Source organism: Pleurodeles waltl, chromosome 1_1, assembly GCF_031143425.1.
Source record: "Pleurodeles waltl isolate 20211129_DDA chromosome 1_1, aPleWal1.hap1.20221129, whole genome shotgun sequence".
NCBI classification, from domain to species: domain Eukaryota; kingdom Metazoa; phylum Chordata; class Amphibia; order Caudata; family Salamandridae; genus Pleurodeles; species Pleurodeles waltl.
Window position 1 is genome coordinate 352,546,805 of NC_090436.1, and position 72,089 is coordinate 352,618,893.

Here is a 72,089-nt window from a genome sequence, read left to right on the forward strand (position 1 = left end):
AGTTGCACCCGTCGTGATTTTCAGTGTCTGCTATGCAGACACTGAAAATCTTTATGGGGCCCTGTTAGGGGGCCCCTGCAGTGCCCATGCCATTGGCATGGGCACTGCAGGGGCCCCCAGGGGCCCCACGACACCCGTTACCAACATCCTGTTCCTGGCGGTGAAAACCGCCAGGAACAGGATGGCGGTAAGGGGGTCGGAATCCCCATGGCGGCGCTGCAAGCAGCGCTGCCGTGGAGGATTCCCTAGGGCAGCGGGAAACCGGCGGCACACCGCCGGTTTCCCGTTTCTGACCGCAGCTGTACCGCCGCGGTCAGAATGCCCATGGGAGCACCGGCAGCCTGTTGGCGGTGCTCCCATCATTTTAGCCCTGGAGGTCGTCGACCGCCAGGGTTAGAATGACCCCCACAGTCTAGAATATGTTACAACACGAGGCACATGTGGAAAGAGAGAATATTGGAGGAGAGAAAACTTAAAGTATATTATTCAATCAACAGGCCCAGTACTTTAGATATAAAATGACTAAATCATGGTAATTACGCCCGATGGTGGATGATACTGGTGACAAAATGGGACAGAACTAGATTCGTGAAAACAGGACACGGAAATGGTAATTTACTGTCACTAGTGTGATTAATAACTGGTTTGGCTGTAGTTATAAATGTTTATTGTCATATATGAAAATCTCATTAGAAAATCGAAAAACAATAAAAAAAATCATGTCGGCTCTATCTACGGGTTCTAGTACAGTACTTAGAAGGAGGTCTCCAAAATGCTGCAACTCATTAATTGATACAGGTAGGCAAAGTAGCGCACTTCCCACCAATGTTTTCACCTTAATTTGTCTATCTGTGGAGAAAAATATTCAATTTAAACCTCTTTTGTATATTGCATAGAAATACTAATTAGGGGGCCATATCTTCTTCTTCATTTCCAAATTCACTGGTAGACCTGACAGCCTTAGGATGGTCTTCCCCCCAACTTTTTGCCTACCTTCTCCACATTTTGGACCTCGTTTTTGCTCCCTTTAGGACTCTGTCCACTACTAACCATTGCTAAAGTGCTTTTGCTCTCTCCCCTAAATCATGGTAACATTGGCTTAATCCCATATTTAATTTACTTATAAGACCATAGCATCGCATTCGGAACTGGCAAGTTGCACTTGGAACTGACTCATTGCTGCTGTTGGGTGGGGAAAAATGACACATCTCATCCACCGTGTGGCTCGACACTGACGCATCGCTTCGGCTGCACCTCGCATTTTCGTCGCTGGCAACGCATCCCAGTTCAGCAGGCCCCAGAGGGCCCCTGTATTCCACCCACACTCCATCTAGGGCAGCCTGAACTTTTGACTTTGATATTCCATTTAAGCGCTTATTGCTTCTATGTGCTATTTTACATTTATTCTTTCAAAATTCATATCTCGAGTTCTACTTGTTTGACTTTTGTTGTTTTGGTCTTGTTTTATTTACAACATTATTCTCTATTTTACTGACCTGGTGTGGAGCCTTTTGAGGCATTTTCGCTGTGTTACTGTTTAAAGTGTGGCAGAAATACTTCATTCATTGCCTCTTAAGTTAAGCCTAACTGCTCTGTGCCAAGCTACCAGAGGGTGAGCACAGGTTAACCTAGGGTGTGTTTGTACCTTGCCTAGATAGCATTGTGGTTCCTGCTTGGACAGGGTGCATACCTCTGCACACTAGAAAACTAATTTCTAGCACTCATTAATTGATACAGTAGGCAAAGTAAAGCATTTCCAACCAAGGTTTTTACTTGGAGTTGTCTATCTCTAGAGCAGAAGATTCAATTTAACACTCTTCAGTATATTGCATTGAAGTACTAATTAGAGGGGCCACTTCTTCTTTATTGCAGACCACCGGAGTTGCTGAGTAGATGATTTCCTGATAAAGTCAGCATGCGTGCAAATTTCACTGTCCCAGCAGATGAAGTATGTTTTTCTAGTGAGTGAGACAGGTGTCACTAGTCACATGAGAAATGCTCTACATGATGTTTACTTGTGAGGTACTGCTAGAGAAGTGTACAGTGCCTTTAGTAGATTAAGACGAATGCCTCGCGATGAGGTTAAAATGCCAGTGGAATTTCATAGCAGCTGATTATTATTTCAGAAGGCACAGGATTGTTGTCTCTTCTGCTGGTAAAGAGGCTGTACAGTGACGGCTGAAAATCTGAAAATTCTTCCTAACTGGAACATCTCATTTGCACCTGAACATAAATGAATGTGGCTTTGCATATATGACTACATGAGAGATACCCCTCCCTGGCATCCCTGTGCTTGCATCCTCAAAATGTGAGGCTACATTTGAGAATAATTGTAGAGCTGTTCTTTCTCTCGTAGCCTGTGCTTCACTGTTGTTGCCAAACTTTGCAGTCTTAGGCAGTCATTCTGACCGCGGCGGTCGGCGGTCGCCGCCCGCCAAGTGGTTCCCGCCGAAAGACCGCTCCGCGGTCAAAAGACCGCGGCGGCCATTCCGGCTTTCCCGCTGGGCCAGCGGGCGACCGCCGGAAGACCGCCGGCCGGCCCAGCGGGAAAGCCCCTTCAACAATGAAGCCGGCTCCGAATGGAGCCGGCGGAGTTGAAGGGGTGCGACGGGTGCAGTGGCACCCGTCGCGATTTTCAGTGTCTGCAAAGCAGACACTGAAAATCTTTATGGGGCCCTGTTAGGGGGCCCCTGCACTGCCCATGCCAGTGGCATGGGCAGTGCAGGGGCCCCCAGGGGCCCCACAACACCCGTTCCCGCCATCCTGTTCCTGGCGGTAATTACCGCCAGGAACAGGATGGCGGGAAGGGGGTCGGAATCCCCATGGCGGCGCTGGATTCCCTGGGCCAGCGGGAAACCGGCGGGAAACCGCCGGCTCCCCTTTTCTGACCGCGGCTTTACCGCCGCGGTCAGAATCGCCCAGGAAGCACCGCCAGCCTGTTGGCGGTGCTTCCGCTGCCCTCCACCCTGGCGGTCATGGACCGCCAGGGTCGGAATGACCCCCTTAATTGGGTCAACAACTGTAAAATGTGGCAGGGGATAGATTTTTGTTTTTTAACATACTTCTTCACGCAGGTTCTAACAGGTCAGCTTTCAACCTGTGAGAAGGTGCCACTTTTCATAGGACGACTTGGCTACTTGCTCACACCTCAGTTAAAAAGGATGTTCTCTTTGCTGATCCACTTTTTCCTGTATCCAGACCTGAAACTACCTTTTATGGGCATGGGATCATCTACAATTAATCAATAAACATCTGAATTTATGGCATTGGTCCCACAACCAAATATTCTTAGCAATTCTATGGGAGCACTCTCTGTGCTGGGCTCACGACCCACCTCATGAAGAAACTCTAAATCATTCAGAACACAGCAGCAAGACTCATGCTTGACCTTCTAAGATGCACGCACACCTCCCCTCACCTCAGGATGCTCCACTGGCTCCCCGTACACAAATGATGCCAATTAAAGCTATTGACCCTCACCTAAAATGCCCTGCATAACCTGGGACCTGCCTGCCTCAATCACTGCCTGAACTTTCACCACCCCACCAGACACCTCAGATAAGCCACTCTCTACCTCGCCCATACACCTCGCATCCGCAGGAGCAACTAAGGAGGATGTGCCTTCTCACACTTGCCAGCAAAAGCTTGGAACAAGCTCCCACTTTACCTGAGGTCTTCCCCCTCCATCTTGGAATTTAGAAGCCTGCTACAGACATGGTGATTTAACGTAGTCCTCTGAGCCCTCAGGCTGACTCCGATAGTGGAAATGGCACCTTGATACTTTGATGGGTGATAAGGGTGCCCAACAAATCCAATGATTGACTAATAGAGTTGGGCAATGCCTCACCCTCCATCATCATGCAGCTGAAAACTATATGAACAAAAATAATCTTGGATTTGATCTGCTCCCATAGAATATTCAAATGCATCACAGTAACCGAGGAACTTGTTGATTCATTACAATCTGTTTTCAGGTTTAGGATAATGTTGATACTAGCACATCAGTTCTCCTTTGTGACTTGAAAGATTTGGGGACCAGGACAAGTGAAGAACTGGATATGGGAAAGAATACAAAATGCATTTCTACACTTCAATCCATGTCTACTATGAGAAAATGCTTTCCGGCTAAGGAAAGAGGTGGGGGAACCTGCTTTTAGTGCAGGTTTTACAAGGTACACTTCATATCTTTGGCATTCATCCTAGTCCCTCTGACATTTATTGTGTACCATGATTTGGTCATCAAGGCCCATCTGTTAAACCCCCTTTTGCAGTAGCCACAGGGTAGACTACAGGTCCCCAACCCGTGGCGATTGAGGTTATTCACATCTGGTGTCCTCGGGTACATTCTGCTATGGCTCGGCACCCGGACCCAAGTACATCCTTTCCACACTTGACTCTCACTTTAGCAAGGAAGATCAGTTAAAGGCTTCCCAAGATGGTAGTGTGGGGAGCCTGATCACATTACTCAAGTGTCCATCAACAGACACAATAATATGTCCATAGGTGATTTCAGTTACAGGGTTGTAAGAACCCTGGTGAAATGTTGACAGCCTCTAAGTTGAGTGCTTTACCTCTCTCTCTCAGTAAGAAGATTCCCACCTCTAGGACAACGTAGCAAAAGTACAGAAATAGGCATCAATTAGAGCACTGGATTTAGCCTAAAATTTTAGCTCATAGCTCGTTTCAATAGTTTATAGTGGTCAACCTCCTCACACCCTAGGACCTCAGCAACAGCATTACGGGGGTACAGACAGCCATCATATTTCTCTTGGGACTAATGGAGTTGAACAATGCATGTGGCTCATCATATGACAAGGCCTCTTGACTGATGCAGGTGAGCGTTCATCTTTGGGAAAGGCAGCCTCAGGATGGAGGGCTGATGCAGACAGACATTCATTTCTGAAATTTCAGCCCTTTTGGTTGATGCAGTGGGTCCTCACAGGTGGGCACACTTGTTAGCAGTGACATCACATGGCCTTCAGGGTTATCCACAGGACTGCTGGGCAACATAATCAGAATCTGAAAAACAACTTCTTGGCAAAAAACTTCTTGTGCAGCTCTCAGCAGGACTCACTGTGGGAGACTAGAGGACTTTCAGGTCAGACATACTTTGCTCTCTGTCAGTAGTCAGCTAACTCATGGCGTTCTCCTTGTCAGGGACACAATTGCCTTCTCTTGCTTAACAATCGCTCCTCCTGCAAAGCCAGGCACTCTTTGTCATGATATCACTCACCTAAAATCCAGGTTTTCTGCAGAGGTGTTGACAGTCTGCCAATGCACTCCGAGTACAACCCTCAACTCAGAATAAGGGATGTGAGTTTGGAGTTTCTCCTAAAGGGAAGGGGGGTTGGGAAGTGAGAGAAACAAAAAATGGAAAAGGCTTATTGCTTCTATGACTCTTGTGTTGATCAGGGATTGTCTTAGTCTCAAATGATCCTAGATTATTCACACTAGTCATCTTGTTTTGGTATGTGTTTATAATGGCAACCACAGAATTACACAGAAAAAAAGAATTATTAGTTGTTATAACAATCACAGTTATCTGGTTAGTTTAGTGTGCTTCGCCCTAACCTGGTTCTGTCTGGGGAACAAATGAATCTCCTTGCTGATTTCTCCAGTTCTCCGACCTGTCCAACTTGGATAATCTTAAAGTGCACAATAAGATGATGCTTCTTATCTCTCTACTCAGAGTAAGTCTCTTCCATTTGCTCTTTTAAACATGTAAGCAATGCTTCTCTCAATAAAGTTTGCACATGAGTTTGTTGCCTCAGTTGGCCAAGTGAAGGAATCTACTTTTTACAGGAAAACCAAGTTAAGTCTTTATAACAGCACTTTGTTAGAGCTAAGCATCTTTTGGCCCTTGGTTTCAAATTATTAGTCTTTAGATTAAGTGCACTCAAAGTAGCAATGTTATGCAAGCACAAGTCCATCAAAGTTCTACATTACATACTAATTTCTCTTTTCTGTTGTTACAGGTTTGAATCGAGGTAAGAAATGGATTCCAGGCAGTCCAAGACTAGAAGAAACCTCTAGATGGGGCCAAGGTAAGTGTTTCCAGAGGCTTTGTATGCTGTCTTTTTAGGGTTCATGATTAAGCTAAGCAAGTGGGAAAGACGGAACAGTATTTATAAGTATGCACCTTACAAAATAGCCACTGGTCACGTGAGCTCTCCAAATCGAGTGACTTCTTGAGAGAGTTCGAGCACAGCTCATTTAGGCAATTTAACAGATTGGAAGGCTCATGGCCATAAGGGTCTGGTCCCTAATATGTTTTAAGCGTGGAGGAAAGGTGCAATTCTTAGAATAAGCCACAAGACCATGTTGTGTGCTGTCATGAGCATTAAAAGGTGACAAGGACAGGAGTTGGGTGGCAGTGGGCAAGAGGGAAAACCACAGGAGTGGTGGGTCACACAAGCCATGAGCAATTGGAGAGTAATGCCCAAGAGCCCCCATGAGGCAACATATTCATCCAGATCGAGCAGTTATCATCAAAGTTTCCTTCTCTCTCTGAGAAAGCAGGAATGCTTTGAAATACTTAGGCCTACCTTCATCTTCTCCAGCATGTTGCAGACTTCAGGTTGTGTTTCCTCTCATATGAGGGACTGGGTGTCATGCAGACACCACTCCTGGTCACACAGCAGTCCTTTGAGTACTCTGTGGAACACTCCCTTCGTTGGTCATGAAGAACTTGGAACTGGAACAAAGCAATAAAGTGGGACGCAGGTATGGATAGCAGTTTTATACACATTTTCTAGAGAGGAGATGTGAGACCACAGAGACTACATTGGGTTGGGCACAGCCCCTCAGAGAGCTAAATCTTTAAATTAGTAAACCAAACTATAATGATAACAAATTTCAAGTTTAACGTTATTCAAGGAGCACACCAGTGGACATTTCAATAGGCATTGTCAAGTTTCTATCCTCCACAAAGCCCCAGGCTTGCGTGCCAAATATGAAGGTGAAAAACATGTTGGCTCTAACATAATCCACTCATCTGCAGTGACCACACATTGGTTTCAACATATTCTACTCATATTCAGTGATCATGTATTATTGGACCATTCATTTTTGCTGAATTATGTATTTTGTAATAATGTGACATATTAGGAAAGACAAGTGGTACACTGGATGAAACATACATGTAAGAGTGTCCAAAAAGGAAAAAGAAGAAAAAGAAATGCACTTGTTTTGCCTTTTTTACCCTACTGCTTGTTGAGACGCATTGACATTATCTTAATTTAGGATCAACAAGAACATAATAATATACTTGGACAAACACAGCAAATATCTATTAGTCTCAGAACTATTTTGGATCTGTTTTTGTAAACTTAATTTTCTGCCTGCTCCTCAGACCCAGCTTTTGTGCAAGGTAATGGCTCTCACAGCACATTGCAATAATTCTGTCTCCAAGCAGGAGTATTTTAAGCAAAGATGCTATAGAATGTAGCATAGTTGCACCTGGCTGTCATCATCAGTTATGAAACACTAATCAAGGACAGACAAACAAGCAGGACAGGCCTAGAGACATCTTCACCTTACACAGCAGAAACTACAGACCCATTCTTCACCCCTACCATTTATTAATGAGTAGTGCTCAGGAAGAACTAATCATTAAATTTGGGAGGGTATCCAGGTGCTAGATGGGAAGAGGACTGAGCTAGCTGAATCTTAGGTCTAGGTAAGGAGCTAAGTCTTCAGTTTTGTTGTGGAATTTGGGAACTGAGACCACTCCGTTGAGCAGAAGGAGGACATTCCAGGCCTTGGGTGAAAGGTATGAGAAGGAGCACCCATTAGCTGTGGCTGTACGGATGCAGGAAATGTGAGCAAACAGGAGTTCTGCATATTATAGGTTTCAGGTCAGGGTGTGGAAGTTGACAAGACTGTTAAAGTAAGTGGTATCTAGGTTGTGCAATACTTTGTATGTGTGGCAGAAGAGCTTCAAGGGTGCACATATGTGGATGAGGAGCTAGTGCAGATCATTGAGGTGTGGACTGATGTGTGAGCCAGGTGGGCGCCTGAGTGTGAGTCTCACCGCTGCCTTACTTATGACCTGACGCTTTCTGCTCAGTTGAGTGATGATGCTGACATTAAGTGCATTGCCATAGACAAGTTTGCTTAGTGATAAGGGCTTGGGCAATGGTTCTGCATTTTTTGATTTGGAACAATTTGAAGATTTTTCTGAGGATCTTTAGAGTACAGAAGTAGGATTAGCCAACTGGATTGCCTTGATTGGTCATCAAGAGGATGCCCACCACTATGCACAGTTTCTTGGTTTGACTGGTCAGGCAGGAAGTTGGTCTGAAGTCTGCTAGCCACCAGAAAGAGTACCATAGGGAAGTGGTATTGTCAAAAATGACCACTGGTCTTTTGTATGTGTTGCATTTCTGATAGTTCATCTTTATCTAGCTGGTGACTTTGGACATGCAAGAGGTGGAGTTGGTCTGGTCGGATGTTTCATAGGTGAGCGAGAGGTTGAGCTGGGTATCATCAGTATAAAAGATGATGTTGATGTCGTTGGATCCAGTGATGTTGGTGAGCAGTGCCTTGTAAGAGTTGAATAGCATGGGGCTAGCAGATGATCCTTAGGGAACTCTGCAGATGAGTTTGCAAGTGGCTGAGGTATAGTGGGCCAGGCTGATAAACTTGGCATGTCCAGTGAAGAAGAAGCAAATCCAGTGGATGGTGGACCCGCATATGCTACCTTCGTGGAGGTGTTGAACGAGAATTGGGTGGGAGACTGTGTTAAAGGTGGCAGACAGCTGTAGTAGGATGAGAGCTGCTGTGTCTCCTCTGTGCATGATCAGTCAGGTCTTGTCCATGGAGATGATGAGGATAGACTCTGTCCTGTGGTTGGGCTTGAAGCCAGATTGGGTCTGGTCAAGGAGGTTGCTGTTGTTCAGGTGGTTGGCTCCTCTTGAATCCATGGTCAGGGACCACGGACTAAACATTGCCTCTTATGCCAACTATACCCAGCTGATTATCTCACTGACCAAAAAAACCCTCTGCCAGATCATTCTGGACATTCCCCACCGCGAACATATATCCAGTTACATAAGAAAACTCCACTGGCTCCCTACTGGGAGGAGAATTAACTTCAAGCTCCCTGTCCACACTTACAAGGCCCTCCACGACTTAGGACATGCCTTCCTCAACCACTGCATCACCTTCTGCTCCCACACCAGACCTCGCCACTCCGCTCAACAAGCACTAGCCACCGTACCCCAAATACGGAAGACCACGGCTGGTGGGAGATACTTCACCTATCTCATGGCAAAGAGCTGGAACACCCTGCCCCTGCAACTCAGGCAGTCACCATCACTACCTCAATTCAAGAAGGACCTTAAAACCTGGCTCTTCAACTGAAGCTCAGAGGACAAACCCCCTTAGCACCTTGAGAACCTTATGGATTAGTAGTTGTGCTTTATAAACCCTGATTTGATTTGATGTAGTTTGGTTGGCCAGTTTTTCATTGATGTCTTTCTCAGGACTTTGGCAGGATAGGGCAGCAAGGGCATCAGTTGGTAGTTGACTAGCGTCTTAGACCCTATTATGACACTCCTATCAGAAGAGCTTAAGGTGTAAAAAGAGTGATAGGCAGGAATTATCCTATGCAGAAAGGTGGTACTGTTGCCTTACAACACCTCGTGATGAATGCAGAAACATTTTAATTATGCTTGCTTTTCTTTAGGCAGTCAATTGAGTGATGTTTGATGGCCTGACACAGGCGACCAAGTAGAACAAGGAGAGAGACCTTGGAAGATTTTTTCTGCCTGGTTTTGGAGTGATATGTTTTTTGTGCAATTGATATTTAGGTATGGCCAATTATATTGCATTACTATAATTAGGATGCAGCCCAAAAATCACCCTCAGAACTGCAAAGTGTAACTCCATAGGGCTGGAGTATATTTATGAGAACTCTCAGATGGTAAAATCAAGTGAAGGATAATTTAGTAACTGGAGTATTGTAGTTCAGCTGCTTGCCACAGATAAATCTGTGGTTGCACACCTCATTCACCAGGGAAGGGAATTGTTTTATAAATATGACTTCAGTCAACTTTAAAACGTTTTTCTGCATCCATTTAGGACAGCAGTAATACAAGATCTAAATCTAGCTTGGAACTGTCATTGGCTCCATCAAGTCAAGTTATGTTGGTGTTGTCCACATAGGACATAAACTCCAGACTACAGGATTGCTTCAGTTTAGTAAGGAAAGTCACTGAGATATTGCATACGATTGGGGTTAGAGATCATCCACGTGGAAATTCGCTGGTGAAGTTTCTGAACTAAAAGGTAAAAAGAGCAGAGTCTCTGTCTCACTACAGTCCTGCAAAAACAACTTTACCCAAGGATGGGACGGGGCGTGGCCAAGATGGCGGCCGGAGCGGACGCTTGAGCAAAGAGCTCCGCTCACAGGCCACCATAATTAGCAAATATCCTGTCCCCTGTGCTGCCCAGCTACTAAAACTTCGCCGAGCGGTGCCCCCACTCCTGAAAGGGGTGCTCCGGAATCCTAATAGCAGCCCAGAACAAGACGTGCGCAGCACCGGCAGATCGGCGCGGACGGCCCCTCAAACCTGAACAAACCAACCCAGCCCGGCTGGCACCTCTGCACAGGGGACGAGGAGCGAGCCGAGACTTCAGTCGAGTTTGGGCCACTGGGGGTCCCTGCCCGAGCGGTGATCTGATGCCGCTACTGGTGAGGTGGCAGCACGGCCACGAAAATGAGCGAGCTCGGGCCCCCGGGGCGTGACGCCCAGAGGGCCGAGGAGGCGCCGGGGCCGCACTGAACCCAAAGAACGGGTGAGGTGCCTGAGCGCGCAGTGAGCGCATTACAATAAGAAAAAAAGACCCTGAGGACCGTCAACACAATGCCGCAATCGGAAACAGCGGCTCCCGAGGAGCAGCAAAAACAGCTCGAGGACCTGGGTGGCCCGTCCCGAATGGCAACCCTGCGCTGGAGACGAGGTGAGCGTTGGGGCCGCCGTCGGGAACTGGCTACTGTGGATTTCTGCCCGGGCGGGGCCCCGGCACCGCTGCTGGAGAAGCAGCAATGCGATTACGGGAGCGGCCGAGGTCGGGCCTCAGTGGCGTGACGCCCAGAGGGCCGTAGTGTAACCCAAGCTGCGCTGGGCAGAGGAAAAAGGAGCGATGCCCAAGCGCGTAATATACTAACAAAAACAAAGAGACCCCGGGGACCTCCAATAAAATGTCGAGATTGGTGACGGGGACCCCCGATGGACAGTTAAGACGGGACGGGTACTTGTAGGGCAACAACAGAAATAAAAGGGTGAAAAAAAGGAAGGGGGAAGAAGGAAAAAGAGAAAGGGAATTTTTTTTTTCTTTTTCTTTTTTGGAAGAGCTGCACCAGACCACCTGACACATTACCCCTGGACAACACAATAGAGACATTGAGGCAATTCACAAGCAGATGGTCCATACCTGTTTACATACCCAGGATGCTGTGGGAAAAAGAGAGATAGCCAGCCAGGACTCCAACTGCAAATAAGAGCTGACACGGGAAAAGCACAGAATTATCACACAGGCGGAACCCAAGCCGAGAGCCAAACTCGTAGACCTCACACTAGGAACACAGGCTGTGGGTATGTAAAACGCCATCCCAAGACAACTGGGAACGAGAAATAAGAACGGTCTGCGACACCTGATCTTAGGAACTCCTAAGATAACCGCAGGAATACTCCCCACATCCCTACTGAGGAATCAAGCTCACATTAAACCGCTACAGTGCACGTGGGGCAGCAGGGGCGGTCCCATCACTGGGACACACGCAGAGCAACATCACATTGGATCATTTGGAACCTGTAAGGACAGTCCAGCTGGGGAAGCACACAAGGGATTCCTGGGGACTATCAACTGAGAGGCCAATTGGACGAAGTAAATACGGTTTCATTAACGTGTGCCAAAACTTCAGGTAAAACTGGTAAAACACAGAACCGTCGGATAGATTAATAAGGCTTACCACTACAGGAAACAATAGTCAAACCAAAACAGCCTAAAACGGGGACCCACATGGACTGTGGAATCCCGCCTGCAGCGAGTAACCCTGATATGCAGATCACAACACTTTCTCAAGTGAATGAAACGCTGCGCAGTCACTCGCTACAATTCGAGAAACTCCTGCAAGTAGTAATGGACACCAAGACTTCACTCGAGGGTAAAATCGACTCTGTGATCATGGAGGTTACATTACTCCGTGTGGACCATCGCAAACTAACGGACCGCGTCGCCAAAACACAGAAATTGCACTGGAAACCATCCAACCAGAGGTAACAAATATGAAAACTAAAATTCAACAACTGGAAGAGGAAATCACACAATTGCAACGAAGAGCCGACAACACAGAGGGCCGCTCCATGCGCAATAACATCAGATTCCTGGGTATTCCAGAAAGAGCAGAATCAACCACAGCTTAAGAGTTCCAGGAGGCCTGGCTCAAAGACATAATGAAAATACAGGACACCGCTAAAGTACCAGTGATAGAAAGAGCACATAAGATTCCAGGTAGACCCCCACACCCGGGTGCCCCACCTCGACCACTGATAGCACGATTCCTAAATTTTAGAGACAGGGATCAAGTCTTGCAGCACTTCAGAACCTCAGGTACAATTGGCCTGGAGAACTGCACCATCACAGCCTACCCAGACTACACTACGGAAGTGTAACGCAAGAGAGCATTGTATGTAAAAATCAAGCAAGTACCACGCAAACACAAAATTACTTATTCACTCAGGTTCCCAGCTCGCCTCCGAATAATCATAGATGAAAGGACACTCATACTCCCAACTCCGGAAGATGCATGGACTTGGGCAAATGCCAAGGGCCTGGTTGACTCATCTAAAGATGACACGGCGAAGGAAGAATGGATAACGCCTTACCCCCGTAGAAAGTAAAAGAAAAGCACATCGACACGTCCAACAAAATCACAGATGGCGAATGACCAGACGCAAGCCTTAAAAGAAACCAGCACATTTGCGCGCTCGCAACCGGACACTAGAAGCGAAGCTGACCTCACAATAGCAGCTCACCGCGCAGCAGATCCAGCTCCTCTCTCTCCCCATTGACCGTGGGTCCTGACCTCACTCCACGTATGGCTGACGAAATATGAGAAACCCCCGATGACATCCTGAGATCGCGACACCTGGTGTTGCCTGCCCTTCAACGACCGGGGATGACCCCCCCACACCAGGTGTGGAAATGGACGAATTAGAACAATACTTGACATGGGCCGGCCCGGCGCCGACTCTAGGAGCTGCAGAAACATCAGCACCGGCTCACGCATCTACATGTATGGCTGCGCAGGGTATAAACATCATGGAGGCGGGTCGCAAGCACATGCTCGACCTCCACTAACCCACCCCCTGCTACCTGAACAGTATCTGAATGGAACAGACCTACACTGACTTTGATTTAGGCACCGGTTGTGCCACAGCGTTTAAAGTTGGGCCTTGCCCAATATATCCTTTTTATTATCTTATGTTGTTTTCCTCTACTCTTCTCCACTTCGGAGGAGCTTGCCCCGCTCTCTCAGGGCCACTATTATTCTACACAAATGATCGGGGTGAGTTTGCGCGCTGGGCTGGGCCTGGGTGGGGCTGGGGGGAGTGGAGAACCGGCCCCGGGACGGGATCAGTGGGGGAAAGATGCTATAACAAAACATGCCACACAAGGACACCATATATAACATACTAACTTGGAATGTGAAGGGTATGGCGGGCATGTCTAAGCGAAATAGGATATACGCACAATTAAAACGCCACCATATACATATTGCTATACTGCAAGAAACACACATTACTCCAGTAGACATTAAAACAATAGAAAAGAGATGGGCGGGATTGGTGTACAGCTCTGGGACATCGACTTTCGCAAGGGGAGGCCTGATTTGGATAGCCCCGGGGGCCCCCTACACAGTGAAGCACAGCATAATGGATAAGAAAGGTCGATTTATCCTATTGGTAGGCTCGCTTGACGGTGAGCTGCTGGCGATCACAGGGCTATATACCCCCAATGTTAAACAGGCGAATTCCTACAGAACACAATTTCAAGCTTATCAAATGTCCTAACCATCCCCAGCATTTGGGGTGGGGACATGAACTGTGTCCCGCAAATAAACATGGACAGGTCACACGCTCCCACTGGTAGCTGCCCCAGTAAGGAAAAACTCACAAATACTGCAATCCTGGATGACCGAGCGCTGCTTAATTGATGTATGGAGACACCTACACCTACTAGATAGGGAGTACTCCTACCACCCCCCTGTGCACCTTCTGCACACCCGCATAGACTTAATACCCAGCTCGCAAGACTTGACACACAGGTTCACAGGCGCAGAATACACCGCAAGGGTAATCTCAGACCATTGCCCACTTATGGCACATATTAAATGGGATAGACCACACGCTCGCATCCCAACATGCCACCTCCAACCAAGATTTCTACAGGATCCCACTTTCAGAAAAGAAATAGCCACTCAAATTACTTCATACTTCACACTAAATAGCGGGACAACGAAATCTAGAGCAAAGGAATGGGATGCACACAAGGTAGTAAGAAGGGGCACATGTATGTCAGTGACAGGGGGCGTACGACAAACACTAACACATGAGCTCCGCAAGTATGAACAGGAAGTACGCACTGCAGAATGCAAATTCGCAGAAGGAACAATAGAAAACGCAGAGCTCGCGAGACTACGACCACAGTAGAACGAGGCTGATCGCCGCCTCAGGCAATACGACTACCGCTAACACTTGGCCCGCACGCATGCAGAGGGGGATAGACCAGGAAGACTACTGGCATGGCTCCTGAAGACTGAGCAACAAAATGCTCCTATAGGGGCCATCTGCCTCGACACAGGGATAACAATAAACACCCAAGCTGAAATAAACAACGCCTTTAGAGAATATTACAGTATATTATACAAGACTCAACCCTTCCCCTCACTAGAACAGTTAAGCGCGTTCTTCAGTGAGACACAATTAAATTGCCTCTCAGCCACACAGACAGGGGAACTAGAGAGGCAGATAGACCTTGCGGAGGTGCAGCAGGCCTTGCAGCAATTAACACATGGTAAAGCACCGGGTAGTGATGGCCTCCCTATAGAGTACTACAGCACTTTCTCGGCACAAACATTAGCTCCATACTTAGAAATGTTGACTGAAGCCTTAGAGCAAGGTCAATTGCCAGAATCCCAAAGTGAGGCGGTGATAGTGGTGCTACCTAAACCAGGCCGTGACCCAATGGATGTTCACTCATACCGACCGCTTTCGTTGCTGAACTCAGATTGCAAATTGCTCTGCAAAATTTTAGCAAATCGCCTGCTCCCTTTGATGCCGGACCTGGTGCACCACGACCAGTCCGGATTTATACCTGGCCGCAACACATATATTAATATACGGAACTTACTACGCCTGATGGCAAACACCCCAGAGGGCGAGTACAAGCACGTGGCAGTGTCACTTGATATCGAAAAGGCGTTCGATACACTGGGTTGGCCCTTTCTGATGGAAACACTCAACCTAATGGGATTTGGCAAGACATACATTAGCTGGGTCAGGGTCTTATACTCTAAACCGACAGCGAGAGTCAAGACAGGTGACACCATATCTGAGAAGTTCAGTATCGAAAGAGGCACCAGACAGGGATGCCCATTATCCCCATTGCTGTTCGCTCTTGCCATTGAACCCTTAGCTGCCCGACTACGTAAATTCGCACCAGCCTGGGGCATTCAGGATGGGCGCACATATCGTATAGTATCACTGTACGCGGACGATGCACTAATATTCCTACGTAATTACACAGCTTCCCTCCCTGATCTACTTGGACTGCTGGATCAGTTCGGCGCTGTGTCCGGATTAAAAGTGAACTGCTCAAAATCCTGCCTATACCCAATGCGAGCAATACCAGAGATACCCTGTTCATCCGGGTCTCTCTACCTTTCTGGTGCTTGCTTCCACTCTCCCCCATGGGAAGAGTGGCCATAGCGAAGATGATTGTATTACCACGTCTGCTGTGTTTCTTCACGGCGCAACCACTGACACTTCCTACTTCCTTCTTCACAATTCTGACCAGCATACTGACAGATCTAATATGGGGTAACGTTCGTCGAAGGGTGGACCTAGTGAAAATACACCAACCACTCGCACAGGGAGGAATGGGTGTACCACGATTCGAGCTGTATTACGCATCCACCCAATTGCAATGGGTGATTAAATGGCTAAGTAACCCTGCAAATGAAGAGGCACAAACGGTACACAATGACTTGGGTCATACTAACATATTACGCTATCTGATGGACCGTGAAGACTCACGGCGTGCACAAAACATTCTATTAAGTACTGCCCGCCGGGTATGGAACTGATTCGCACTAACCGGGAATAAGAAACTATAGTACTCCCCTAAGATCCCACTGCTGGACATCCCAAAAATCGAAAAGATAGCTGCAAAACTAGGCCTGATAACATGGCCGGAGAAAGGCATACAAACAGTGGGTGATATATACGGCGATGGGCACCTCCTAACCTACGAGGCATTGGCCAGCGCCCATAACCTGGGGCGAGGGGGTTTTATCACGTTTGGCGCATTACAACAACTAATACGTGCTACATGGAACTGTGGAAACAATGAACCTAAAGCGGCCCCTATACTACATGATTTACTGAACAGGACACAAGACCCAATGAATATATCGGGACTATACAGAATATTGACTGCACGCATCGCATATGGGCAGGAACAAGCAAACCAGGGGGGACCAGACACTTGCTACCACTCTCTCACAGCACGCATGGAACCAGGCCTTAACATCGACCCATAACCTGTCACGTAACCCCCGGCTTCGATACACACAGTTCAATTATATACACCAGACATATCTATCACCATATCGGCTCGCACGCATGTTTCCCCAGATGCCACAGAAGTGCCCCAGATGCGGTGCCACTGAAGCCACCTTTTTCCACGACATGGGAATGCCCCCCAATCATGCATGCATGGAATGACATAATATCTCTGATAGCTGAATGGCTGGACACTCCACTGTCCCCTAATCCGGAGCTATGCTTGTTAGGAATTAGAGATAGGCCTAAAGGCCGAAAGCAGATACACATATGTGTAGACCTAGCGCTGGTCTTATACAGGCATCTAATAGCAATGCATTGGAAGGCACCCAGTGTGCCGGGAATGCGACAATGGCAAGAAGAGCTGCTACGATGGGCAAAAGCAGAGGCACACACACTGCAATCGCTCCAGGACAGGGGGATCAAAGTAAAGGGAGTAGAAATCTGGAACTCCTTAGTAACAATCCTGGAAAGCAAAGACGATAAGCGACCCCCCTGAGCAAATAGGCCGGACAAACATCAACAGACAGCTTATAGAATACATATGTAAACACTGACATAGACACATATCCCAGAATACGCAGCAAAAAAAAAGAACTCAGCAGGAAATCGCTGAAACGATAGGGATTAGGGGGTAATGGAACGCAACTAACAATACGAAGCGGATACACCACAACAAGCCAAATTGAACCTAAAACGGGTAGCAGTAATCTGGCCTCGGGTGTCCTCCTCTCCTATCAATGCTCGCCGTCGTTACCCCTCCCCCCCACCTCCCTTCTCCTCTATAGCCGGCGTGCTTCCTGAGCGTGTGTCGCACTCGAACTAAAGTGTGATCACGCACGGCGCTGCTCCCGCTCCGGTCCCCGGACTTAGCGGTGGGGTGCGCTGCTCCCCCCCTGCAGACGGCTCCTCGATCATGATCTCTCCTCTATCTTTCCATCTTTCTATCTCTATCTACCCTACACTATATTCTTTTCATGCTCACAAGGACTTCATACAAGCCTAGTTGAATATACCAATAGCAATTACACTGCTGTGAGAGCAAAAGACAAGCGAGAGCAACCAGTATTGGTGCATGGAAAATAACTGTGTAACAACGCATGTTTTAGAATGTGATTGTACTTTCCTATCGGTTAAAATAATAAAAAAAGATTAAAAAAAAAGAAAATCCACTATTGGAATTTAGCCGTAATTTCAATCTCATGAAGACCTGTGGACAGTACAATGTGGGATACTGTATCAAAGGCCACTGACAAATGCAAAATGATTAGGGCAGTCACCCTTCCTTGGTCTTGCACCATCTGCAAAGGGAACCATAACATAGACCAAGGCGGTCTCAGTGCCCTGATGAGCTCTGAGCTTGCCTGGTCAGCTTCCAAAAATTTACTGGTCTCAATAAATAAGGACATTTGGTACTTGATGATACTTTTTCTGCAAACCTTGCCGTGAAAGGTAGCAGAGACCGGATTATAATTCTTAAGAACCGCTGGATAAAAGGTGGAATGTTTCAGGAGTTGGGTCAGTAATGACTGTTTTCAAATACTAGAAACGTGTGCCAAGTCATAAGATAGGTTTATTAGAGAGGCCAACACAGGAGAGAAACCGATTTAAGGGTCTTAAACACTTCCATAATATTATTTACGATTTGTAGCAACGTCCCTTCTCGGTGCCCAGGGAAACCAAAAACTGTGATTTCTCTCTGTAATTCTACAGCTGGAAAAGGACATACGAAACGTGATTGCATTAAACTCTGTCTGCCACGTACTTGTGTTTTAGCCCAACAGCTAATCACCCGTTGCATATAAATATTGATCTGGCAAAATGCTACATGGTCTCCAGGGAAAGAGAGGCGTGAGATTGACATACCTTTTTTATCCTCTGTTCTGATTGAGGGCTAACTAGACACTTCAAATCAAGCAGTTGAAGAAAGAATAAGGTGTTAATCTCCACTCTCGGACACATACAGATTTACTTTAGGTTTCTTAATTCTTCCGCATCCCCTAATTTGGTAAACGCTGATTTTGGTGTCTGTTTGTGTTAGTGAATTTTTTGGATCTCGTTTCAATAAAAGTCCTATTATTTTCTAAAAAGAATTAGTGCTGCCTGGATCATAAAATGCTTTCCCATTAATCAAAGTCTTAAGTGAATTAGAGATTCTAACTCTACATCATCCTCTCTAGAAAGCCATGTTTGCTTCACCTTTCCAGTCCCTAGAAGACAGAGGGCTTTTAGGATTTTATTTAGCTGAGCAAAAGTGCTCAGCTCCTGAGATCCAGAGGTACTATTAATACGTGTCACAAGCATTGTCAACTACCTGAGGTACCTTGATTTGGAGACCTGGAAGAAAATAGTAACAAAGTTCTGCATTTTCTTATCCCTAAGCGTTTTCAATGGATGCATTGAATGAATTACTCTATGATAGAGTTCTGGAATAAGGATTAGCCCGAAATGTACCTGAATACTATGCATTTATACATATGCATTTGAACATATATAATGTATTCTTAAGTAACAAGGGTATGCATATGTAAGTACCAAAACATTACTAGACTATGGACATGCATAGTTTAAGGGTATAGCTGGTGCCGATTAAACATCTAGCGCCAGATTCCAGAAAAAATATGAAAAGTACTGGCTCAGATCGCCATCTCTGCCTGAATGTACCTTTTCTCCTATTTCCTATTCACAAACATTCCCAACAGTATGCTAGGAAAATCGAGTCAGGTGCAGGTTTCCAGGAGCATACCTGGAATGTCACGTGACTTTCCAAGAGGGCTTCTATTTCCTCTATATGGAGATCTGAATATAAGGCAAAGCACTTCATCGAACCTCCAGCTCTTCTGGGAGTGATCAGTTCCCCTTCACACTGCAGCTAGAGACGTTTAAGGCCTCTTCCAGCGTAGAAGGGGAGAGAGAGGAATTTGGAAATGCACTTTAATGTGCAACGTTTCGGGTGTTCCCATATTTCAAAGACAAACCATCCCTTTGACAGTCCACTTTCCCACACATTTAATGGGATTTACGGCTGTGGAGATGTCCACAGTGGCGACAGATATCTCCATAGGTTTACAGATGTCTGAAATCTATTAGTAACTTCCTAGCAGAAGTGAAACGTGTAAATTCAGTCAATAAATAACAATTACCTCAAAATTACCTTTGTGAATAGGCCCCATTATCTCCATCCCTGTGAATCTGGCCCTCTGCTTGTGCCAGGAGGAAATCATCTTCCATATCCACAATTTCTGTGTTTGCCATATGGGGAGAAGTAAAATGGTCTATATTTTTGGTTTTGTGAAACCTTTTATTAAATATGTCCATGTAGCCTGATTATTATCTATTATTCTACAGAATATTTAAGAAGTACTATAGCATTGTTTTGCTAAGAATGGTGAATAATATATCAAACACATTGCTCAGGAACCAATTTTGGGAATCAAACGTTTTTCTGTTAAATGAGCTGTATCCATTGGTCAATAAAACTAACGGGAATTCCACTTAAACAATGTAGTATGCACTAAAGCTAAGTACTTTATTGAACACTGTAGCTATCAACCATCCATGTTAAATGTTTTCAAATATGATTTAAAATGATTTTTAAAGAACAGAAAAGCGAAGTGTCAGCACCGCCCTTCATTGCGATATCAATTTAGCCACTAATTTGCTCGTATCTGCCAGCCAAGAGAATAGCTCAGCTGCAAACAGTAAAGAACTGAAAAGCAAAGAGTCTAATTAAGATTTGAGTGGTAATGGAACACCCTGTGATTTCTGAGAAAAATGATTACTCTCTATGAGAACCAAACAGTACAATTTAATACACCATACTGTCCCTATTGAGAAGAAAATTGTACTGATAGACACCCTTCCAGATGGTTGTTTGTCTGCATGTCAGGTACAGAACTATCAGGCTAGAACAATATCGTAAAAAATATCGGCAACCATATTAGCATATAGATAAGTATGTATTTGTAAGTCCGATTTTACTATTTAACACCATATCTACATAACTTGAAGATATATCTATATTATCAAGATACATTAATGTGGAGTCAAGTATAATAAGCTTATATATCCCATACTTAGTGTAGGAAATGGGATCCGTCCATTTAATCCCTGTGATTGTTGCCTTCTGACAATGTAGTTTTGAGTCTCACTCATGATAAAATCCGTGGAAATGGACTGAGGGGGTCATTACAAGCTTGGCGGCTTTAACTGCCAATGCGGCCGCACTCCTGCGGTCCTCATTACAACATCCCCGCTGGGCCGGCAGGCGCAAACCTAGTTTACGCCCTCGGCCCAGCGGGGATGCGGCCGCAACATAGGAGCCGGCTCCTAATGGAGCCGGCGGTGTTGCGGCCGTGCAACGAGTGCAGTAGCACCCGTCGCGCTTTTCACTGTCTGCTATGCAGACATTGAAAAGCTGCACGGGCCCCCAGGGGCCCCAGGTCTCCCCTTACCGCCAGCCTCTCTCCTGGCGGTGCAAACCGCCAGAAACAGGCTGGCAGTAGGGGAGTCATAATCCCCAGGGCAGCGCTGCTTGCAGCGCTGCCCTGGCGGATTATCACCACCGGGGCTAAAACGGCGGTGTTGCGGCCGTGCGACGGGTGCAGTAGCACCCGTCGCGCTTTTCACTGTCTGCTGTGCAGACAGTGAAAAGCTGCACAGGCCCCCAGGGGCCCCAGGACTCCCCTTACCGCCAGCCTCTTCCTGCTGGTGCAAACCGCCAGAAACAGGCTGGCGGTAGGGGAGTCATAATCCCCAGGGCAGCGCTGCTTGGCGGATTATCACCACCGGGGCTAAAACGGCGGCCCCGGCGGTGCGACCGCGGCGCTACCACCGCGGTCAAAATATGGGTCCCCGTACCGCCAGCCTGTTGGCGGTACGGGCGCCACTTTAGCCCTGGCGGTCTCCGACCGCCAGGGTTAAAATGACTCCCTGAGTATGCTAACCACCAGTGTCCGTCTTTTAAGATATGGTCTACTGCGGCACAGATGGATAAAGTGCTCTGGGCTGGTAACATATGAACATGTGAGCACACTCATGTGCACGCGTGAGGGAAGAGCATGCAAGACAATTAACTAGCCCATTCTAGTATCTACGCACAAGTAGCTTGTTGTAGAGGTGATCCTTCAGAGATTGGGACTGACCTGATATAGGCCTTACAATGTGAGTAGGCATTCACAGTGTACAGCTATGACTCTTACTGAAAGTCTGTGCACCTGCTATATTACACCTTAAGGGTGAAATCTGAATCACCTCTGAGTTTTTACCATACCTAGACCTAGGGATAATGGTCAGGTATGAATTTTAAGTAAACATGTGCCCCAAGTGCAGATCCACTGTCACGTTTGTAATACCTGTTGTTCACATAGCACTTTTAAAATGTTCATATTTCCCTGGCTCAGCCATAATTACATTCCAGGTCTTCACCTCCAGTACTGGACTAAGTAATATCTCTGTTAGCCAGCAGGACAAGCAAAGGCCAGCTTTGTCAATTGGGGGTGGGACTGAGGCTCCGAGGGAAGATCTTTTTATAGACACTTGAATTTACCATCTGTCCCACAACTCAATGAAGGAGGGTTGGGGCAGAGATGAAGTGACTTGGCACCCAAGGATTGAGCAGAGGTGCATACCTTCCAAAACTTTCCACTTCCACTTAAAAACCCTGCACACAGAAGAGACTCCTAAAACTCACTGGACCTGGGGGCAACAACAGTGAAAGAATGCCAGCTGGAAAGAGAAGCCACCTGACCCCACTGAGAAGATAGACTGAGAAGATGGACTGAAGGACTTTGACTCCAACTGGCATCCAGGACTAGGATGGGACGTTCCAGAGCTAGTGATGCTACCGCCCACATGAGCTATGAGGAAGAGTTGGGGGAATGGATCTGCTGGAGGGACCCTGGAGAGTTTCCTCAAGATTTCTGTGGATTGGCACCATAGGAGTGCTTTCATCCCAATAAGAGTATCCACTGACTCTGCTGACCCTCCAGTGTTTTGGGCAAAGCCATGGGGCCTGAAGATAGTGCCAGGGAGGATGTTCTGCTTGACTGTGGAGGGTATGTGAAGATGCCACTCCAAGCATAAGAGAGCATCAGTTGCCCAGGTGGAGGACACGTGTGGTGAAGTGAGAGCAATGAAAAATCAAGCTCCAATACAGAAATCATATTTTGTAGGAAGGAGGCCTGATGAATATACTCCTGGTGTAGAGAGCAGGAAAGAAACAATGCAACCATTCTGCGGTATCAGATAAATAACCAAAAGAAGATATGCCCCTCAGGTGACTGAGGAGAAAAACGGACCATGTAGCTCTAAGCTTTGATCCTTCTTTTTACACACAAGGTGGGCCAGAGACAGTGCAACATTAGAAATCAAGAAGGGATGTGTGTGGGGCCCCCTTCCCAAGAAAGATTTCAATTCTCAGGGACCCCCATCCCTCAGGGACTAATGCAAAGGAAAACTGTCCCATGGACCCCCATCTCCACAGGACAGAGAGTACCTGGCTGGGCCATTTTCTGCTCCCTGTGCCCATTTCTAGGGGGAGCAGAGAGGTAGAGCTAACAGAAGCTGCCTACATGAGAAATTAGAATTTCAGCTCCCTTTCTTGCACCAGAATGGAAAAAAGCATGGAGCAAGGCTATAATGTAACCAAAGAAACACTCAACGTATTTTTAGCAGGCCAAACTGTTCATCATCTATTAACCACCCAGAGCCAAGAGCAGCCGCATAAGCTGTCACAAGGGCTTACTAATTTGCATATTGCTCTATGTGGTCACCTAGTTAGACCAGGGCACAACCAATAAGTAGAAAATTGTTTGTGGGGGTTACCAGGAGCACATCTATTTCTGACCCCTGTCTCTCTGGAGGTTACGTTGTTGACCCCGAAGAGGTTTCTCAAGGATTCAAGCACACTTGGAGCTGGAGTAATTGCCCACAGGTTCTGGACTGAGGGGGCTCTTGTTAGTTGGTCCTGGACCTGAAGTGGCAGCATGGCAAAATGAGAGGAAGACTAATGTATACATTTGATTCAAGGTTTAATACTTTATTGACAATGATGTTATATGACTATGAATAATTATTTGTTTTAATAAAGATTGGTACCATCCACATTGACTTCAATCACGTTGCAGCAATTTTATAAGGTTTAGGTTTGCTTTTATAAATGTAGTAATGCCCTAATGTGATATTGTACCTGGTATGAATGAGGGGGGGATGGGATTATAGAGTTCAAGGCTTATGGAGGTGTGATCTATTTTAAGAGTGTTGCCAAAGGTGTTTCGATCTGAATAATTGTACATATTGTAGTATTTAGTAATGTGTGCATAATAAAGTACTTTTCAGTTTTTAAGAAAAAACACTGAATAGACATTTCTTATTGAGTGCTGTTGTTGCTTACCAGGGAGCCTGGGTTACTAGTGCACACAACATACTCTGAGTAGGCCTTTGAGTTCCCTGAAAGAGTCAAGTGCTAAAGTTGGGTACTAGGTTCTTATTACTTGTGAAGGATTACATCCTTCACAACTATTAGCCCAACTACTTACACATACCTTGTTGATATTTTTGGTCAGCAATATGTTTCCTATAACATTTGTATAGCATAATCATTAAACTCATTGTTCAGGAAGCATACCCCTCTAAATTCAGCTTTTCCTCCTTCCACCCAATTCTAAAAAGGACTTAGGGGTCATGTCTGGTTTGTGGATTGGTGTCCTCTTGTAAATAATCACCAGATTTTTCACTGCTCTTAGAGGTGTGCAAACTCCTAGCCATCAGTTACAGAATATCAGAAACAGAAATATCTTATGGACATAATATTGTGTCAAAAATATTGAGGAGCAATTTATTGTGAAGGTCAGTGCAAATATGTAAGTATAGATTTGCTATTCTTAACTCCCCATCTACAGACCTTGAAGATATATATTGTCAAGTACATATATGTGAATTTATATACAGTAAAACATTGCTTACCTATAGAAACTTACCTTCATGATGTTCGTGTCTTTAATATTCTTGACACAATATTTTGGCACACAATATTTCTTTTTCCGATATTCTGTCTAAATACCTGTTAAAAATGGGGTCTCTAGTTGGCAGGGGTATGCATCCAGTTAATGTAGGGAACACCACTCTAGTCAAGGTAAGTCAGATACAAACCAAAAGATAACCCGTGTTCACCCTCTGGTAACTTGGCACAGAATAGTCAGTCTTAAGAGGCATTGTGTGAACTATTTGTGCAACACACGTACACAAGGAAAACACCAAAAAAGGACTCCACACTGGTTTAGAAAAATAGGCAATAACTTTATAAATAAAACCAGCTGGTTGAAATTACTGTTTGGACAAAAGAACCCTCGCTGGGCCAACAGGAGCACCTTTCCCCAAAACAATTCCTGCAGTCATGGCACTGATCCTTAACCCCTTCGCTGCCAGGCCTTTTCCCCCTCAGGTGCCAGGCCTTTATTTGTCTATTTGGAGCAGTTGAGCTTAGGCCCTCATAACGTTTTGTCCACATAAGCTACCAACACCAAATCTGCATCCTTTTTTTCCAACATACTAGGGATTCTAGAGGTACCCAGAGTTTGTGAGTTACCCTGGAGGAGACCAAGAAATTAGACAAAATACAGCGAAATGTTTTTTTTTTTTTTTAAATGGGAAAAAAGGGCTGCAGAAGAAGGCTTGTGGTTTTTCCCCAAAAAATGGCATGAACAAAGGGTTTGAGGTGCTAAAATCACCATCCTCCCAGCTTTCAGGAACAGGCAAACTTGAATCAGAGAACCACATTTTTTGACACAATTGTGGCATTTTACTGGGACATACCCCATTTTTATTATTTTTTGTGCTTTTAGCCTCCTTACAGTTAGTGACAGAAATGGGTGTGAAACCAACGCTGGATCCCCGAACAGCAAAACATTTCTGAAAAGTAGACAAGATTCTGAACTCAGCAAGAGGTCATTTGTGTAGATCCTACAAGGTTTTCCTACAGAAAATAACAGCTGAAATAAAAAAATATTGAAATTGAGGTGAAAAAACAGCTATTTTACTCTGTAACTTTTTCCTGCGATGTCAGATTTTCAAACGCAATATACCGCTACATCTGCTGGACTCTTCTGGTTGCTGGGATATATAGGGCTTGTAGGTTCATCAAGAACTCTAGGTACCCAGAACCAAAAAATGAGCTGCGCCTTGCAATGGGTTTGCATTGTATACCGGGTATACAGCAATTCATTTGGTGAAATGTAAATAGTGAAAAATAGGTATTAAAAAAACCTTTGTATTTCCAAAATGGGCACAAGATAAGGTGTTGGGAAGCAGTGGTTATTTGCACATCTCTAAATTCCAGGGGTCCCCATACTAGCATGTGAATTACAGGGCATTTCTCAAATAGATGTTTGTTTTACACACTGTCTTACATTTAGAAGGAAAAAATATAGAGAAAGACAAAGGGCAATAACACTTCTATTTTGTGTTTCCCTAAGTCTCCTGATCAAAATGGTACCTCACTTGTGTGGGTAGGCCTAGTGCCAGCGTCAGGAAACGCAACATGGACACATCACATATTTACACTGAATCCTGACTTGTTTTTTGCAAAGTGCCTAGCTGTGGCTTTTGACCTCTAGCAAAGCCGCCACCTAGGAAACCTCCCAAACCTGTGCATTTTTTTAACCCAGACACATAGGGGAATCCAGGATGGGGTGACTTGTGGGGCTCTCACCAGGTTCTGTTACCCAGAATCCTTTGCAAACCTCAAAATTTGGCAAAACAAACACTTTTTCCTCATATTTCGGTGACAGAAAGTTCTGGAATCTGAGAGGAGCCAGAAATGGTACCTCGCTTGTGTGGGTAGGCTTAGTGCCCACGACAGGAAATGACCCAAAACACTATGTGGACGCATCAAAATTATCATCTCCAAAATTACCTGTTTTTGCGGGGGTACCTTGTGTTTTTGGTTCTGGGCTCAGAAGCTATCTAGGGAAACCTACCATCCTACCATACCCAAACATTTCTGAAAACTAGACACACAATGGAGTCAACAAGATTCTGAACTCAGCAAGAGGTCATTTGTGTAGATCCTACAAGGTTTTCCTACAGAAAATAACAGCTGAAATAAAAAAATATTGAAATTGAGGTGAAAAAACAGCCATTTTACTCTGTAACTTTTTCCTGCGATGTCAGATTTTCAAACGCAATATACCGCTACATCTGCTGGACTCTTCTGGTTGCTGGGATATATAGGGCTTGTAGGTTCATCAAGAACTCTAGGTACCCAGAGCCAAAAAATGAGCTGCGCCTTGCAATGGGTTTGCATTGTATACCGGGTATACAGCAATTCATTTGGTGAAATGTAAATAGTGAAAAATAGGTATTAAAAAAACCTTTGTATTTCCAAAATGGGCACAAGATAAGGTGTTGGGAAGCAGTGGTTATTTGCACATCTCTAAATTCCAGGGGTCCCCATACTAGCATGTGAATTACAGGGCATTTCTCAAATAGATGTTTGTTTTACACACTGTCTTACATTTAGAAGGAAAAAATATAGAGAAAGACAAAGGGCAATAACACTTCTATTTTGTGTTTCCCTAAGTCTCCTGATCAAAATGGTACCTCACTTGTGTGGGTAGGCCTAGTGCCAGCGTCAGGAAACGCAACATGGACACATCACATATTTACACTGAATCCTGACTTGTTTTTTGCAAAGTGCCTAGCTGTGGCTTTTGACCTCTAGCAAAGCCGCCACCTAGGAAACCTCCCAAACCTGTGCATTTTTTTAACCCAGACACATAGGGGAATCCAGGATGGGGTGACTTGTGGGGCTCTCACCAGGTTCTGTTACCCAGAATCCTTTGCAAACCTCAAAATTTGGCAAAACAAACACTTTTTCCTCATATTTCGGTGACAGAAAGTTCTGGAATCTGAGAGGAGCCACAAATGGTACCTCGCTTGTGTGGGTAGGCTTAGTGCCCACGACAGGAAATGACCCAAAACACTATGTGGACGCATCAAAATTACCATCTCCAAAATTACCTGTTTTTGCGGGGGGTACCTTGTGTTTTTGGTTCTGGGCTCAGAAGCTATCTAGGGAAACCTACCATCCTACCATACCCAAACATTTCTGAAAACTAGACACACAATGGAGTCCAGGGAGGTGTGACTTGCATGGATCCACAAGTGTTTTTTTACCCAGAATCCTCAGCAAACCTCAAATTTAGCTAAAAAATCAAATTTTTCCCACATTTCTATGTGGGATCACCGCACCTGGACAAATCTTCTACCACCCAACGTTCCCCTCAGTCTCCTGGTAAAAATGATACTTCACTTTTGTAGGTGGGCCAAGTGCCTGTGACAGGGAAGCACCAAAAACATGTAGAAAATTAGGGGGAACCAAAGCAGGTCTTTGATTTTAGGCTGACAAGTGGGGCTGGGATTTTTATCGGTATAGATGCGACAATGCTGGGTGGCAGGTATTTTGTGGATTCCTGCAGATTCCAGAAGATTCCATCACAAAAATGTAGGAAAAATGTGTGATTTCAAGCAAAGGGAGCTACCCTTACCCAAGGGGGTGCACCCCCAAACAAAACACACACCCAATCGCTGGTGCCTAAGTGGTTTCTTCCCCCCCCCGGGGGCAGATTGGCCTAAAAAAATAAGCTGATTTGCCCCCAAGGGTGGAAGAAATGGCCAAAAAATTATTTTCTCCCAGAGGAGCGACCCTTCCCTAAAGGGTCGTTCCCCACATGTGAAAAAAATAAATAAATAAAACTGGATCCCTGGCGTCTAGTGGGTTCTGCCCCCCCCCCAGGGACAGATTGGCCTAATTAAAATTGGCTGATCTGCCCCCCGGGAGGGCAGAAAAAGGCCTAATGATAAATGGTCCCCCAGGGGAGTGACCATTGCGGATAGGGTCGCTCCCCTTCATTCATAACAGGAAAAAAAAAATACTGGTGTCTGGTGGCTTCTGTCCCCCCTGGCGGTGGATCGGTCTAATTAAAATAGACCAATCTGCCCCTGGGGGGGCAGAAAAGGCCTAGTGATACATTGCCCCCCTGGGGAGCGGCCCTTGCCAAAGGGGCCGCTCCCCTTATGCAAAATCACACCTAAACAAAATCCCTGGTGCCCAGTGGGCATTTCTGCAGCCTGATCAATTCACGATCGGGTTGCAGAAATGCTTACAGAGACATGAAACGAAAGGCCTTTCCTTTCCTTTCCTGCCTCTGCCTGCCCCCACCTCCCGGAGAGAAGAGAAATGCTTTGCATTTCTCTTCCGGATTTCCAATGGGAGGTGACCTCTGATGAGGTAAGCGTGCGACTTGCGCGATGACGTCATCAAACATCACTGAGGAGTGGGCGGAGGTCGCAGTGGAAGGGGAAACAATACCCCTTCCATCCCTGACCAGGGGGGGTGTGGGTGGGAGGCCCACGGGGGCAGTCCATGGGTTGAGCGCTAGCCCTCCCCGTGGGCCTGGTGCAGGACGAGATTGGCACACGAGAACCGTGGCCGAGGACGAGACCAGCTCATACTGGGCACCCTGGGGGTTAAATATAGTGGGTGGTGTGGTCACAGTGGGGTGGAAGTGAGGGCCTCCACTATACCAGCGAGCTGTTCACCAATGTCTTAATGACCTCATTCTTATACAGAGAGGGATGTTGGAGGTGACAGAGAATAGTAATATAGCAGTTAAGTTGATAGGTTAGCAGTCTTATGTATCATCACTGGCATAGGAGTATCACTACTGGGATGGGAGTTCCTCATCTTTATCTCTTACTTCCAGGTTAGCACTGGTCCACCTGCACAAGAAGGCATTAAATTCATTCAGTTACTGCCTGACCACTGTGAATTTCACTAAGGCTCTTTGTTACCACTTCGGATTGCCACCCAGCCTTTTTGTCACTCATATTTGTTTTGTTTTTCCTTCTTCTACCCATCGGTTCATTTTTCTCTGCTTACTTTGTCAGGTGGTTGTTGTGTGTTGCATCTACTTCCTTCTTCTCTCCATGCAGTGGCTCTGGCTTTAGGAACTTTTCATCTAATTGTTATGAATGTCTTCTGGTTTTCCCCAGAGAATATCAGAGCCCTGGTGGCAGACGTTCAGATAAGAGACTCCCTAACTGAGTAGCAGCTGTGCTGCTATTTCTCTGTTGGAAATCATTCATGTTTATTTGTCATCTTTGGTTTTAAGGTATGGATTATGCTCAGTACATACTTACCTCACATCTATCATTCATCATAGGGAAGGTTTCAGTATATCCATTATGCATTCATTCCTCGAACGCCATGCACCACAGGGGAAATCTCTAAATACTTGACACACACTTACCTTGTCAATATCAATCACCATGAGGGAAATCTCCCTATACAATGACTGAAAGAGAGGGTTACTTTCTCAGTTCCTCTCTTCCCATTCTTCCTTACCCATCCATGATCTTTACCTCTATATAGCTATTTTCACAACAGTAAAAGAAACCATACTTCTACGAAATGTAAACTACTGCACAGTTCCAAAGAAAGGAAAGAACTAAACTTATTCAAAGCAGGTCTTTATTTTATTAAGGGAATGGTATCTCGTAGTGTGGTCATCAGAGGCAACTTAATTGCGGAGCACAATCCCGCAGCCACAAATGGTGGCATGTTTTATCTTTGGGCTGTGCTCTTCTTTGGGCCAGTGCTGGAATGCCAGACTGGCACCACAAGGAGGCTCTTTGCCGGAGTTCTTTTCCCAAGTAGCTGATGTGCCAGATTTATCTGACTCAATATTATTACAAAGTAGATTGGCCAGAAGATTAGGGAAAAAATAAGAGATTAAAAGTAACTAAAGACCCCCCTGAAGAGACTTCTTTCATGACAGAGAGCCTTAGTTAATTTTAAAAGCACTCACAACCAAAAGGGTGTTAAAGTTCCCAAAGGTCTTAAAAATAGGTCAACATGTTTCTTGCCTCGTGTAGTGGCATAGAGGATCATTGGCAATTCCTCAGGACCACAAATGATTGCCTAATCTACGTGAGTTTTTTTTTTAGGTCAGTATATGAAAAAACACTCCTATTGACCCTATCAGGGTGTCAACTATGCTTTCATACTCTGCAAGATACTCACTGGTTGTCTCCCATAATCAGGAGACTAGTGTTGGTGCCACAATAAAACTATGATTAAAAAGAAGATATATAACATTAAACATGTATAGTAATATAATAACTAATCAAATGAATCTGAGCGTCCTTATCAGTCAGACATAAAGACAAACATACTGTGAGCTGTAAACACATGCACACTCCTCTGTTGTGCTTTCTATTGAGGAAGTGCTAGTGGTACAGTATTCAGACATTTGGATATACCACAATCCATGCACAATGGGGCAAATAGGGTCAGTTTCATAAGATCCATTAGTCACTCCCCTCATGCCTCGTTATCTACATCCAAATGTGGATATTATTCTCACCTGAATCCTCTGAGGAAAAGGACCCCTTTGGAACTCATGGGATTTTAGACCCTAAGGTTGTTTATCTGAACAAAGAATAGGAGAATTCAATTAGAAGGATATAGGTGTTGCTTCCAGCAATGTGGTCAATATCACCAGCAAAGCACTTACTTCTTTCTTGTAGGATCCTAGGTATTTGTCTACCTGTGTGCCATCGTCCTAGACGCACTGAATCTGGAGACACTCCCTGCTTAAGGGATCTGCCCATGGGCGTATCTGTGACCTTACAGCGGTCCCGTCCTGAATGTTATCATGTTGAGGTAGTCAGAAAACTAGTCCAGCGGCCTCTTTGCCAATGCGGCACCATCTCTGGGATGTCCACCCAGTCATGCTCTGGCAGTCAAGATGATAAAATGCCGGTCTATCTGTTATGCAGGCACCATCTTTGGACGGTCCTCATTGCCATGATTGTGTATGCGTATTAGTGTATAACACCATCACACTCTGAATCTATCTGCCCTGATCAATTAAGAATACCAAATATTCTATAGGGGGCACAATTGACACTCCCAAGTTACTGGCATGTGTATAAGAAGACAATAGCGACTTCAGCTTGCACTAACCCAATACTTAAACGTTTGGAACTATGCAGAGCTAACCCTTGAAGGAAAGCCACTCACCTGGCCCCTGTGGTCCAAGAAAGGCATACAGGCATTATACCACCTAATCCACAATTGGAAATTTGCTGCTTTCGTTGACTTTCAGCAAGAACTCCAATTAAGCTCACACAATTTCTTCGCTACTGCCAATTGGAATTTATACTTCTACAAAAGCTGGGTCATGATTCTCAGGACATTAGTGACTCTACAGTGCACTGGAATGTATCCAAATGGGAGATATATAAGAAACTTGTCACAGGCCTTTATATCACCCTCATACATACTCAAGCCCCACCTTGTCCTACCTGTACAATTATTTGAAAACCCAGCTCTCAGCGCCCCTGACTGAAACATACTAGGAGGACCTCTTCTTCCTCCATAATAAGACCCTATGGGAAGGGCACCTAAAATGTAGCCAATTAAAGGTCAGTCATCCGTGAGTGCCATTCTTCACCCTTTAAGCTCCAAAGGGTGAGGCTAGCTGCTTCCTCTTGCTTCTGGAGATGCAGGCATGTCAGAGGGGACACAATACTGCTACTGTGGGAATGCCCAAACATCCAGTCTCACTGGAAAGCACACTGGGATATTCTTCAAAATAACATCGACCTACAGCTGTAGCCTTCCCTGGAACTGGCACTCCTACATGTGACACATAATGTGGTTGACATCTCCTCGCACCAAAAACACTGGCTCAATACCTTTCTGACGGTGGCTACATTCTGTATTCGGGCCACTGAAAACCTGTTGTTCCAATCTCAGTGGAAGAATGTGCATCAGCCATGGCTGACGTGGTGTCCCACAAGAAGGTGATCAGATGGATGTGTTTAATGAGTTACGGGGGCCTTTTCTGTCTTGAAAATGTCTGCTAACACTTGAATAATCAAACCTCTGACATCCATCCTTTAGCCTGAACTCTGTTTAGTGTCTGACTCAATGACTCCATGTTCAAAATGGGTTATTGGTAGGGGCAGGTAAGTACCTACACTTAGCAATAGGCCACTAACCTCCACTTAGGTATAGTTATGTCTCAGTAAATTAAACCCAGCTCAACCCTTGGTAGCTTGGCAACGAGCGACAAGGCTTAACTTAGGAGACAGAGTGTAAAGCATTCACATTTCACGAAACAGTAATTAAATAAAACACAGGAAACAGTTTATAAATCCAAAACCAATTTATAAAAATAGGCTATATTTTTATCTTTAAAATGACACAAAAACAAATAAAATTGGATAAGGGGAACCGGAGAATGAATTTTTAAATAATTATTGTTTTCTAGCACCTAGAAACAAAAGCACCAATCTGGTCATCTGGTCGCACCTCGATCGGGGCAAAGTCAAAGTTTAAGGCCGACCGCGATTGAGCTCGGCTCAGCTACAGCCCGCGGGAGGCCCCAGTCAAAAGTTTACCTTCGGACTTAGTCGTTTTTCTGAAGACTTTCTTCAGCAGGACGAACCTGCCAGTCCAATCCGACCTCCTGGAACTCTTCTCCAGATACGTGTCATGGGAGCCCTCGGTGGAGATTTTTACCTTTGGACTTAGTCGTTTTTTCAAGGTGAAAATCCTTTGACGGGGGCAAACCTGGATCTTGATCCGACGTCCTTGGAGCCCTCCTCCGATACGCTGTCTGGGAGGTCCCAGTCAACTTCCTACATTCTGTCTTAGTCTCTTTTTTGGAGATTTTCTTCACCGGGACGAACCTGCAAGTCAGGCCGGGACGCGGTTGATGCAAGTCGGCTAGAGTTGCCGCGGCGGGTTGGTCCCTCTATGGAGCTTTTGTTCAAAAGTTCTCCAAACTTCTGGATCTTCTCTCAGATGTTCCTTTAAGATTCTTTTGGGATCCACAGCTCACCCCAAGGTCCCAGAGACTCTGAGATGATCCTTGGGGGTGTGGACTACAACTCCCAGAATGCACCTGGCACAAACTCCTGTTTGGCCAATGGACAGTGGTCAGCTGGTTGGTTTCTTCAGGAGTTGGTGCAGGGGACTCTGGTAAGCAATGTTTCACCTGTAGCAAACAGGGAGTCCCTCCATGAACCAGTTAAAGCTAGGCAAAGTCCTTCTTGTGGCGAAGCCCAAATGTGCAGCTGGTGCAGTCCTTCGGGTCCAGGTGCAGGCCAGGGGTCCAGCAGGACAGTCCTTCTTCTCCTGTGGTTCTTCCTTGTTGGAATCTGATGGGGATCTCAGTTGTGGGTGCAGGTCTGCCAGTTTTATCCTTGCTCCTGGGTGAAAAACAGGGGGATCCTGGTTCTCCAATCAGGGGCAGGATCCTTCCCCCTGTTATGACCACTTCCTGGGAAGTGTGGCAAAAATCAATCCCAGGAGGCAACATTCCTCAAAAATCCATCATGGCTGAAAGTGATTTTTTGAGGTTACATCTGGCTGAGCCCACCCACTGGTGTGGCTAAAAATAAAAAACGCACCCCTCTCCTGCCCTCTCCTAATCTAATCAAGGGGGTGCCTAGTTGTCTGGGGTTGCAGGATATGGGGGTGTTGCTGGGATGTTGCTGGGATGCTCCAAATGTCCTTCTCTGGCTTTGAAGACCAGTTTGGCAGCCCTCCCCATTCCTGCCTCACCATCTGTTGAGGGGAGATCACCCCCCCACAGGCACATCTCTTTGTGTGAAGCTAGGCCACTTCACACCTCATCAAGGCTGGCCAATCAGAGCACAGCAGCAAAAACAATGCAGGGCTGAAGTTGGCAACTTTTCAGGTAAAGTTTAAAACTCTGTACCTGAACAAGTTATATTAAATCCAACAACTGGAAGTTGTGGGATTTATTATAAAAAATTAATTTGATACCAAACTCTTTGTATCTATCACTTAAGGGGACTTTTAAAATTAAAATAAAGTCTCCCCATTCTAGCCTATGAAGGCAATTCACTTCAATGAGGGGAAAAAACGAATTTGGGGATTTTTACCTCACCAGGGCTTATAAAACTATTTTTATAAGGGCGCTGCTTATAGTTACATGGCACCCAGCCCTGGCACATAGGGCACACCTTAGGGGTTACTTATATGTAAAAAAAAGGTAGTTTAAGACTTTGGAACTACTTTTAATTCCAAAGTCGAATTTGCATATAACTTTCCTTTAAAAGCAGCCAGCAAGGCAGGCCTACCTTTAAAATGACACTGGGCACCTCAGCAGTGCACCTATGGGTGCACTACCTATGCTGGGGTCCCTAAACCCACATGCCCTACCATATACTATGGACTTATAGGTAGGTTTACTTTGCATATCCACTTTACACAGAGCACTGGCCCTGGGACTGGTAAGCAGTACCCAGGGCACAGCCAAGAGTCAATAACCACCAGTACCTGTCCAAAAAGTGTGGGGGTGACCAGGGCAAAAAGGAGGACTTTCCTACACTCCAATTCTTGACTTGGCCCTCTCAGACCAAAGAGTCTGAAGAGGGCTAGGTTAAAGGTTGGTAGTCATAACGAGTGGTTTTCTCTCCTCTGAGATTTCTCACCTACTATTAGTCCACCGCTCAATTATTTGGACCCAATCTTTTCTGCCCTAAATCTGGAGTAAGATCCCTGTATATAACTGGCTATACATGTTAGTGGCCCCAAGAGACCAAACTGGGACACAAGACACAATTCCAGAGAAGCATCAGGTGTTAGTCCTTGAGTGGAATATCTGTATAGAGTATTAACATTTTTGTCTCCATGCAACTGTATGATTTTATTGTTTATGCCTCACACTAGATTGAAAATCTATCTTGGTTTATTGTTAAAATTCAATAAATAAATATTGAAAAAGAGCCATGGCTCAATTAAACAAAATAAATAAATACATATATCTGCACTAAAATAACAACATCAATCTTTCGCGTGGGCTCTCATTATCCTAAATGAGACTACTGGATTTCTAGGAAGCAGGATCGATAACGGTGTGGGGGACTGAGTCTGACCCACTTGTAAAGAACTCTGTCACCCTAAATACGGTTTCTGCTCCGGCTAACTAGCAGTGCCTCATTTCTCCCACGGGGAAGAAATGATTAGGCAGCCGAGCGCATGACATCTTTGGAACTCCTCACGGAAGTCGTGGTCACTCAGATCCAAACCAACTCTCTCATTTACAATATGATCTCATATACAAATGACAAAGACAGTATAAGTTTTATATAATGTTGTAATAAAACGACTGTATTTTAGATAATAAGGCGTGAGCCGCAATAACCAGAACAATACAACATAGTAGGATTGAAATAGTCACCAGGAGAGTAAAACATAAGAACAAAGCTATCATAGTGCCTAACAGTTTCTACTCTCCCTCTGCTTGTTCTATTTAGAGCACAGCATGTTAAGCTTCTAGCTTGCCTTTCCGAATCACTGGGGAGACATCATCCCTCATACCTGAGCAAAGGCCTGTGATCTGGTTCAGCATCTGCAATGAGGCAGTCAGCGTCTAGTTGTGGTTCCCTAGTCGGAATCTCCCTCTTGCTTGTATTGGGACAAGGAAGTGATTTTATAACTAACATGTCATCGTGATCACAAAATGTCCCTACGAAGGAATGCCAAATCTAAACTCCTACCACGTCTATCGGCAATGTACCAGACTGTATCCTTGACTGAAGCACAGAGTGAATATGTTATGGAGAACTCTAGTGCCGAAGTAGGCAAAACAGTGTGATATGAATAAAAAACAACACCGTAGAACTGGATATTTGAAAAATAACAGTACGAAGCCTAATAAAAAGCATTTAGAGCAAAGTGCACAGAGGCTCTAAGCTGTCAGCAAATGAATAAAATACATTCAGGGCAAGGTGCACAAAGGCCTAAAGCCTGAAGCTAATGCGCAAAGGATACGTAAAACTAACCACACTACAAATCTATTACTTATTTATGATGTGGAGAGTGTCTTTTTAAATGTGATCTGATGCATATCAGAAAAGAGTCTCAACTTCAGCAAGATTAGTGGAAGATTGGAAAATATATGCAGTTTTATTGCTGTCAGAAGTGGGACAACAGAAGTCTATCCCTGATGGAAATTCAATTTAATCAGTTACAAATTGTTTATTTTGAAGTTAATCGTGATATGTTCTTTTTTGGACACAAATAAATTGAGCCAATTGAATCTTGGTAATAGATGCAAAGGGAAAGGCATAATAGTTGAAACGTCAGAAAAACTAGTGGTGACACATAATTTTGGTTGCATCATAATGCCTCAGAGGAGTGACATAATATTGTAATTGACCAACAGTAAGTGGAGTATCCAAATCATATCACTGAAGGTGCAGTCACACCAAAAAAGTAGAAGTTCATATATATGTATGTTCTAATGTTTGATTTTAACATGCTGAATTGTAGTACTCATGCACATTATATGCACATGTTTTGGTTTATATTGCTAGGTTGAATTGCATACAGTCATGTTTCATTTATAATTCCTGCTTTCATTTATAATTGAAAGATGCGCTTATAATCATGTATGTTGAATGTGCATTGAATGTTTTATTAACTTAGCATAACCAAAGCACTGAAATATTTTGTTTCTTGTGTTTAACCTTCAAAGTGAAGGTTGCTTGTGTGGCAATATTCTTTCTTTGCAGATGCGTTTATGCAAGTTTACAGCTAATGAAAGGTATATTGTATGCTGAAGATAGTGGGTTACAGGAGGATACTTTGACAAGGACAAGAAGCGCTAATGAGCTGAGAAGGAAAGACACCAGGAAACATTCAAAGTCATCCTGATGTTCGATTAGTGGGATGAGAATTTGAGGGAGGTTGCCAATTTCAACAGTGCAAGGAAGATGAAAATTGCTGGAGTGGATGACGTAGCTTTCTTGAAGGTACTTTAGGTTTAATATATATATTTGCCTAGTTAGACGAGGCCATATTCCATTGAGACTTGGAGGAGTACATACCTCCCTACTCTTTATACCTTTGTGGGGTTTTATATTGTACATCACCTCTCTATCAGAACTTCTGCCGAGGTTCATGCTATGCTGCCATTTTCCTATATTCCCTGAGACTTAATTAGGATTTCCTTTTAGTTTAGTTTAGGGCACTTATATTAACTTAAATTCTCCAATGATTAGGCAATAGGACCACAACTTACATACAGATCATCACGTTCTGTTTCTTCTCTTTTGTATTGCCTCAACTGAAATTCCTGTATGCTTATACGATTTAACTTCATTCAACGCTTCACTTCACATTTGGTGATTTTGTATTTATATAGCATGTTTTTGAGATTCAGTTACATCAATTTGGCTCTTAATTTGGGATAAACCTTTGAAACTTATCTATCGCCTCCTGGATTTAATATGTGGCAAAATAGGTTACACTGTCAATTAAATCAAAAGGTTGATTTTAAATCTCCTTTACCTCCCAAACATCCTAACAAGGTCCGCCAGAAGAAGAAAAATAAGAATATGGTCCTGGAGTGTCTTCAGATGGTAGCAGAGTGAGGATGGTTAAATCTTGAAATAAGGGGAAGTAGAATCCATTATTCTAGATGTGTTAGTTCCTAGAGGCCAGTCTCTAGTGTCCATGTCCAGAATGTGGAAGATCAGCATAGTTCTGGAGATTCAGAGGAGGGATGTACCAGCAGAAGGTGAGTGAATATCAACAGGGTTGTGAGTTGTAGTGATTCATGCTTAGCTTGTTGTGTGACTGTGGTGTTTAGTATGAAGAAGTTGAAATTGTTATTGGGTCCAACGTGACCTAGGATCCCGGGATAGTATTAAAAAGAGTAGAAGACACTAAATTGTAATTGTCTGCTATGTTTAGTGGTGTTTGTTGTCAGACATTGTTGACAGCACAATTGAGATAGGGACATTTATCTTTGTGTGACTGTGAAGTATGGTTGTTATAGTGGATCCTAATGCACAGGGTGAATCTATACCAATCTTAATGGTACCCCGCAGGTCGAGGGTTCATTCGAGGTGCTTGACTCTTGTATGATTGGAAACTTTCAATTCTTTAGATTCTTTAGTGGATTAGACAAAAGTTATTTGTATTATATTTTGTTAGGTGTGTTTGACGCTGAGAAGAGTGCGTGCACATTGTAAAGGAGGGTGAACCGCTGCAAGGAGGGACATTCAAGTGACAGAGTGCTACGCTGGTATTGGTCGGTTGGTGTACTGCAGAGCTGATATTTGTTGTTAACGTCACAAGGAGTTGCACTGCAATTGGTTGTTGCTGGTATATGGGAGCTCTGTACAAAGAGTTATTTCCTGGTTTGGAACCAAAATTGTATATGTGATTATTGATATTTATGAGAAAAATGAATTGTTTTAAGGCCATAGGAGACTTGTTTAGAGGAGATGTAGCTGTGCCTATTAGAGAGGGAGAAGAGGCACCACCTGCAGCTACCTCAGGACATTATGGGGGTCATTCTGACCTCGGCGGTAAAAGGCCCTTACCGCCGGTCAGAAGTCCGCCATTCTACTGCCGCGGCTGCGGTAAACCGCCACGGTCATTCTGACCACCAACTGTGAAACCGCCAAAAATCCGACATCCAAGGAAGGCCGCCACATCAGCGGGCCGCGGAAAACTGCAGATGACCAAACCTCCACCGTCACGCCAACACAAACACGCCCATGCCATTCTGACCCACGAATCCACGCGGCGGTCTTTCAACCGCGGTATTCCATTGGCGGTACACACGGGCGCGGTCAAAATACACACACAGCTCCAAAACACTGCCACATTGGACATTTTGAAATACGCACACCTGAGACACATACAAACAACACACCCACACATCCAATCAACTATAAAACACACACCCACATCACCCACAAACCCCCACTAGTTGGAAATTGGAGCGAAGGCGAGAGCGAGAGAGATAGAGAGAGCGAGCACAGCAATAGAAAACCCCAACACACACAGGAACCCAACTTCATCACCCACACCACATCTACGCACACATCACCACATATCACCACGCACATCACCACAAACACCACCCCACACCTCATCCACACCACCCCATGGCACCCCAAAGACACCCAAGGTTTTCGGACCAAGAACTCCGGGTCATGGTGGAGGAAATCATGAGGGTTGAGCCCCAGCTCTTCGGCACACAGGTGCAGCACACCACCATAGCAAGGAAGGCTGAGCTATGGCAAAGGATCGTAGACAGGGTCAACGCTGTGGGACAGCATCCCAGAAATCGGGAAGATATCAGAAAGCGATGGAACGACCTACGGGGGAAGGTGCGCTCGATGATCTCCAGGCACAACATCGCTGTGCAGAAGACTGGCGGCGGACCCCCACCCACTCCACCCCAATTTACAGCATGGGAGCAAGAGGTGGTAAACATCCTGCATCCTGATGGCCTCGCTGGAGTAGGCGGAGGAATGGACTCTGGTAAGTCGAATCTCAACTACTTCACCCCCCCCAACCACCAGCATGCCAACCACCCCCCCCTCACCCCCAATCTCACCCCCCAGCACATAACCTCCCTGCCAATGTCTCACCAGCACAACCCACCCTAAACAACACCAACCCCTGAATGCCAACACAAACCATAGACAGCCACCACCAAAGCATGACCATTGCACATACCCATACACCCCCCCCCAAACCCTCACAACACCTCCCACAAGGGAATGCCAGCACTGGGGGCCAAGGGCACTCAAAATGCACGCCATGGCACACACAGAAACAATAACCATACTACTTTACCCCTGCAGGGCCCGAACGCCAACACACCGCCACGGAGGGTCCAGATTTGTCCATCCCACCCCCAGAACAGGCCCCCAGCGAGGACAGCAGCTCTATCGACCTAGAACCTGACGACCAGCCCGGACCATCGGGGACCTCTGGACAGTCGGTTCCCCACACACAGACACAGGCCACAGCAGACCCAAACCCCTCTGGGAGCACCAGCACAGCTCCCACCCAGCGGGCCCATGCCTCTGTCTCGCGGACGCGTCAATCAGCGGTGTGTCCGCCACTACAGGGCACCCAGGCTGACCCAAAACCCCAACAACAACAGGGACCTGGGGGCAGTGGTAGTGGGCACACCGTCCAGGGGACAGAGGCCCGGGGAAACAGGGCAACTGGGAGGGCTGCTGTGCGACAGGGGGGGGAGGACAGGCCCAGGGAACCGACTCTCCAAGAGGCCCTCACCACCATCATGGGAGCATATCATCACTCCCAGGAGACGATGGCGACGGTACTGGCCAGGTTCACCGAGATCCAGGCACAGCAGGAGGAACGGTATATGGGGTTCAGCAATGAACTCCGGGACATCGCTACCGCTATGGGGACCATAGTCCAGGCCCTCAACCGGATAGAAACCACATTGCGGGACCATGTGGCACCGCAAAGGAACTAGCCAGGAACAGCCTACCACCTCCGCCGGCGCTAGTGGTCAGGAGGCCCCCACAGAACGACGGGCCACCAGAACCCCACCTCCTGCTGAAGAACAACCACCCCGCAAGAGGAACCTGAGATCTCAAAGGAAGACAGAGTAGGATGCCAAGACCCCCGCCAGCCTAATATCCCCCCGGATGTCATTCCACTGTCCCACAGTGTCACCCTGTCCAACCTTGAACTGCCCCTGCTCCATCCTTCCACAGCCATATGAACAATGCACCTGTGCGACCGAGAACTGGACTCTGCCATGGACATAACTCCACCCTCACCCATCACCGTTTTAATATCATGTACCAATATATAGCACAAAAAATAAATCACTCATTGCACAGAAATCATTCTGGAGTCAGCCTGTATTATTTACAAATGTATAACACATTACTTATCAATAATGTTCTGTTATTTATGTGTGGACAACATACCGATGTCAATAAGCATTAGTCCATGGGCTAACCAAGCAGAAGTCACCAGTGGGTCATACAGCACTGAAAAGGGAAGGGAAAAGTAAACTTCAGTTTAAAAGAACTGGGGGAAATACACAAAGTAAAGATGTAGGGGGCATTCAGTAAATGTTAAATGGCGTGGGTGATTCCTACCTGTGTGCTACTGAAAATACTGTTGGATAACTCTGTCCCTGTTGTCTGGGTCGTCCTCTTCGTCTTCCTCCTCTTCACTCTCCGCAGGCTCCACAGCTGCTTCAACACCACCATCTGGACCATCCTCCTGCAGGAAGGGCACCTGACGTCGCAATGCCAGATTGTGAAGCATACAGCAGGCCACGATGATCTGGCACACCTTCTTTGGTGAGTACATCAGGGATCCCCCTGCCATATGCAGGCACCTAAACCTGGCCTTCAGGAGGCCAAAGGTTCTTTCAATGATCCTCCTAGTTCACCCATGGGCCTCGTTGTACCGTTCCTCTGCCCTGGTCCGGGGATTCCTCACTGGGGTCAATTGCCAAGGCAGGTTGGGGTAACCAGAGTCACCAATTAGCCACACACGTTGTCTCTGTAGCTGTTCCATCACATAAGGGATGCTGCTATTTCGCATCACATACGCGTCATGCACTGACCCAGGGAACTTGGCATTCACATGGGAGATGTACTGGTCAGCCAAACAGACCACCTGGACGTTCATCGAATGGTAACTTTTCCTGTTTCTGTACACCTGCTCATCGTCTTTTGGGGGTACTAAAGCCACATGGGTCCCATCAATGGCACCAATTATGTTGGGGATATGTCCAAGGGCATAAAAATCACCCTTCACAGTGGCCAAATCAACCTCCTCAGGGAATACAATGTAGCGCCGCATGTGTTTCGTCAGGGCAGACAACACTCTAGACAAGATTTTTGAAAACATAGGCTGAGACATTCCAGATGACATGGCCACTGTTGTCTGGAATGAGCCACTTGCCAAAAAATGGAGGACTGACAGAACCTGCACTAGAGGGGGAATTCCTGTGGGTTGGCGGATGGGGGACATAAGGGCTGGCTCCAGCTGGGCACACAGTTCATGTATAGTGGCTTGGTCAAGTCGGTATCGTAGTATGATGTGGCGTTCTTCCATTGTCGACAGGTCCACCAGCGGTCGGTACACGCGAGGATTCATCCTTCTCCTCGCAAGTCCCAGCGAACGGTGCCTAGGAAGGACAACATGGCGCACAGAGTCAAGCAAATCACAGGTACGTTCACCACAGCATGCATAGCACACGATTATCTATGTATTGAAAGGCGTGTATGTGTGGCAATGCAAGGCCTAGGCCTGTGTGACGCAGTACAAATAAAGCCATGTGGGCCCTTGAAATGGCGGCTGCCTGACCTGTGAAGTGGGACAATGGGATGTGAGGTCAATGCGCTGGCGTGGCACACCGTGGCGGTAGGCGGTCGAAGACCGCTATACGAAGCCGCATTGGCTAACATTGAGGCCTATGGGTTTCAGGAGCCAATGACGAGGTGCGCCGGCAGTCGCGGTACGCACCGCCGCTGTACGCACCGCCGCGGGCGTGACCGCCATGTTCTATCTGCTTAATCACTCGAGACCTGATCATCCACAGGAGAGGACCTATACTGCAAGTGTTGCTGTGACCTCGGTCTGGAAGTGACAATGGCTGCTGCGACTGGGGAAAGGGCCCCTGCCTTCACGTCTGAGGAGTTGGACAAACTTGTGGATGGGGTCCTCCCCCAGTATGCGTTACTCTACGGTCCTCCAGACCAACAGGTAAGTACACTGGGTGCACATTGAATGGGCTATGCCTGTGTGGAGTGGGGTGGATGCTAAGTTGGTGGGGTGGGGGGCGAATGAGGAGTGCAACGCACAACAGATGAGAGCATGTGCCATATGGCAAGGTTGGGGAGGGGGGCCAATCGCATCTAACATGCAGAAAAATGATGATTTTTCCTTCCCACCCTGTACATGTCAAATAGGTCAGCGCCCATCAGAAAGTGGACATTTGGCGTGCCATCGCCAAGGAAGTCCGGGCCCTGGGGGTCCACGTCAGACGGGGAACCCACTGCCGCAAGAGGTGGGAGGACATCCGCCGCGGGACCAGGAAGACCGCCGAGTCACTGCTGGGGATGGCCTCCCAACCTAGGAGGGGTGCCAGTCGTACCCTGACCCCCCTGATGTCCCGGATCCTGGCGGTGGCCTACCCTGATTTGGATGGGCGCTTGAGGACATCACAGCAGACACAAGGGGGTGAGTATCAGCACATTCTGCTATCTCTCTGCGCAGTGGAGGCGTCTGAGTGGGGGAGGAGGGTTGGGGGTGAGATTAGGCCAGGGCGCTTTCTGTAGTGTAGTCCTCTCCTTTAGGCATGGCCCTGTGCTCCCGGCCCCCACCTCTGTAGGGTGACAAGTACAGCTATCGATGGTCCAGCATCACACATGTGCACCTTTGTCGTCTCTAGACCTGTTGTCCTAGTCAGAAGTACTGAGTAGTGTACCCCGAATGCGCGGCTTAGTGCATGAGGCTCCTGTGTCTGTCCTCTCCGCCAACGGTGTTGACATTGCATGCACTCAACCTGGTCTTCGTTTTTCTCCCCCCACCCTTCTTCTTCGTCTTCTTGTGCATCTGTGCATTAGCATCATCAGGCGGAGGAGAATTGGCATCGGAGCACGAGGGAGCTGCAAGTCACAAGGCCCCGGTGGGACCAGGAACAGACACCGAGGGCACCAGTGATCCGGAGGGCGAGGGGAGCACCACAACAGGGACCGGTGGTGACACCAGCGACAGCGACACGTCCTCGGATGGGAGCTCCCTAGCGGTGGCGGCAACATCCGGGCCCCCCGCCTCTACAGGTACAGCCGCCACCCAGCGCACCAGCCCCGCCCTCCCAGCAGCCCCTCAGCCTACGCTCCGTGCCCACTCGCCCAGGAAGGCGGGCGTCTCCTTCGCCCCAGGCACCTCAGCCCCTGCCCCTGTTACCCCTGCTGCCCTCAGTGAGGAGGTCATTGACCTCCTGCGGACCATCATTGTTGGGCAGACTACCCTTTTGAATGCCATCCAGGGGGTAGAAAGGGAGGTGCATCGGAGCAATGCCTACCTGGAGGGCATTCATTCGGGTCAGGCTGCCCATCAACGATCGTTCAATGCTCTGGCCTCAGCACTGACGGCAGCCATTGTCCCTGTTTCCAGCCTCCCTCTTCTGACTGCCTCCAGCCTGTCTCTGTCTCCTGTTCCTCAGCCTATCCCATCCACACCATCAGACCAGCCTGCACACACCTCAACACGCAAGGGCAGCTCATCCAGACACAAGCACCACAGAACCCACAAGCATTCACGCAAGCAACACCCAGATGCAGACATTCCAACAGTCACTACCACCTCTGTGTCCCCCTCCTCCTCGTCTCCCTCCTCCCTCCCTGTGACGTCTACACTCACACCTGCATGCCAGTGCTTCCATCACCAGCACACCCTCCAGTCCAGTCCGCACACCTGCAGTCATCACCCCCACTACCATTTACACGTCCCCTGTGTCCTCTCCCACTGTGTCTGTCACCCCCTCTTCCAAGACACACAAACGCAGGCAGACACCCACCCAACAGCCATCCACCTCACGACAGCCTCCAGCACAAGCACCTGCACCCAAAGACAGCACACCTGACTCTCCTACAACCACATCCTCTTCCTCCACTTCCATCACCACTTCTCCTACCTTTTACCTTGGTCCTAAGAAAGTTTTCCTTGCTAATCTTGACCTCTTTCCCTCCACTGACCCACCCCCTCCATCTGCAAAGAGTCCCAAGAGCACCTCAGCCACCACCAGCCCAGCTTCGAGTGTCACTGTGGTGCATGGGTTCTGGAGCCCACCCTTTGCCAGCAGTGACACTTCAATCAGCAGCAAGGGGACAGCCAGCCCCCCACTAGGCAAGAAGACCAGGAAGCTAAAGGCCCGCCGTGAGAGGACTGACACGGCTGCCCCCAAGGAGCAAAGTTTGCCCACTTCACCAGCCACAACATCTAGGGGAGGCAAGGGCCCGAGAGCCCCATCTAAGGAGCGAAAGGGCAGCAGGGCTGAAAAGTCAGCCAGCAGGAGCGCGGAGCAGGAGGGGCCCACAAGCCCCATCCCGGGTGTTAGGAAGGACACCAAAGGGCCCAGGACTCCGTCACCGAAGGGTCCAGCAACAGCACGGTCGGAGGGCGACTGAGCAGGGAGTCCAGGCCAGGTCTGGCTCCCTTGACCTACTGGACGAGCACCGCTGAACAGGGCCCCGCCGTGGAGAGGAGCACCGCTGAACAGGGCCCCGCCGTGCAGAAGAGCACCGCTGAACAGGGCCCCGCCGTGGAGAGGAGCACCGCTGAACAGGGCCCCGCCGTGCAGAAGAGCACCGCTGAACAGGGCCCCGCCGTGGAGAGGAGCACCGCTGAACAGGGCCCCGCCGTCTCAAGCACCGCTCCGCTGGGCCCCGCCGTCTCACACACCGCTCCGCTGCGCCCTTCATCTCAAGCACCGCTCCGCTGGGTCCCGCCGTCTCAAGCACCGCTCCGCTGGGCCCCGCCGTCTCAAGCACCGCTCCGCTGGGCCCTTCATCTCAAGCACCGCTCCGCTGGGTCCCGCCGTCTCAAGCACCGCTCCGCTGGGCCCTTCATCTCAAGCACCGCTCCGCTGGGCCCTTCATCTCAAGCACCGCTCCGCTGGGCCCCGCCGTCTCAAGCACCGCTCCGCTGGGCCCCGCCGTCTCAAGCACCGCTCCGCTGGGCCCCGCCGTCTCAAGCACCGCTCCGCTGGGCCCCGCCGTCTCAAGCACCGCTCCGCTGGGCCCTTCATCTCAAGCACCGCTCCGCTGGGCCCTTCATCTCAAGCACCGCTCCGCTGGGCCCCGCCGTCTCAAGCACCGCTCCGCTGGGCCCCGCCGTCTCAAGCACCGCTCTGCTGGGCCCCGCCGTCTCAAGCACCGCTCCGCTGGGCCCCGCCGTCTCATGCACCGCTTCGCTGGGCCCCGCCGTCTCAAGCACCACTGGCACAATGACAGTGCCGGATCTGTCTCGAGCTACTGTTCACGGTTCACTGTGCCCACCATGCCTCCTCCTTGACCTGATGGACTGTGGCTTTGCAATCCCCAGGAGGGCCGAGTGGCCAAGCCACCCACTGTAGAGACTTGAGAGACTGTGGCTTTGCACTCCCCAGGATGGCCGAGTGGGCAAGCCACCCACTGTAGACACTTGAGAGACTGTGGCTTTGCACTCCCCAGGATGGCCGAGTGGGCAAGCCACCCACTGTAGAGACTTGAGAGACTGTGGCTTTGCACTCCCCAGGATGGCCGAGTGGCCAAGCCACCCACTGTAGAGACTTGAGAGACTGTGGCTTTGCACTCCCCAGGATGGCACAGTGGGCATGGTGGCCCCTACGTGGATCTGGCGTCGTGGAATCATGTGGCTGTGGTGCCCCCCCCTTCCCTTCCCCCTGAGGTGCCTGTGGTTTTTTCATCAAATGCCCCTGCAGTGTTCTCTCCAAAGGACTCAGGTCTCCTGTGTGTGCTTTGCCCTTGTGTTGCTACACTTTGGCCCACGGACACTTGGAATCTCGTTAGATGTGCAGGACTTATTGCCTCGGTTTATCGTATGCACTGGATATTGAATTGGTATTTTTGAATTGTTATTGCTATTTGACCGTGACTTATCAGTGGTTTTTATTTCCCATAAATTTCGAGTCACAATTTAATTATGTCCTTGTTTTTTTAACGGGGGTTTGGGTGGTTTCACTGTGACTTGTTGCTCTGCATTGGTGTGTACATGGTTTGGGGGGGTGGGTGTATCGCGTATGTGTGTGCACGTAACCTTTCGTCCTCCCCCCTCCCCTGTGTCGTAGGTGCAGTACTCACCGTTGTCGTCTGCGCCGGCGTTCGTACTCGTGGTAGATGAGCAGGTAGACGAGAGCAGGTAGGATGTTTAATTCGGGTTCCATGCTGTCCTCCTTCCTCGTGGAGTGCGTAGAGGTGCGCGTTTTCCCGTTCGTAGTCTGTTTCCGCCGTGTTTTTATCGGCGGTGCTCCCGCCCCGGAAAAGGTGGCGGATTGTCCGGTCATGATAGTGTGGGCGGTACATTGTCTGCCGCCTGGCTGTTGGCGGTGACCGCCGCGCTGTTTGTCGGTCCCGCCGTGGCGGTCGGAGTGTTAATGTGGCGGGCTGTGTTGGCGGTTCCCGCCAGGGTCAGAATTCCATTTTTTGGACCGCCGGCCTGTTGGCGGGTTGGCCGCCGCTTTATCACCGACCGCCAGGGTTAGAATCACCCCCTATGTGGCACTAAATGTAGGTCTCCACACATGTATTTGGCTTGGTCAATGGCACAAGATCACAGAAAAGGAGGGTACATTGAGGTTTCCATGTTATGGCACATTTAATTTGAGAATGATTGAAAATTTGAGGAGGGTATTATAAGAGATTAAACCACCTCCTAGATCTGCACAGTATGAGGCATTAAACACTTGGGAACATGCTGCTCATGTTAGAGAGAAAAGGAAGTATAAGGGAAGAGCTTGAAAGGCAGTGCGTATTTATGCCAATGCTAGATGGGATGCTGAACAAAAGAAGTGGAGGACTGACATGATGGAGGTGGTTAGACTGTACCCAGCCTTATTGAGTGAAGCACTTGAGAGAGAGAAATAAAAGAAAAAGAGCAAGAAAGCAAAAGATAAATTAAAGGAGGCAGATGATATGAGTGAGATCAATGACAGTGATTCTAGTGATATCCTTTTAGATGCATTATTGTCTGAACGTCCTCCTCTGTATAATGAGAGCCGAGTGGAGGGAGGAGAGAGCACTAAGGGTGGTGGAAACCTTGGATTCCCCTGCCGCAATAAATATAAATCCTGGTTCAGTGAGGGTTACTTTGGTGAATGTGCTTTGTGAACCTATGGGGACTGGTTCAGGAATTCATGTTCCTGCTAACTCTACTAGCGCAAACACAGCCAATGCTCTTACTGTCAATCAATGAGTCAATCAATCAAGTTCTTGTAAAGCGCAGCTAGTCACCCTTAATGGTCCTGTGGTTCCCATGTATAAGCCTGACTTCCCAGGAAGGAGAATTTATAATTTGGCTGTCCTGAGTGCAGCAAATGCTTCAAGTATGGAGTTGTAAGTACCAATATGATGGAATATGTTCCTCTAATCCCAACAAACACAAACTCCGGGTGTAGAGAAATTTGATTGGACTTTGAAACTTACAGGGAATGTTTCTATCAGTACACTTCAGAGAATTCCACCTTCTAGTACACTTGTATGGGACCCACCTTTAAATTCTAGTAGTGGTACCCATGGAGATGGGGATATGTCTAATGTCCCTGTGGGTTCATGGAGTCTCAGTGGTGAGGACATAGACAAGTAGGAGAAAGCTTTTAATATTCTTTTGAGTGATAGCAGGAGTTCTGAGTTGAGCAGGGAATGATTCATTCACCTGTGAGAGAGAACTTGTTGGATGTGGTTAAACTGAAGTTAGAATTGGACGTGATGATTAGCGGAAATCTTGAAATGGCTTGTTTAGACTCTTATCAACAAAATAAGCTTCTATTTATGTGTAAGTATATTACTAGACATGCAGGACAAGTTTATGACAAATAATCTGAGTTGGACAAAGCCTTGCAGAGAAGTTATAGTGTATGCTTTAATTAGGATGGCATGGCCTGTATGAGAACTTCAGGAATTAAAATACAAAGTAAAGAGCTAATTCTGCATATTCGGGACTGGAATGAGTTAGACAAATGGGAAAGTTGATGGATGAGAAAGAAAGGACTAAAGAGGCATACAGGGGAACCACCACCTCGTGTAGATGGAGGGGTGAAAACACAACATTTTCCATTAATGGGAAGTGCCAAGCAGAGGTTTTATTCATGTGCCTTGGAGCAGAAATGACCTTGTATCTTATCTTATAACACAAGCTTTATCTGGTCAAACATAACCATCAAAGCAAAAAAAAGAAAAGAAACCATAAGCAGATAGAAAGATCATAATTGGATAAAGGAAAGAGAAAAATGAATAAATAAGTTAAAACATAGAGAGAATTAAAAATCAATCAACAATTACAATAAAATATAAAACCTTCCATTCCTTATCCAATAGCATACTTATTTGCAAAACATTAAAAAAATGAGTACGTATATGCCATGCAGCGGAACTTGCTAACTGCAGAAGTTGAAATAATCGAAGTATCACTTTTCAAAATCCTTAAAGCAATCCCACATTGTCTTATGCACAAATTCAGGAAAGCTGTATGAATCTACTTACGCCAGGGCAGGGTATACGCCGGGAAAAAAAACATAAAATGTTCAACAGATTCAATACTGTCATAGCAGGCAGGACATAGATCAGATGTTGATGGTGATCTCTAGCTGCCGGTTCGAGACAGCAGCGGTAAACACCCAAAACAGAAACAGGCGTACAAACTCTTACCCAATGAATCAGGAATAAGATCTAGGTAAAATGTAAACTGGGCCAACAAGGGATGTAAGTGGATCAATGGTGGGTGTTAAAGATTCCATTCTGATACCAACCCTTCTAGAATCCCTTAGGTGGCAAGTGCGTAATTTGAAATCCATGAGTTTGTCCACCACCAACCTGTCCACAAAGCGGATAGAAATAAAATCAGGATTTGAACCAGGTTGACTATGTCTGCCCACCTAAATAATATCTGCTCAAATAACGGAGAGGCAGTTGTGCTGGGCACGTGACCAATAAGCAACCTTATTCATCAGAGAATCATGGGTTTCCAAGGTGCCAGAGGGTAATTTAGGTACCTCAGCCATGTAAATGGTGCCTCCTTTGCTCCTCGAACCTTGACCCTGTTTCGTGAAAGCTAGCTGACTTGTGCCAGCCTGATATACAGCATCATTAGAAAACTTAGTAAGATGTGCAGTAGAGGTTGCTACCCCAGCAGGCACCTGGGAACCACCATCCCCCCTAAACTGGACTTTAACAGGCCTTTGTGACCCAGAAGGATTCCTATTGTTGAAAACTGTATTGTATTTACGCCTTACAGTTGCAGGCGCAGTCTGGGATCCCTCAACACAGGGTGCAGGTGAGCTTTCTAAAGGGGGAGATGGTAACAAGCCCCAAGGGAAGAGTGTCTGCTCTCGGCCTAGATTCAGGCATCATGGCACCAGTAGACAAAACCCCTGGAGCAGGGGTAATCCCACCCCTGTTTAACCTCTGACACTTGCACACATACTTCTGTGCTTGGTCCCCCGTTAGATTGTCCATCAACCATTTGCACCAGTCTCTTAACTTCGTCCAACCTCTGGAGAATAGTAGCCAAGTCAATTCCCCCACAAGACAGTGACAGTCTACCAGTGGCTAAGGGCAAATTGGTCATGACGTTACCATCTGCACAGGATCCAGATTGTGTATGTGTGGTACAGTCATAAGACCCCCATCCTCCGCCAGGGGCCCAAACCGATTCGTACAGGGTATGTTGGAGACCACCGTAACCACCGGGCTTAATGGGAGGCGGGGAGCCTCATCCCCCATGGGAGGATCATCAGTGGCGCAAGATGCAACGCCCAGGTTGCTGCACAAGGTGGTAGTCAACACAGAGGAAGAATTTACCCTGAGAACTTGAGGTGCCAATTTTGAGTCAGTTTCTGAGGGGGGAGTTGGGTAATTGCAACTTCTTCTTAAATATGTCAGTAATTATTTTTTTGCAAAAGTGCCACACTTTAAAGAAGGTGGGTTGGAATTACTTCTTAAAATAGCCTCCACCTCTCATCAGTATGTCAATATCTTCTAGGGGATTATTCCCTTCATTAGTTAGAGAACTTGTTTGATTATTTGACAGTTTAAAAAAAAAAATTATACCCCTAGATGGTGTAGGAACATCCACAGCTTTACATTTCCCCATCACAGAGCAACATGAATTATAAATAGAGTGACAATAAATAAAGCCTGGGGTTAACTTCCATAAATAACTTACTTCTAGAAATCAGGGAGATACACCCAGCCCGGCCTCTATCGGGCAATGACGGGTGAAGATGGGCCCGTCTTGGCCTGGTCTTGGCCCGGGCACGTGCCTGGGCACGTCCTGCACGCGTCCCGCGCATCGGTCGTTACCTGTGCTTTTGTAGCGCGATGGAAGTGGAGGAGCCTGAGGGATGTAGTCCCACCCCTGGCAAGTGTCAAACAGCTGGAAGGCGCGTCCTGCGCAGCGGTCATTACCTGCTCTTTTGTAACGCGATGGAAATGGAGGAGCCTGGGGGGTGTAGTCCCACCCCAGGCAAGTGTCAAACAGCCAGAAAGCGCGTCCTGCGCAGCGGTCATTACCTGCGCTTTTGTTGCACGATGGAAGTGGAGGAGCCTGGGGGATGTAGTCTCACCCCAGGCAAGTGTCAAACGGCCGGAAAGCGCGTCCCCATCTTGTATCATTTACTAACAACTTTTCGAAGCTGAGGGAAAAGCCAGAGTGGTACAAGCAGGTTGAGCGATTGTGAAAATTTCACACATATTGTGGGCCAATTTGAATACTCTGTTTGACTTTGTGGTTCTGAGTGACTTGTGGGCAGAATCTAAGATAGCCATTGAATGGCCTGAAAAAGAACCAATAAGAGACTAATTGACAAGAGGTCCTTCGACGTTGGTGAAGAAAAGTATCAGCAGATGATGACATTATTCAAATCAAAGGTATCACTCAAAGCTATTAATTGGATTAAGATTGACAGGATGACTCAGGAACCCACAGAGTCAATTCATGCTTACTATGAGAGATTATTGCAGGCGTTCAAGCAGTACAGTGGAACAGAAATGCTTGAACCGAAGGATAGGGGCCTTTTTGTGTCAAGGTTTGTGACAGGATTGAGACCTGAAATTAGCATGATTATTCTGCAGCATTTGATTTATTGGATGAATAACTCAGTTGATACAATTTGTTTGATATGTGAAGTACTACAGTGATGACATCAAGATGAAACAGAGAAGCTGATGGTTACACAGATGAAGGCTGCTCTGCCGTTTGTAGGGAATGTATCAGCAGGGAGCTTCTGGGATGCAGGAGTAGAGGTCAAGGTATCCCAAATGATTCTAGTACAGGGATGGATGTGGGTAGTATGAAGAAGACAAGCCCTTCCCCTTATTGCAAGAAGTTGGCGCATTTGAAGAGGGAATGTTCTCTTAATCCAGCTAATCAAGTACATACTTCAGGGTTTGTACAGCCCAAGAGTAACAACCCTGTACAGATGCAAAATGTGCAAAGACAGACAGTGCAGAATTTCAATGTACCACAAGCTTCAAGGATACCGGTTCCCCAACCCCTAATGCCACAGTGAAATGGATATGGCCCTAGATTTAATTCTGATCAAGTTCCAAATGTGAGTTTGAATGCATTTCAAGACAATTACGCCTTGAGACCCTCACAGGTGAGTAGTGCGCTTTACAAATTCCTGATTGATTGATTGATTGAATAATTCCTTCCAACAGTATCCTGTGTTTGAGGCATTCCAAGAACAATGGCTCTGATCAGTCAGTCTGACGGTGCCTGAGGGGGAAGATTGCATACTTGGCATAGTCTTGGAGGTAGAGTGTCTCCTACACACTTACACCTTGCTTTCCACTGAGTTAGTATTTCGTTTCAGACCTCTTTCTGGCAAATTGCCTTCGGTTTAGCACCACCCCCATTGCTGGGGAGGTCCGCGAGACATTGCAGCACCGGTCTGACGAGGAGTTAGCCCAGTGATGAGACTTGTCACCCTTCGGGTGCTTGAGGGCTCTCCTGATATCATTGATATCCTTGACACGCCCTGTCCTTACATTTCTTAATTGTTTCTTTGGAACAGTGTACCTTTCTTTATAATAGGTAGAGAGAGTGGTCCATTTGTATATGGTGTAGTGAATGGCAACCTCGTGTCATTCTTGGTTGCCCCTGTACTACATGTAGAGGTCCCACCCCTACCTCTTAAGAAAAATGATCCAAGTTATAGGAGTTGCACATAAAGAAATGACAACCCCAGAAACAACAGAGGTGTCTGTGAAAATAGGGTCTGTGAGGAGAATCACCAATTGGTGATTCTAGTCCAGTGAGTCTCTTGGGGAGAGACCATCTTTGCAAGCTCAACTGTGTCATTTATTTTATGCCGAAAGGTTTACAAATGCAGACTCATGATGAGGATGACGCCTTCAAACCAAAGCAAATGCTAAATATCCAAGAACAACCAATATAATTTGACACCTGAGACGATTGCTCTAATTACCCTAGTAATTGAATCTATGATCCGCGTTTCAGTTCATCAGTTCTGTTTTTTCATGGTGCTGAGTCTCACAAGGGTACACTGAGAGTCCCTCGATCTTCAACCAGATTCTCAAAAAGAATCTGGAGTCCTTGGTCATGACTTGTAACTCAGTTCTGGTCCAATTTATTGATGGCCTTCTGGTGGCGTTAAATACCCAAGAAGCTGTAAACAAGATACTATTGCATTGTTGAACAACCTAGCCGAGAATGGACATAAACTGTCCACAGGTACGTTGCAATGCTGTCAGAAAGAGGTCCAATATTTCAGATACCACGTTGAGAATGGATCAAGGAAAGTGTCACAAGAGAAGATTTTGGCAATTCTGAAAATGAATCCGCCAACTATAAAAAGAGAAGGCAGGATGTTTTTGGTAATCGTGGACTTCTGTCACTAGCAGATACTTAACCTTTCCCTAGTGGACAAGCCTTTATAGGGGCTGACACACAAGGATGGGTCTGATTCGGTCTCTTGGGATAATGAATGCTTGATTGCCTTCCTAGAGCAGAGATAATGTGTCTGTCATGCCCCAGGACTAAGAAATCAGACTCAGGTAATAACTCATATCAAATATCTAGCCTTGGTTTTGTGCTCAAGGATGTATCTGATCCAGTACCTTAGGATAACGATTGCTTGATTGCCTTCCTAGAGCAGAGAGAATGTCTCTGTCATGCCCCAGGATTAGGAAAGCCTGATTACAATAAGTCATTTGCACTTTTCTCCCTGGGATGGTTTTCTGGGGGGACATCTGCAGTCTTCTTGTGATTGGGGATGTTTCCGTTCTGGTAAATGCTGCGGTGCCTGGGGAGTCTTTGACTTGGTAAGAAAGTTTGTGTAGGAGTGTCCATAAAAAACCGTCCAAAAACAGTCTGTGGTCTTTATCTATACACACTTGGGTCTTGTCAGAGTTCTGGAAGTTGTTGCTGAAGAGGTGGCGGGACACTGTAAAGGTGGTACACTCCTTGTTTGGTCGCAGACCTTTTGGATAAGAGCTGCGGGTTGTACGTTAGCTTTAGAAAAACATACACCATTATTTACTCTCAAGAGATTCTTGTGTCTTTCTTTTTACTTGTGTTCTGAACATTTATTTTGGAGGTGGCCCCAGCTGGGGCACCTATTTTAGGAACCAGTGAGTGTTTCAGTCATGGGTTACCTGAGTGTCGGTTTATGGGTCATTTTGTCCTCTCCTCACACCATGGCAGAGGAGAGTGTTCCTATGCAGTGATTTTTGTTAGATTATTCATTTTTTCCCCAAATTTCTTTCCCTAATGTGTGTGTACTTATCTGATGTGGTTGGAACCTTTTGACCTACACATGTGTGGTGTGGTGTGAAAGAAAGGGGGTGTGATGCAATGTGGGTGATGCTGGTGGTTGTAACGTGTTCTGAGGGTACATATATACCCCTCTAGTTCCTTCACATGGTGTGCAATGAGGTTTTCCCTAACGGAGTCAGGTGTTTATTTTGGCATTGTCCCTTTTGTGGAAACTTTGATTTGGGCTACCTTTTGGGCTTCTCTTGCACGTTACTGAATACTTCCCTAGGTCTTCATGCGAAGCTGTTTTAGTGCAATAAGCCAAAGGGGGTTGGAGAGGTGCTCCATGGCCTCTGTAAGAGTTTCATGCAACAATTACAATCACACCTATTGCTTCCCCGGATGGTGTATGTGGGTGGGAGGCCTCATGTGATCTGACATGCTGGAAGGGGTGGTGAGTATATCCATGCACCTCATATGCTGGCGCTGTGACCGTCATTTACAGAGTCCCTTTTCCTCCCAGCACCCCCCTCTCCTCAGATCTAGGATGTGTTAGGCCTGCCACCCCTAGCCATGGCCAGGGACTTCTAAACCAGCAACACATTACTCTCACTGTTTTGGAGGGACATGTTCCGATAAGCAGAATTTAGACATTTGGAAACCTTTTGGGGAGAAAAAGAGACAGCCATTTGCTTATGGGGGGAGTCAGGTGCCCGGCCAGGACTCGTTTAGATTTGCCAGATATGGGTAATGAGCTGGGACGGCTGATTGCTCTGGTAAATTTAACTGCTGTCTTGCTGCCATGTTGTTGCTTTGTAATCTGTTGGACTGTAGAATTTGAAGTCTTTATGGGGACATAACTATCCCAAGTGCGTGCTGAACCCAGCTCCTGGTACTGGAACATTGCTTCGTTTTGGGACTGAAAGGGGGCCTCCATTAGCTGGAGGCCTGTTGAAGAAGACTTTCGACTTGTGACCCTTTGGCAAGGGCTTGGATGAGGGGACCTGAGTTCCTGTATTTATGGATGGTTGGGGGGCAGCCCTGCCCCCTTGTCAGACTGCCCTCCTCCAGTCGCATGGCCAGCCAACCCCACCCAGGGGATCAGCAACAAAGTGGAGCCTAGGCCCCCTGCAGGCACCCTAATGGCAGACTCTACTGTGGATTCCCTATCCACAAAACGTACAGCGACCGTGAGTTTTCCCAAATGCAAGGAAAGGCATACGTTTCCTCCTAACGTTGCCACTAGTCCCTAGTGTTGGTCTCTGCTGGAGCGGTGTGGTGGCTGCCTGATTTCCCTGCTGCTGAATGCACTTGGGTAGGCTTGGGCTCGGTTCTAAGGATGTTTTTTTTGTGGGGAATTACCAAGGCTTATCACTTCTTGCTCATGATAAGCCTTTAGGTGACATTGGTCAGCCATATGGTCCATTCTGTGGCAATAATAGCACTCTCTGAGGTCTGGTCTCCCAGACCTTTGGTGCTAGGACTGGGTGGAAAGCCTCTGGGGTCCCAAGGCGGAGCTCCCTTCAAGTCAGGGGACATGTGCATACTTGTGGCCAACACTGCTCCCTCGAAGGCGGTCTTTTTTTAAAACTTATGTTGGACCAGCTTAGCGGTGTCTCTCTTCGTTTGCTCCTGTGTTTCCCTGTCCTTTCCCTTCTTCTTTCTATAGTAGTGTCATAAGTGGGCCTGCATTCCCCACCAAGGTTTGGTGTCTAACCTTCAACACTGTCCAGCCCACTCTGTATTTCAGTAGGCAGCCCCTTTTTGAGTATGTTGAAAAATAATGCAACCTAAGGGCCCATGTCAGTCTATATCCGTCCTGCCTTTTGTCCCCATAGTTTCCTCATTCTGTCTAGAAAGTCAGTCATGGTTTTCCCAGGCTTCATGCTCTTCCACATTGAGCCTCCTTTATCCGGGCAGTCATGGTATATGTCCGTCAGGGCCAATTATACCTGTGTCTGAATGAATTGAAGGTGGCCCCATCATGCTCAGCATTAGTGAGCATGACTTTTGGGATGTGGGGTCAGAAAAACGCTCTGTTAGCTGCTGAGCAGACTCTTGACATCACCTATTGCTAGGTTTATTCCCGCTGTGTTTTACTTGAAACATGAGATCCATTTTCCTGCCCCATCCATCAATGGAGTAGTTTGGCCCTTAGCCCTTCTTCCTCCATCTGTGCCCATGGCACATAGATGGTCCCTGGTGTGCCCTTTTGTAACAATGGGAATATTTTGGTTTGGAGTGGCTCCATAGGTCTTTCCTCAATGTAGCACTCCCATCTTCTCAGGCACTCCTGCATGTAGGGGAAGGTCCATTTGTGATCTCCCCCTGTATGCCGGATGCAGGCTTCCACAATGGCCATGTCCTCTGTTTCAAAGGGTCCCTCTTCCAGCCAGGGTTTATCATACTGACACACCCTTTCGGTCCAGCAGGCCAACAGGTGGCAAAATGGTCATGCAAAGACTTCACCTTCTTTTCCAGACGCTATCTCTCTAGGGGTCAGTTTGTCTGACCTGCCTGTTCGGGGGAGCGGCAGACATGTTCATTATTGCTCTCCTTGTGCATGCATAAAGGTGCCATTTTGCTTCTCCTGTGCCTTAATTGGGTTTGGACTAGGCTACTCTGATCCCTTATTTCTTGGTCGCCCCTCTCCTGCACTAAAGGTCTGGTAGGGTTTGGGTGCCAGATGGGAGTCTCCCTTCTGGTTCTACTTTGGACTCTTCTTCGAGTGGAGCCCAGGGCCAGGCTTTGCTCTCTTCCAGGGGAGAGCGTACTGCTCTGTTCTCCCTTCGCGCTTCCCAAGTGAGAGCTCTCTCTCTCCTCAACTCCTGCCTTTTTACTATCCCACCTTGGCTGCCACCTTCGCTTGGTGCTGCATGTGCTTCTCCTTAGTGGGAACGTACCATCAAACTCACTTTCTTTCATCTCTTCTGCTGCCTGGGCATACTTTAGGGGAGTATACCCTGAGGCTCCCTCTCCAACATCTGACCCTGGAAGGCTGGGAATTTTTTATTCCCCTCCACTGGTGGTGTCACTGTCCAGGACTGCTATAAAACCTCCCAATCACCAGAGAGCGTTCTACTGTACAGGTTGGTGTATATGCTCCCTCTGCTGCTGGGGTTTGAATGATGGAGCATGGCAGATGGGGGGGTTGAGTTTGGGGGACCCCCAACCTGGGCTGGGACTGGCGCCCCCCCAGCCCTGGATTCAGTGGCTTGCTGCCCAGTGGGGGAACCCCCCGGGCCCCACAACTGGTGGATTGGTGTAACCTAGTACAGAAACAGCAGGAATGGCAGGCATCAGAGAGAGCACCTTTGTACATACGTATAGTAGGGGAGGTGCGGAAAGCTTAGTTGTGGGTTCTGGGTTGTTGCAGGTCAGGGCCACCTCCAAAATTGCCCAAAGTTTTAACAGTGCCTCTCTTTTAGCCTTCTTTTGCCCTACAACTTTGGTCTGATTGTGTGTCCTTGTGTGCTCTATTGTGTTAATGTCGATGGTTTCCCCATCTGGTCAGGGGAATGCATGTGCCTTAGCATGTACGTACCATTCATGCCAGCATTTATCTATCTGTTTAGCCTGCGTGGGGAATCTAGTTTGCATGTGGCTTAACGGCAACTCCATGATGGGTTGGGAACCTTTTTAGGGGACTGGTGCAGTTATAACTGTCTTAAGTTTTCAATCATTTTTAATTCTACTCTGATTGTGGGAAAATATTTACATGGGACTTTGATGGCAAATACTACTATCTATGAGCTCAACTTTAGACAGAAATGCACCAAACAGATTTTTATACATAAAACAACATATAAATATATATATATAAATAATCACAGCCTGTAAGAAAGTGCAATTTCAAAATAGTATGAAACATAACATTTCAATATTAACCGTTTTTTAGCAGCAGAGTTGCAGATTTGAAAAAACAGAGTGTGAGAGAAAGTTAGTGATTCCTTCATACGTAAATTAAATCACTTAATGACATATAACTATTCAACATATAACATAGTTGCAATAGGTTATCAGCACCACAACATCATCAATGCATCAATTGAAAGTCGCAATGGAGATAAAGAGAAAAGGGAAGAAAAAATGACAGAGAAAAAATAAGGACTTTGACCAAAGAATAATCCTTAGCCCACTCCTAGCATATGCCCGAAGCAGAGGGCAGGCTCTGCATGGTACACAGGACTAAGGGCCAGATTTCCAAGGCCCTATCGTGACTGCAGCATCACTTTTAGTCATGCTCTTGTGGCGCTATGCAGTGCGCCATATTTACAAAGTAGGGTTAAGCCACTTTTTGTGGCTTAATGTCACCTTGTAAATATGACTCCTTCACATGCAGCACTTTGAGTGGAAGGGGCGTGCAATGAGTGTTGCTGTTGGTGTGCCACAGCAATGCCTATTGCATTTTGACGCTGCCCCAGATTTACAAGTTTTCATAAACCTGAGGCAGCACCAAAATCTAACGGCAATCCAGGGGTGGCATTAGCATGGTGCAACAAGGGGATATGCTTTCCTTTCATCACGTTTTCTGTTCTTTTTATGTGTGCTGCATTCTGAAGCACACATTGAAAGAGCAAAAGGCCATTTAAGATTGTTTTTGTGCAGGAAGGTGTCTTTTACTGCACAAAAACAATCTCCAATGCAGTGCAGCTATCCTTTCACTATGGCGCAAGGGTGGCTGCTTTGGCGCTCTGCAAAAACTTTAGCGCAGGAGCAGGGGGAAACACAGGGGTGCGCTGTATTGTTGTTACTACGGCGCATCCCTGCGTTTTGAAAATGATGGAGCATGGTGCTGCCAAGCATCGCGCTTCATCATTTTTTGGAAAATCTGAGCCTAATTGAGCCCAATATTCTGTCAATAACAGCTCTGGGACAAAAAAAGCAACAATTTATGTTGTGAAGAAGGAACAACTCAACAACTACAAGCCCTCCTTGGCCAAGCAGAAGCTATGCTTAATCTCTAAGGTCCAAATATTTCCCTGTTGGAAACTGGATTATTTGTGAGGGCAGGTAAGTACCTACACTTGGCAATAGGCCACTAATTCCCACTAGGTCCAGTTAGGTATCAATAAATGAATCCCAGCTCAACCCTTGGTATCGTGGCCATGAGTAGTTAGGCTTAACTTAGGAGACAGGTGTGTAAAGCATTTAAAAATCACTACACAGTAAATAGGTAAAACACAAAACACAATAAAATTCCAACTCCAGTTTATAAGAATAGGTTATATTTGTATCTTTAAGATGACACTAAAATGACAAAAGTCCAGTAAAAGATATTGAAGATATACATTTTTAAAGATTAAGGGGGTCATTACGACCCTGGCGGTCAGTGCTATAGTGGAGGTATCAGCACCAACAGGTTGGCGATACCTACCTCCACTATTATGACATTGGCGGTTTGGCCAAAGCCAAACCGCCAAGTTAACACACCAACCACCACAGCGGTAACAACCACTGGGCTGCAGACTTCAGTCTCCAGCCCAGCGGCTGTCACTAGGTCGCCCATGGCATTTTGACCCCGCGCATTGCCATGACTTCCGTGGTTTCTCTACCGCCATGGAAACCATAGTGGTAGGCACTATCAGTGCCAGGGAATTCCTTCATTGGCACTGATAGGGGTCTCCCCTGTCCCCCACTCCCCTTCCCCCAAATCCTCCCCCACCTCCTCCCGACCACCCACATATACACACATACACGCACATAAATACACACCAATACACACACGCATACAAACATTCACCCACGCATTCATACATTCATACACACTCACAGCAACACTCCTGAACATACATCCAGGCACGCACGCAGTCACATGACACGACATGCACGTACACACACACCCACTCATGCACACACGCATTACACACGCATGCACGCATTTACACACAGTCACACACCCCCCCACACATGCACACAAAACCCCCCACCCCCTCTCCTGTTGGAGAACCCAACTTACCTGCTTGCAGGGGGTCCTCCGGCAGGAGACGGGATGCAGCACTTCTACCTGCAGCAGCATCTGCCAGCAGAACACCGCCAGGCTGTATCATGGAACAGGATATGGTAGGCGGCATTTTGCTGGTGTGGTGCTGCTGCTGGCAGCTGCGCCACTTTACCACCATCCGCCGCCATGACCGTAGCCAGAATTCCGCCAGCCTTCTGGCGGAATTCTGGCTACGGTAATAATGGCATAGACGGTCGGTAGCCATGGCAATGGTATGTTGGTGGCCGTGGCTGTAGGTGGCATTTGCCGCCAAGGTCCTAATGAGGGCCTAAATGTTTTTTTAGCACATAGAAACTAAAAGCGCCAATCTGGTCATCTGGCTGCACTCGACCGGGACAAGGTCAAAATTTGAGGCCAACCGCAATGGAGCCCTGCTCAGCTACAGTGAGCGGGAGTCCTCCGTCAAATTAGGGGCAGATTTATGGAAAGTGGGGCTGCACCGAGTGCAGCACCACTTTCCCTGTGCCCCTTAGTGCCCCTCTACCGCCACCATGTGTGCGCTGTATTTAAAATACGGTGCACCATGGAGCAGGTTAGGGAGCAATAGCGTAATTTTTCATTACGCTATTGATGTACTCCGCAGGAGTAGTGCCAAAATATTGCCCTGCAGAGTACATAGGGGCCCATTATAAATAATGGAAGCCCCCTTTTAATGCTTGCTGTGAGCAGGTGTTAAAAGTAGCATACAAAATGACGCAAGGATTTCCTTGCGCCATTTTTTTGGCCCACCCTTTCATACAGTATGCCTGGCACAGGCATAATGTAGTGCAAAGGGTTACAAATTGGTGCAATGCATGCATTGCGCCACTTTGTAAAACTGGCCCACGGATTTTGGCCTCATTGGGGCACATTAGCATTAAAAAATGACGTTAATGTGGTGCAAGGTAGCTCTAGGGGCTTATAAATATGCCACTTAGTCTTTTTCTTGAAGATTTTTCTTCACCGCAGCGAAGTCACAATTCAGATCTGACCTCCCTGGAGCACTCTTTGAATATGCGTCGCAGGAGACCTCGGTGAAGAACTTAGATTAATTTTCGGGGAAGAAATCTTCATCCGGGAGGAATTTGAAACTATAACCAACCTCTCTGGAGCCCTCTCTGGATATGCTGCGCGGGAAGCCTCAGTCAACTTTTTACATTCAGACTTAGAAACTTTTTGGGAGTTTTTTCTCTACGATGTCAGACGACCCTCCACAGCAAGCCAATTTTGAGTCAACTTAGTCTAATTGCCTTGCCACAAGTGAAATCTTGAAAGTCTTGGGCTCTGGAGCTTATTAGCGGGATGAACCTGCAAGTCAGTCCGAGTCGTGTGTGACGTAAGCCGGCTTGACTCACGATGTCAGTTCGGTCCACTTCTGGAGCTTTTTTCCAAAGTTGCTCGAAACTTCTGGATCTTCTTCCAGAAGGCCTTTGAAGGTCCTTTAGGAGTCCACAACTCACCCCAAGGTTCCAGAAGCTCTGAGTTGCTCCTTGATTGTTAGGACTCCAACTCCCAGATCCACCATCCTCTTGAATGACCACTTCCTGGGAAGTGTGACAAAAATCAATCCCAGGGAGCAAACATTTTCTAAAAATCTAAGATGGCAAAAATTAAGTCTCAGAGGTTACGTCTGGCTGAGCCCGCCCAGTGGGTTGACTAATTTTCCCTCAACAGACCCCTTTCCAGCCATCTCCTAATTTAATCAGGCAGCACCTGGCTGTCTGGGTTTGCAGGAAATGGGGGAGGTCCGCCTGCTGACCCAAATGTCCTTCCCTCCTTTGAAGTACACTTTGGCTGCCCTCTCCCCATCTAGTTTCACCATCTGCTGAGGCAGTTCTCCTCCTCAAGGCTCTCCCTTTGTGTTCATCCCAGGCCACTTCACACCTCATCAATGCAGCTAGGCCAGGCTGTCAGAGCCTGGCCAATCAGAGAAGGGCACTAAGGACTTTAACTGGTAACTTTTAGAAAGAGATCTAAAACTATTGTGACAAGTTGTCGGATTTATCATAACTTTTCATTTGATACTAGACATGCCATAGTTTGCTCCTTGCTATGGAAAATGAGACTTTATTATTTTAAAATAAGTCTCCCTGTGTTAACCTAAAGAGCCAATTCACTACAATGGGTTAGCTATTTTTACCTCACCAGGGCATATAAAGCATATTTTATAAAGTCCCTGCTTATGTCCACACTGCATCCAACACTGGGGACACCGAGGGCACACCTATATGTAGAAATAAGGTAGTTTAAGACTTTGGAATTACTTTTAATTCCAAAGTCAAATTGGGGGTTAACTTTAACTTAAATGTAGCCAGCAAAGCAGGCCTGCCTTTAAAATGACACTGGGCACCTCCGCAGTGCACTTATGGGTGAACTGCATATGCAGGGATTCCTAAACCTACATGCCCCACCATATACTAGGGACTTATAGGTAGTTTAATACAGACAGTTATAATTTGCCTAATTTGCATAATCATTTTACACAGAGCACTGGCCCTGGGACAGGTTAGCAGTACCCAGGGCACAGTCAAAAGTCAGTAACCACCAGTACCTTTCCAAAAGCTTTGAGGGTGGCCAGGGCAAAAAGGAGGACTTTCCTACATTTCTTAATATCCAAATTGCACCCGGTTGCACACCCAGGGGCTTAACATACCATCTGTATCATGCCTAGCTGTCCAAGCGAATAACACCTCTCACTTCTTTCAGATAGTGTTTAAGAGACTGGTAGTGCTGAGAAAACCCTTTTAGACAAAAAAATAAGATTGAGGTGTTGGCCCTATATCACACCCAGAGTCTATGCGTACCAAATATGTCACACCCAGCGGTCCAAGATTTGAGGCGTCATCCTTATTTCACACACAAGGGTCAAGTGTACCATTTGTATCTCTCCCAGCAGTCCCAGCAGAGCCCTATATCATTCCCAGGATCATGCATACCATTAATTTCGAGCCCAGCTTTCCAAGCAGAGCCCTCCATCACAACCAGGGTCAGGCATACCATCTGTATCTCACCCAATGGTCCAAGCGGAGCAAAAGTTTGCCATACGCCAAATGCTGGGACTAAGGATCAGATGTCCGGCCAGATGAACGTAGCTATTTTCATCACGCTAACGGCCCGATTTTCAGAATCGAGCCATTTGCAATATGAAAATTGAATTTTGGCATGTACCTATGTTATTTTCCTATTCGGTAATCTATTTACCGAATCACAAAATTGGTTTGTGAGTTGCTATTGGAAGGGGCTTGTCGAGGACATCCCTTCCAAATAGCGAGTAACAGTGGTATGTAAGATTGTTTTGCGACAGTGAATGCAATCACAAAACAATCACAGTTACCATCAACTTCAAGTTGGTGGTAACCCATTCGCAAATGGAAAGGGGTCTCCACAGGACCCCTTCTCCTTTGTAAATGGAGCGAAAATATTTTTTCAGAGCAGGTAGTGGTCCCACAGACCACTGCCTACTCTGAAAAAATAAAAAATAAATCTTTTCATTTTTGTGTTTGATATACATCCCTTTTTCCTTTAAGTAAAATGGGCTGCATTAAAAAAAACAGTTTTATTTAAAAAGCAGTCACAGACATGGTGATCTGCTGTTCCCAGCAGGTCACCATCCCTGGTGTGTGGCCATTCCCAATGGGGTCGCAAATTGCAACCTACCTCATGAGGTAGGTAATTTGCTACCCTATTGGGAATCCCTAAATGTGTCTGAGACACATTAGTACATTTAGGCCCTCATTACAACCCTGGCGGTCGGTGTGAAAGCGATGGTAATACCGTCAATAGGCCGATGATAAGAAAAATGGGATCACGACCACGCCGGAAACCACCAAAACATACAGCCACTTTAACACTCCGACTGCCACGGCCGTAGCAACAAACACCGCAGTGGTAACCGCCAACAGGCAGGCGGAGACAATATACCGCCCACCCCATCACAACCCACCCATCTGCCAGCTTTTTTGGGGTGGTACCAACGCCATCAAAAGCACAGTGGAAACAGTACACAGAAGGGAAACCACTCACCTCTCGACACTCAACGAAGAACCAGGACGCCATGGAGCCCGAGCTGCAGGTCCTCCCCATGTTGGTCTACCTCCTCATCTATCAGGAGTACCAATGGCGGCGGTGACGACAACGGTGAGTACTGCACCTAGGAGACAGGGGAGGGGGCGAAAAAAGAGAGTGACACACACATGCAACATGCCACATCACCACCCCCACCCTCACCCCCAACACCATACACACAAACACATGCAACAACATTACATTTACACCCCGTAATGCCCTGGAAGAATGCAAGGACAAAAGGAATAGAGTCAAATCAGTAATATATTAGAAATAGTTAGATATACGTAAGAATTTCTAAAACAGTATTTACAAAAATATACAATATGTACATAAGGCGGTACATTGTCCACTCAAAATGTCCGTGGGCCACTGGGCCAAAACGCATAGGCCAAGCCCACACTTGACTCCTGCCTCAATACGGAGAGAACACTTCAGGGACATCAGGTCGAAAACACACAGGCACCTCAGGGGGAGGGTGAAGGGGGTGCACCTCAGCCAGAAGATAGGACAGCGCCACTGCTCCTGGAGGGGGTTCCATGTCCACTGTGATGTCCAGGGGAGTGCAAGGCCACAGTCTCTCAAGTGGGTGGTTTGCCCACTGCTTGGTCCTGAGGAGTGCAAGGCCACAGTCTCTCAAGTGGGTGGTTTGCCCACTGCTTGGTCCTTGGCAGATGGTGGTGTGACCTTGGGTCTAGCAGCTGGAGTCTTTGAGGTGGCCTTGCTGGGTGGTTGTGGCTCCTTCCTCTTGCTGGATCCTGTCCCCTTCTTCACCTTGCCAGGTGGCAGAATGGCTTTGGCCTTGGCAGGGGTTGGCGGCACACTGGCTGGGCTGACAGGTACCCACTTTGAGCCTTTGATAGCTGCAGGAACCACAGCGGATGACGATTTGATGGCTGAGGTGCTGGGCTGGGTTCTGGCCACCCTGGCCCGAGGGGAAGGATGGGGTGAGGGGTAGGGAAGAGGTCACTGTTTGCCAGGAAAAGCTTCTTAGGGACACTGAGGCGGGTCTGTCTGCTGAGTTTGCGTGCAGGTGCATGGGCTGGATGCTGTTGTGAGGTGGATGGCTGTTGGGTGTGTGCTTGCATTTGTGTACTTTGGGAGGAGGGGTCACAGACACACTGGGAGAGGACACAGGGGACATGAGCATGGATGTGGGGGTGGTGACTGCCAGTGAGGGGTGTGTTGTGATGGGCATGCTGGTGATGGAGGTAGTGGATGAGGATGTAGTGCGTGTAGGTGTGAGTGGGGGCACTACTGGGAGGTAGGTGGACAACGAGGAGGAGGGGGACACAGTGGAGGCAGTGGATGTTGGTGTGTCTGCATGGGGATGGTGCTTGTGTGAGTGCCTGTGAGATGAAGTGTGGTGCTTGTGTTTGCCTGAGCCACTTTTGTGTGGTGATTTGGGTGCATGCTGGTCTGAAGGTGAGCTTGGGATAGGTTGAGGTAGAGGGGATTGGGACTGGGTAGAGGAAGTTGGAGGAGGGAGGCTAGAGACAGGGACAATGGCTGCCATCAGTGCTGAGGCCAGAGCCTGAAATGCTCTCTGGTGGGCCGCCACGCCAGAATGAATGCCCTCCAGGTATGCATTTGTTTGTTGCAAATGCCTGTCGACACTCTGGATGGCATTCAGTATGGTTGACTGGCCAACAGTGAGGGATCTCAGGAGGTCAATAGCCTCCTCACTGAGGGTAGCAGGGCTGACTGTGGCAGGGCCTGAGGTGCCTGGGGCGAAGGAGATGCCCACCCTCCTTGGAGAGCGGGCACAGGAAACACACTGAGGGGCTGCTGGGAGGGCGGTGCTGATGGGGGGGTGGTGGCTGTACCTGTTGTTGGGGTGGGCACAGAGGTGTCCACCACCGCCAGGGAGCTTCCATCGGAGGAGGAGTCACTGTCTGTGGTGTCCCCTCCTGTCCCCGTCGTGGTGCTCCTCTCGCCCTCCGTCCCACTGGTTCCCTCACTGACGGTGGATTTGGCCTCCAGGCCCATGTGGGATGCAGCTCCCTCCATCGCCGGTGCCTCTGCTCCTCCACCAGATGATGCTAATGCACACATAGACAGGGTGACAAAACAAAAATGTGGGGAGAGACAGAGGATACACTTGGTCAATGCCAGCAACAACACTAACGTTAGAGTACACAACTCACAGGGATCAGCCCTATGCACTAGGCCATGCACTACCAGTTACTAAGATAGTCACCAGCCCATAGGGTACAATGCCTAACGCCATTAGCTGCACACCTGAAACCCACAGGATCCTTCCCAGTAGTAGATTCCCACTAACACTATTGGAGGTGGAGTGCTTCAGAGCCTGCCCAACAAGGGACCTATCCTGCCATTGTTCACCCTGGACTAGGGGCACCCACAGCCCACATCCCCAACCCAGGTAAACCTTAACGCACGCACAGTCATGAATTTGAATCTGTACTCACCCCCTTGTGGCTGCTGTGATGCCTTCAAGCGCCCATTCAACTCCGGATAGGCCACTGCCAGGATGCGGAACATCAGGGGGGTCAGGGTACGACAGCACCCCTTCCTAGTTGGAAGGCCAGCCCCAGCTGGGCCTCCGCTGTCTTCCTTGCCCAACAGCACAGGTCCTCCCACCGTTTGCGGCAGTGGGTGCTCTGCCTGTCAAAGACCCCCAGGGTCCGCACCTCCTTGGCGACAGCACGCCAAATACCCTTTTTCTGATGGGCGCTGACCTGCATGGAAAAGACAGCAGAAAAGGGCATGAGTTAATCGTCCAGACCGTCACACTCATGGCCCACCAGATCCCTCCCATCCCCTGATGCACATACATTGACCACCATACATGCATCACCCTGGCCAGAACGCCTCAGCCCCCCTACATGTGGCTTACACACACAGCAATCCATACATTCAGGCCCACACATCATGCTCACAGTGTACTTACCATTTTGTCTGGAGGAACGTAGAGTAACGTGTACTGGGGTTGGACCCCACCCACCAGTTTCTTCAACTCCTCCACAGTGAAGGCAGGGGCCCTTTCCCCAGACACATGAGCCATTGTCGCTTCCAGACACAGGTCACAGCAGCACTTGCAATGTAGGTCCTCTCCTGTTGAAGGTCAGGTAGCAAGTGAGTGAACAGATAGAAAATGGCAGTCACGTCCGCAGCGGAGCATACCGTCACCACCGGCATACATCGCCATTGGCTCCTGGAAACCATAGGGCCCAATGATAACCAATGCGAAGTTGTGCGGCAGACATCAACCGCCTACCGCAACTGCGAACAACGCCAGCGGAATTACCTCATTTCCACTTGTCCATCCTCACAGGTCAGGCAGCCACCATTTCAGGGGGGGCACAGGCCATGGCACCTAACTGCGTCACAGCAGACATTGTCACACCAACTGACTCACAGATTCACATACAGGTTCTGTAAAGTACAAGATGCATCATTATTTCAATTGATGTGTGACTAAGACCCTCTGTTCACTGTTTTTCTCCATAGGCTTCTGCCGCTGAGGATGAATATGAGATGGCGACATCCTCTGGTGTACAGACCCCTGGTGGACCTTGCGATAATGGAGGACAGACACATTATCCTAACTTACAGATTTGATCGGGCCACAATCAAAGAACTGTGTGCCCAATTGGAGCCAGACCTGATGTCAGCTGTCCGCCATCCCACAGGTATCCCCCCTCTAGTGCAGGTCCTGTCAGTGCTCCATTTCCTGGCAAGTGGTTCATTCCAAACAAGAGTGGCGAAGGCATTCGGGATGGCTCAGCCAATGTTCTCAAACGTGTTGACCAGAGTGTTGTCAGCCCAGCTGAAACACATGCGCACCTACATTATATTTCTCCAGGTGGAAGATTTGGCCACAGTGAAAGCTGACTTTTATGCCCCGGGACATATCCCCAACATCATTGGTGCCATAGATGGTACACATGTAGCATTTGTCCCACCCCAATTAAATGAACAAGTGTTCAGGATTAGAAAAAACTATCACTCTATGAATGTGCAGATGGTGTTTTTGGCAGACCAGTACATCTCCCATGTGAATGCCAATATTCCTGGCTCTGTGTATGACGCCTTTACCTTGAGGAATAGCAGCATCCCATATGTGATGGGCCAACTCCAGAGGCACCAGGTGTGGCTAATAGGTGAGCTCAAGGTCACCACCCAGTATAAGTTGGTGTCTGGGTATGTGGTTGTCCCTAAGGGTTAGTGTGTGTCTAACAGGTATCCCTCGATATTTGCAGGTGACTCTGGTTACCCCAACCTCTCATGGCTACTGACCCCAGTGAGGAATGCCAGGACAAGGGCAGAGGAACGTTACAATGAGGCACATGGTCGAAAAAGGAGGATCATTGAAAGAACCTTTGGCCTCCTGAAGGCCAGGTTCCGGTGCCTCCATCTGACAGGTGGATCCATGTACTACTCACCCAAGAAGGTGTGCCAGATCATCTTTGCATGTTGCGTGTTTCATGTTGCACAACCTGGCCTTGAGATGCCAGGTGCCTTTTCTGCAGGAGGATGAGCCTGGTGATGGTCTTGTGGCAGCAGTGGAGCCTGTGGACATTAAGGAAGAGGAGGCAGAGGAAGAAGATGTGGACAACAGAAGTAACATAATTCAGCACTACTTCCAGTGAAACACAGGTAAGAAACTGTAACTTCACTTTACATTTCAGTTTTCTGTTGGACATTGTACATGGCAGCCTGATTTCCCTATGTCTATGGCCACTTACTGTATCCTTTGCCATCTCTATTTTCAGATCTCTGTGGCCCACTCTGGCTCCTGGTATGTTTACTGCTGCCCACTAAAGGTCATACCAATGTATAAATGACTGTATATATGACTTGCAATGTTTTCAGAAGGTTGTACTCATACATGATTCAATCATTTGACAGACTCAAGATTAGCATTTGTTCCAAGGGTGTTTATTTAAGTGCTCATACGTAGAGGGGGATGTGCAAAGGGCTGGGGTGATGATGGAGGAATGCCCAGTTAGAGTCCAGTCTCTTGTATCACAGGTGCATTGTCCAATGGGGCAAAGGAAGGGGAGTAATGGCAGTTCAAGGTGGACAGGGTGACAGAGTGGAACAGAAGGGTGACAATCAGGAGAGTCTTATTTCCTGGTGGGGGTCTTGGCAATGTTCTCTGGCTTCTGCCTGGATTGCAGGGACCGTTTGCTATGTGGTCCTCCTTCTGCGGGGGGGGGTGCTGCTGGCCTGTTGGTCTTGTGGCGGGGCCTCCTGTCCACTAGCGGAGGTAGAGGGCCATTTTTCGGTGTGGCTAGTGTCAGGGGCCAGTTGGTGTGCCACTGCCTCCCTCATGGTCTTGCCCATGTCTGCCAGCACCCCTGCAATGGTGACCAGGATGGTGTAGATGTTTTTGAGGTCCTCCCTGATCCCCTGGTACTGTCACTCCTGCGCCTGCTGGGTCTCCTGCAACTTGTACAGTATCTGGCCCATGGTCTTCTGGGAATGGTTGTATGCTCCCAGGATGTTGGAGAGAGCCTCCTGGAGAGTGGGTTCCCTGGGCCTGTCCTCCCCTGTCGCACAGCAGTCCTACCAGCTTCCCTGTTGTCCTGTGCCTCTGTCCCCTGAACCGTGTGCCCACTGCCACTGACCCCAGGTCCCTGATCGTCCTGTGTTTGTGGGGTTGCCTGGGGTCCCTGTAGTGGTGGACACGCTGCTGATTGACGTGTCCTGGGGACAGTGGCCTGGGCCCGCTGGGTGGGTGCTGTGCTGGTGTTTCCTGAGGGGGGAGGCTCTGTGGTGGGTTGGGACTGTGGCAGGGTAACCAACTGTCCAGAGGTCCCTGATGGGCCAGGTTGGTCATCCTGATCCAGGCGTGCAGAGCAGCTGTCATCATGCTGGGCCTCCTCTGGGGGGGAACTGGATGTTGGTGGCAACTTCTCTCCGGTGACGTTGAGCAGGGGTCCTGTGGGGATGAAAATGCAGTGTTATTGTATCTGCGTGTGCCATCTTGTGCATAGGTTTGTTTCCCTGTATGGTTGGGATAGCCCTGGCAGCTTAGGCTTGTGTGCTTGGTGATTTTGTGGGCTAGGTGATTCTCTCTAATGGGCATGCTGTGGTGATGGGTGTCCATGCAGGTCTGTGATGGGGGTCCATAGAATGGTGCTGCATGCAGGCCTTGGTATTGGGATGCATGGGTTGTGATGGTGGGGTATATGTGAGGTGGTGGAGTGATGGGGGTGAGGGTAGGGGTAAGAGTTTGTGATTGCATGCAGGTAGGGTGGGGGATATAGTAGTAAAGATTTGACTTATCAGAGTGCAGTCCTCCTGCTATTCCTTCGAGGCCCTCAGGATGCATTATTGCCAAGACTTGCTCCTCCCATTTTGTTAGTTGTGGGGGAGGAGGTAGGGGTCCACCGCCATTCCTCTGTATGGCTACCTGGTGTCTTGCAACCACGGAACGCACCTTCCCCTGTAGGTCGTTCCACCTCTTTCTGATGTCATCCTTTGTTCTTGGGTGCTGTCCCACGGCGTTGACCCTGTCCACGATCCTCCACCATAGCTCCATCTTCCTAGCAATGGACGTCTGCTGCACCTGTGATCGGATTAGCTGTGGCTCTACCCGGATGATTTCCTCCATTATGACCCTTAGCTCCTCCTCTGAAAACCTGGGGTGTCTTTGGGGTGCCATGGATGTGTTGTGAGTCATATGAGTGAGGATATGTGGGGTGATGTGTGGGGTGATGTTTTGTGGTGTGTGGTGTGAGAAGTGTGGATGGTGTATGGGTGATGGTGTTATGTGGCTCAGATTGTGTGGGTGTTCCTGGCTTGTGTCTCTCTGTGTTGGCAATCTTTTTTTTCATTGAAAGGGTTGTGGGTGTAGTGTGTG